The 71,784-nt window shown below is 45.1% G+C and overlaps 3 protein-coding genes and 1 pseudogene across 6 annotated transcripts in view; 3 read left to right on the forward strand and 1 right to left on the reverse strand.

Annotated features, from left to right (window-relative positions):
* Positions 1 to 566: 566 nt before the first annotated feature.
* On the forward strand, positions 567 to 4,542 carry LOC135521116 (lanC-like protein 3; annotated as a pseudogene).
* Positions 4,543 to 7,286: 2,744 nt separating this feature from the next.
* Positions 7,287 to 41,559, forward strand: xk (X-linked Kx blood group (McLeod syndrome)). Of its 4 annotated transcripts, none has more exons than XR_010452263.1 (4): positions 7,287 to 7,640; positions 23,643 to 23,905; positions 38,584 to 41,030; positions 41,170 to 41,259. XR_010452263.1 is itself a non-coding variant. In XM_064944134.1 (4 exons), the coding sequence occupies exons 1-4, from the start codon at positions 7,396 to 7,398 to the stop codon at positions 41,477 to 41,479; spliced, it is 1,284 nt and encodes a 427-aa protein (XP_064800206.1). In that variant the 5' UTR covers positions 7,287 to 7,395; the 3' UTR covers positions 41,480 to 41,559. The 4 variants fall into 4 exon arrangements, 2 of the variants coding, with proteins under 2 accessions (XP_064800206.1, XP_064800205.1); XR_010452261.1 differs by having other exon boundaries at positions 41,167 to 41,258; XM_064944134.1 differs by having other exon boundaries at positions 38,584 to 39,046; positions 41,167 to 41,559.
* Positions 41,560 to 48,331: 6,772 nt separating this feature from the next.
* dynlt3 (dynein light chain Tctex-type 3) lies at positions 48,332 to 56,241 on the reverse strand. The gene is made up of 5 exons (XM_064944135.1): positions 56,118 to 56,241; positions 55,192 to 55,233; positions 54,929 to 55,052; positions 52,063 to 52,140; positions 48,332 to 49,098 (listed from the first exon to the last, which is right to left on the reverse strand). Exons 1-5 carry the CDS (start codon positions 56,142 to 56,144, stop codon positions 49,022 to 49,024), a joined length of 348 nt encoding a protein of 115 aa, XP_064800207.1. The 5' UTR covers positions 56,145 to 56,241; the 3' UTR covers positions 48,332 to 49,021.
* Positions 56,242 to 57,052: 811 nt separating this feature from the next.
* Positions 57,053 to 71,784, forward strand: part of sytl5 (synaptotagmin-like 5) — a 73,148-nt gene continuing 58,416 nt past the window's right edge. Inside the window, exon 1 of the mRNA XM_064944136.1 lies at positions 57,053 to 57,323. The gene's annotated coding sequence lies outside the window, so the exon portion shown is untranslated. The remainder of the gene's footprint in view (positions 57,324 to 71,784) is intronic.

Raw genomic sequence — 71,784 nt, forward strand, 5'->3', positions numbered from 1 at the left:
TCTACTCGCATTGCATTCAGTGATCAAAGGGGAATAACACGTTCCCATAGGCATTTTTGGTCTATAGGCCTACTAACTATGTCCAACTTTGTTTGGTTTTAAACCAAATGAAAAAAGGTATAGTTTACATTTGACGTTCATTGCATGAATAACAAGCCGTGTGTAAACTTGTGCATATACCACCATCTACTGGTAATACGCCTGTACTTGGAAGGCATGTATGAGATAAGACTTGTTGCTGGTCTGTGATTCTTCTGAACAAAAGTGGTTGGGATAATTTGCTTTTAATTGATTGATTAACAAAAAAATATTTGTCTTCAAACACTAGGCACATGATGTTGGAATAACAATAACAAATCGGCATTGATTGAGGGGGATAGAGAATGCGGTGTTGAGAATACAAGTCCCATACATTTTAGGTAGATTATGGTTGGTAGAATAAGACATTTCCGGGTTCCTTGAAGACTCCTGACCATCACCAATATTAGGCTACCAGACATTTTATCCAAGGCGTTTAACAGTCAGTGGTAGGCTATTGGCCAGTGCATTGCTTCTTTCCATTGGTGATGGAAAACACCCGTTGGCCGTTTCGCCGACTACAAAGGTGCGTTTCTCGTAGGTCAAAGCGTCGAATCGGTGGTACCCACGGTCAATGCCTTTATAGAGAAGATTCTAAACAAGGTGCCACTCGACTGCGACGGTGGGCTATACGACGGTCCCGCTGGGGTGGCAGACATGCTGTACCATGTCTCCGAATGGGCTTTGTTTTCCGACCACAGGGATACTTATCTCAAAACCTCAAAGCAGATAATTGACGTGTCTGTGGGGTACGTGGATGGGGAGAAGGACACAAACATGCAGGCCTCATTTCTCCTCGGCGGGGGCTTCTATACCGTCGCCGCGATGGTGTACAAAGCCCTGGGCATGGCGGACTTCGTGAAGCCGCTTACCAAATCTCGGAACCTGTGGAAGATATGCTTACTCATCAATTTCTTGGAGTGCGGCTCTGGCGAGCTGTTCGTGGGGCGGGCGGGGTACCTGTGCGCTGACCTGGTGGTGAAACAGAAACTGGGGATAGAGGTGAGAGCCTGAGGGGACAGGGAAAATACCAATTACTAAAATAAAAAAATGATTAGGCCTACTGACTAGGAGATATATGACCTGAAAAAGAATGTATCTCTACTGGCTCTCCTGGCTCCATATTCCCTGATCTCAAACATTACTTTAATGAAATAAACTTCTCACATCGAATGTCACAGATTCTTAGCAAGGATCAGATCCAGGCCATTTGCCAGGCTATCATAGAGTCTGGTAAACAGTATGCCATGAGGAAGAGAAAGCCCTATCCTCTCATGTACTCCTACTATGGGACTGAGTATTTGGGTAAGTAGGCCTACATGTCTAGCCTACATGGTTGAGTGGCAGGAGGCGGGATTACTAATGAGTTTATATTGTCATGAGGGCCTTAAATGACCTCTTTGTCATTTGTGTGACGCCTTCACTCTTATCTGAAAGGACTAGATAGGTGAAAGCCCAGTTGCAGCCACAATACCCAGACCCACCACCTCAACAGAACACAATACCCAGACCCACCGCCTCAACAGAACACAGTACCCAGACCCACCGCCTCAACAGAACACAGTACCCAGACCCACCACCTCAACAGAACACAATACCCAGACCCACCACCTCAACAGAACACAATACCCAGACCCACCACCTCAACAGAACACAATACCCAGACCCACCACCTCAACAGAACACAATACCCAGACCCACCACCTCAACAGAACACAATACCCAGACCCACCACCTCAACAGAACACAATACCCAGACCCACCGCCTCAACAGAACACAGTACCCAGACCCACCACCTCAACAGAACACAGTACCCAGACCCACCACCTCAACAGAACACAATACCCAGACCCACCACCTCAACAGAACACAATACCCAGACCCACCACCTCAACAGAACACAGTACCCAGACCCACCACCTCAACAGAACACAATACCCAGACCCACCACCTCAACAGAACACAATACCCAGACCCACCGCCTCAACAGAACACAGTACCCAGACCCACCGCCTCAACAGAACACAGTACCCAGACCCACCACCTCAACAGAACACAGTACCCAGACCCACCGCCTCAACAGAACACAATACCCAGACCCACCGCCTCAACAGAACACAGTACCCAGACCCACCGCCTCAACAGAACACAGTACCCAGACCCAGACCCACCGCCCCAACAGAACACAGTACCCAGAACCACCGCCTCAACAGACCACAGTACCCAGACCCACCGCCTCAACAGAACACAGTACCCAGAACCACCGCCTCAACAGAACACAATACCCAGACCCAGACCCACCGCCTCAACAGAACACAGTACCCAGAACCACCGCCTCAACAGAACACAGTACCCAGAACCACCACCTCAACAGAACACAGTATCCAGAACCACCACCTCAACAGAACACAATACCCAGACCCACTGCCTCAACAGAACACAGTACCCAGAACCACCGCCTCAACAGAACACAGTACCCAGACCCACCGCCCCAACAGAACACAGTACCCAGACCCACCGCCTCAACAGAGCACAGCACCCAGACCCACCACCTCACCAGAACACAGTACCCAGACCCACCGCCTCAACAGAGCACAGCACCCAGACCCAGACCCACCTCCCCAACAGAACACAGTACCCAGACCCACAGCCTCAACAGAGCACAGCACCCAGACCTGGACCCACCACCTCAATAGAACACAAGTGTTCCATGTGTCCAGCATTTGACTGCAAGAGTCACAGGGTATTCTCTAATGGAATCAGGGAGGCTGTCTTTTTGAATGGATGCAGGCTATTGAATCATGTGCTTTATGTTTGTATGTACTGCTTGTGTGTGTGCACCTGTGTTTCTCTCTCCAGGTGCAGCCCATGGCCTGTCGTCGGTGCTGCAGATGCTGCTGTGTTACCAGGAGGTGCTGAATGGAGGGGACAGGGATCTGGTCGGGCAGATTGTGGACTTCCTCATGAACTAGGAGCAGAACGGTAACTGGCCGGCCGAGCTGGGAGCCATGACAGAGAGGGAGAATGAGCTGGTGCACTGGTGCCATGGTGCGCCAGGTACACTTTCAATATGGCTCTTAATTGATCGATGTACTGATTTAGATAATATAGATACAATAAGAGGTAAGTGGTTTCCCAGGTTTCCAATGTAATTGATGCTCATGCCTCTTCCCAGGTGTAGCCTACCTCTTTGACAAAGCCTACCTGATCAATAGGAAGCCCCAGTACCTGGACACATGTATCCGTAGTGGGGAGCAGGTGTGGCTGAAGGGCCTGCTGAAGAAAGGTCCAGGGATCTGCCATGGAATGGCAGGCAGTGCCTATGTCTTCATTCTATTGTATCGCCTCACAGGGAACTCCAAATACATCTACCGTGCTCAGAGGCATGGAGGCTTAGTTGGACAAATCGCTGCTGTTCTCTGTTTCCCTCTCTCTCTTTCTCTGTCTCCTGTACTCTTCTAATATCTCCTTTCTTCGTTTATCTCCCCTTATCTCACCCTTGTTGAAAGTCCATAGCTTCTAGTGGCTTCCTCTCCTTGTTCTGCACCGATCTGAAAACACAGGCTGGGTTAAAGCAACGTAGTGGATTCCTCTCCTTGGTCTGCACCGATCTGAAAACACAGGCTGGGTTAAAGCAACGTAGTGGCTTCCTCTCCTTGGTCTGCACCGATCTGAAAACACAGGCTGGGTTAAAGCAACGTAGTGGCTTCCTCTCCTTGGTCTGCACCGATCTGAAAACACAGGCTGGGTTAAAGCAACGTGGTGGCTTCCTCTCCTTGGTCTGCACTGATCTGAAAACACAGGCTGGGTTAAAGCAACGTAGTGGATTCCTCTCCTTGGTCTGCACTGATCTGAAAACACAGGCTGGGTTAAAGCAACGTAGTGGATTCCTTGCAGCGCAGTGCTTTCACCTGACGTGCTCTTTCACATCAGCACATATGTGGTGATAGGACATGAGAAGAGGAAGCAGCTTTTGACTATTGAGATGCAACCCCCTGTTCTGCCTCACCCTCACCAAAGATACTGTATATAATGACGAGATGGTTTTGTCTCCACCCTAACAATGGGAGTCGTTGTCCCAAAGGTGGGAAGACAGGCGATATGCTTATCAGTCTGCTTATTAAACGCAATGAGCCCATAGAAACACATTGAATAACACTACGTGGACAGATGTTGACGGTAGTGGACCCACAAGCTTCGCCTCTTCCTCTCTGCCCTGACCCAAGTCTCCTTTTTTCTCCCCACAGGTTTGCAGAGTTCCTGTTTACGGAAGAGTTCAAGGTGGGCTCCTGCTCAGACACCAGTGTTTATAGTCTGTTTGAGGGCCTGTCTGGAACCGTTTTCTTCTTGGTTGACCTCCTTCAGCCCGACCAATCAGAGTTCCCACTCTTCAGTGTGTTTGTGTGATTAAGGCTACGGTTGAACAATGCATCCTTCCTTCCTCCTTACATTACAAGGATGGCTCACCACAGAATTAAAACTTGAACTGGTTATGTGATCACTGATTGTTCTTTTATTAATGTGAAGTGTTTTTGTGATTCTTAGATGAAATGTGTTGTTAATATCTGAGGGCGAGGGTGTCGCTATCAATGTGAGACATTTCTCCCAGAACAACTATGCTCTGCTGACGTTGACGTTCTGTTTTATTTCCTGTCTGATAAAAATATGAAAGCCTCCCTTTAAAACCAAATCAAATTATATTGGTCATATACACATGGTTAGCAGATGTTAATGCGAGTGTAGCAAAATGCTTGTGCTTCTAGTTCCAACAGTGCAGTAATATCTAACAAATTCACAACAACTACCTTATACACACAAATGTAAAGGGATGAATAAGAATATGTACATATAAATATATAGATGAGCGATGGCCGAGCAGCATAGGCAAGGTGTAATAGATTATATAAAATACAGCAGCAGCCTCTCTGAGTTAGTGATTGCTGTTTAGCAGTCTGATGGCTTTGAGATAGAAGCTGTTTTTCAATCTCTCGTCCCAGCTTTGATGCGCGATGGTCGTGTGGCATAGGCAAGATCCAGTAAATAGTATAGAATACAGTATATACAGTTGAAGTGGGAAGTTTACTTACACTTTAGCCAAATACATTTAAACTCAGTTTTTCACAATTCCTGACATTTAATCTTAGTAAAAATTCCCTGTCTTAGGTCAGTTAGAATCTCCACTTTATTTTAAGAATGTGAAATGTCAGAATAATAGTAGAGAGAATGATTTATTGCAGCTGTCCTCTCTTTCATCACATTCCCAGTGGGTCAGAAGTTTACATACACTCAATTTGTATTTGGTAGCATTGCCTTTAAATTGTTTAACTTGGGTCAAACATTTTGGGTAGCCTTCTACAAGCTTCCCACAATAAATTGGGTGAATTTTGGCCCATTCCTCCTGACAGAGCTGGTGTAACTGAGTCAGGTTTGTAGGCCTCCTTACTCGCAAACGCTTTTTCAGTTCTGCTCACAAATTTTCTATAGGATTGAGGTCAGGGCTTTGTGATGGCCCCTCCAATACCTTGACTTTGTTGTCCTTAACCCATTTTGCCACAACTTTGGAAGTATGCTTGGGGTCATTGTCCATTTGGAAGACCCATTTACAACCAAGCTGTAACTTCCTGACTGATGTCTTGAGATGTTGCTTCAAAATGTACAGATAGTTTTCTTTCCTCATGATGCCATCAATTTTGTGAAGTGCACCAGTACCTCCAGCAGCAAAGCACCCCCACATGATGCTGCCACCCCCACATGATGCTGCCACCCCCATGCTTCACGGTTGTTAACAAGAAATGTGTGGAGTGGTTGAAAAATGAGTTTTAATGAATCCAACCTAAGTGTATGTAAACTTCCAAATTCAAATGTACATATGAGATGAGTAATATAGGATATGAAAACAATATTAAAGTGGCATTATTTAAAGTGACCAGTGATTCCTGTATTACATCCATTTCTTGAAGTGGTCAGAGATTTGAGTCTGTATGTTGGCAGCAGCCTCTCTATGGCTGTTTAACAGTCTGATGGCCTTGAGTTAGAAGCTGTTTTACAGTCTCAGTATTTTTGGCCTTCCTGCGACATCGACATCGGGTGTTGATGGTGTCCTGGAGGGCAGGTAGTTTGCCCCCGGTGATGCATTGTGCAGACCGCATTACCCCCTGGAGAGCCTTGCGGTTGAGGGTGGTGCAGTTGCCGTACCAGGCGGTGATACAGCCCGACAGGATGCTCTCGATCAGTGGTCTAAAACACTGCATCTCAGTACAAGAGGTGTCACTGCAGTACTTGGTTCAAATCCAGGCTGCATCACTTCTGGCAGTGATAGGGCCCGTCGTTGTGGACTATGAATCCCATTGTTAGGGCGGAGACACAAGCATCTCGACACTATATCCATGTTCTCTGTTTACTGTGCAAATACAAATAAGAGTAATGGAGAGCACTGTATAATATGGCATACTTAGCATACTGATAGGTATTAGGCCTACACAGGTCAACACATGGTTCACTGGAGGGTGCTGTTAAAATAGGTCCAAATATCATCATTAGTAATCTGGATCAACTCAAACCATTGTTTACCACCTGGGAATTCTTGCAACTTTATTGCAACTTTCTTAAGACACATTAAACGGAGTTTTTAACATGAGCCATTTGCTTCACTGTATGGCAACAGCCGTACATTCATTTGTACCCTGATATTTGGTGAGCTACTCTCCAGTTGAAAAATGCCAAATTTCTTATGGACGCTATCTGTGATGTTACTCTCTGAACTGGTCTTACTTGAGAACACTAGATTAGACTGTATCTGTGACCAATTTCTTTGGTAGGAAATCTGTTGAGGTCAATGTTTCCATGTGTTGCATTGTCAATATGTAGGTAGGCTACCTGTTCTTTAAAGATAACCTCTTGATAATGTATACTGTATACGATAATGTGGGCCTATTGATATATTCATGTAAAGCCTCCTATAATATTGTGGCATTTTTTCCTTACATGTGTACTTTATTGATTTGCAGGATCATTAAAGCCTTCCAAATTGAGGATTAGTACTGTTATTTTTGTTGTTGTTGAACAGCGATGAGGGCGCCTCTCAATGTTTTTATCATTAGTTCTTCGCACACATGAGCGCAATGCGAACTCAACGCGCCACCTATCGGTCCTTTCCGGAACTACACCACTAGACGAGAAATAGCCTGTCAAATAGATGAGCCCTAGACACAGCAAGCGCTCGACAGGAGAGCATCTCCCTCACGGAGTCGGCTCTCGGTTAATGCACGATGGTAGGGAAGAGCGGCCCGCCTTCCCCGATGGCTGAGTGAGTGAGGATGCGACTCCCCAGCTCCATATTTGTTTCGGTGTCTCTGTTCACGGCTGAGACCACGGCAGCCCTCTACCTCAGCTCTACATACCGCTCCGACGGCGACCAGATCTGGCAAGGGCTCACCCTCCTCTTCACCCTAGTAACGTCGGTGCTCGTGCAGCTGACGCTCACCTTCATTCACCGGGACCTTAGCAGGGACCGACCGCTTGTTCTGCTGCTTCACATCCTGCAGCTCGGACCCATCGTGAGGTAAGTAGCCGGTTAAAGAGGGGAGAGAGCCGTGCTCTCCTACAGTTTCCCGTTATTTATGTGCGCTCTACCATCACCACACCGAGCCACCTCCAGATCCGTAGCATCATGCAGTTGTAAGTAGGCTAGTCCACCACTGCTGATCTCTAAAGCTGCCTGGCAAAGATTGTGCAATATCTCGCCTTGAATGAAAATGTTTGGTAGACAATGATCAAACCGTGGCTGAAATGAGTGACAACGTCTTGGGTGATTCAATGTTGTTTCAATACAATGGAGATTTAAATTCCCCCAACTGTCGGGGGAATGCTCAATGTGTAACCTCATAAGAATATTATAGCCTGACGATGGAGAATCGGAGCTCAACGTGTCAGTCTTGCTGTCTTTGTTGTTGTGGCCCTTTTGTCTCTTGCTACAGGCCACAACACACTGCGCCGTGCGCAGTAGGGCCTGCAGAGCCAGGGGCGGATTTAGTCATTTGGATGCCCCAGGCAGAGCCCAGGTTGTACAACCTGGAGTCAGGGGCAGAGATAACATTGTAACCGTTTATTTGGGACACCCGAAATAGTATAATATGTTAAGTTTAGTATGGCATGTATTAAGTTGTGAATGTCCATCATCCATTTTGTATGATATATTATGATCACAATATGACAAATTGCAATTCCTACAATATGTTATAAATTGCAATTCCTACAGTATGTTGCAAATTGCAATTCCTACAATATGTTACGAATTTGCTAAATATATGATATCTTACGAATTCCGATGTTAGCATTCTAATGTTAGCATAGATAGGTAGCTAATGTTAACTAGGCTAGGGGTTAAGGTTAGGGTTAATGTCAGCAGAGGCTCCTTAGAGGAGGAAAGGGAGGACAATCCTACTCAGTGAATTTCCTAAAATTAAAAATAGTGAAACATTAAAAAGTTAGCCTTTTTAGATAAAACTACATTAAATATATTAATGTCACCAAACTGATTAAAACACACTGTTTTGGAATGAAGGTCTACTGTAGCCCCAACAGCACTCTTTGGGGTTGCACCATGGTGTAGCCAGAGGACAAGATGTTTTCCATCCGCCTCAGGGTACATTGACTTTAATACAAAACCTATTGAACCTCATCCATAGACTTACACAGTAATTATTAAGACTTACGGAGGATGTCCTCCAACCTACAGGAGCTCTTGCAGCATGAACTGACATGTTGTCAACCTGTAACGGCTCTCGTCGGTGGAAGGAAGAGTGGACCAAAGCGCAGCGTGGAAAGTGTTCATGATATTTAATTTCAAGAAACACTCAAACAAAAATAACAAATCCTGAAAAAACAAAAGCGAAAAGTTCCGTTATGCACAGATGCTAAACAGAAACCTCAAGAATATTATACCCAAAGGTGCGGACTCCGGCCGCAAACCTGAACCTATAGGGGAGGGTCCGGGTGGGCATCTACTCTCGGTGGGGGCTCCAGTGCGGGACGCAGACCCCGCTCCACTTTAGGCTCCCCACACTTCGGTGGCGCCTCCAGTGCAGGGATCATCGCCGGGACCTCCGGACCATAGATCGTCGCTGCAAGCTCTTGACTGGGGACCGTCGCTGCAAGCTCTTGACTGGGGACCGTCGCTGGAGGCTCCGGACTAGGGACCGTCGCTGCAGGCTCCGGACTGGGGACCGTCGCTGCAGGCTCCGGACTGGGGACCGTCGCTGCAGGCTCCGGACTGGGGACCGTCGCTGCAGGCTCCGGACTGGGGACCGTCGCTGCAGGCTCCGGACTGGGGACCGTCGCTGCAGGCTCCGGACTGGGGACCGTCGCTGCAGGCTCCGGACTGGGGACCGTCACTAGAGGCTCCGGACTGGGGACCGTCGCTGCAGGCTCCGGACTGGGGACCGTCGCTGCAGGCTCCGGACTGGGGACCGTCGCTGCAGGCTCCGGACTGGGGACCGTCGCTGCAGGCTCCGGACTGGGGACCGTCGCTGCAGGCTCCGGACTGGGGAACGTCACTAGAGGCTCCGGACTGGGGACCGTCGCTGCAGGCTCCGGACTGGGGACCGTCGCTGCAGGCTCCGGACTGGGGACCGTCGCTGCAGGCTCCGGACTGGGGACCGTCGCTGCAGGCTCCGGACTGGGGACCGTCGCTGCAGGCTCCGGACTGGGGACCGTCGCTGCAGGCTCCGGACTGGGGACCGTCGCTGCAGGCTCTGGACTGGGGACCGTCGCTGCAGGCTTCGTACGTGGAGTCGGAACAGGTTTCACCGGACTGAGGAACGTACAGGAAGCCTGGTACGTTGAGCTGCCACAACGCGTCCTTGCTGGATACCCACTTTAGCTCGGTGAGTGTGGAGAGCTGGCACAGGACGCACTGGGCTAAGAAGGCGCACTGGAGGCATAGTGCATATTGCCGGCGCAGGATATACTGGGCCGTGGAGGCTCACTGGAGGGTCTGGAGCGTAGAGCTGGCACAACACGTCCTGGCTGAATACCCCCTGTAGCACGGCACGTGCAGGGAGCAGGCACAGGCCGCACTGGGTTGTGCTGGCGAACTAGGGATACTGTGCGTAGAGCTGGCGCAGGATATCCTGGGCCGAAGAAACGCACCGGAGACCAGGAGCGCTGAGCCGGCACAATCCATCCTGGCTGAATGCCCACTCTAGCACGGCAACTGCGGGGAGCTTGCACAGAGCGCACCGGTGCGCATCCACTTGAACCGTGACCAACTCCTCACTGTATTTACAGGGAGTTGGTTCTCGTTCACCCCTTAGTTCCGCTCGTTCCGCTCGCCAACCCGTGTGCCCCTCCCAACATTTTTTTGGGGCTGCCTCTCAAGCTTCCGTCATTGAGCTAACTCTTTGTATAGTTGCCGTTCCACTCTCGCTGCCTCCATCTGCTCCCTTGGACGGCGATACTCCCCGGCCCGTGTCCAGGGTCCTTCCCCCTCCAGGATTTCCTCCCATGTCCAGTTCTCCTGGCCACGGTGCTTGGTCCTTTTTTGGTGGGGTGTTCTGTAACGGCTGTCATCGGTGGAAGGAAGAGTGGACCAAAGCGCAGTGTTGAAAGTGTTCATGATATTTATTTTCAAGAAACACTCAAACAAAAATAGCAAATCCCCAAAAAACGAAAGCCAACAGTTCCGTCAGGCACAGACACTGAACAGAAAATAACACCCCACAAAACCCAAACGGAAAATCACAACTTATATATGATCCCCAATCAGAGACAACGATAGACAGCTGCCTCTGATTGGGAACCACACTCGAAAAAAACAACAAAGAAATAGAAAACATAGATTTTCCCACTCGAGTCACACCCTGACCTAACCAAACATAGAGAATAAATAAGGATCTCTAAGGTCAGGGCATGACACCACCCAATCAAAGGATCAGAGAATGAATCTATTAAAAAAAAGCTAATGCAGTGCATAAAATGTGGTGAGTAGAGAAAGACAATAGTTGAACTGTTTTGAACAAATTAATTTATAAAAAAATTAAGGAGAAGCAGCAGAGAGAGAGAGCTATATTTAGTTATTTTTTTACTTTCACTTCCACTTCCATAACTAACTAATGTAGCTCACTAATTTAGCCTACTCAAACACCCAGCTCAAAAAAAGAGAAATGCTATTTATATTAGCTGGCTATCCAACACCGGAACTCTTCCAAGTCAAGGTAAACTTTCGTTTTTATTAATTTATTGCCACTGGGGCCCGCCGGTGAAACTGCTAAACTGCTTGCTTTACACTGTACTGCGTGATTGTAGCGGGTTTACTAATGCATTAGGTCTAGTAGCTATGTTGACTATGACGTTAGCTAATATGGTGACATTGACAACGATGTAGGCTGTGTGTAGTGGTTAGCGGTTATGGTATGAAGGTTTGGCTTGAATCGTTTTTTTTTGCCTGGTCACAGAGAGCTGTTGTGTTGTGCACTGAATTCCACAAGCGAAGGGAAAATGTGAGAGTACGAGAGCAGGTAGATGCGAGAAGGAATAATACAACGAGCAAAGTGATGTTGATGTTTGTATGTGGCTGCTATGAAAGTGAACTGTGTGTGCGGGTGATCAGGGGTGTACTCATTCTGCTGATTCTGTTGAAAACCTTTCTTAAACAGAACGAAACGAGGATAAACCTACCTGAATTTGTCCAATAGAAACGCTTGTTTGCAACTGTTTGGACTAATGATTATACCCTCGATCAGCTAGATGTGAATGTGTCACTGTCTGTCACCTTGGTGACTCCAATTGTCTCTCGACCTGTTGAACTACGTTATAAAGTTTCATTCTTCGGCTAGGATGTAGCAACCTCGTGATGGGTATAGGGAAAATGATCATGTAGTAGCCTAAACCTATCGATGTTACATTGAGCTGGGCGAATGGAATATGAATGAGGGAGGTGGCCTTGAGTGGAGCATGGGGGGCCTCAAGCGGAGAAATTATAACAAATAAATGATTCCTAGTATTATTTGTTTTAAATTATTCCCAGCTCACAAGACCCCTTGATGATGTGAGGTCTGAGGCAATTGCCTATTCTGCCTTATGGTAAGTCCGCCACTGTGCAGACCTGATCAATAAGCCTCGTCCCATGATCAATATAGCACACCGCAAACCACTGCAGCACCGCATGAACAACACACCAACCGCTTTAGTTGCATAAGGAGCCTTGATTTAAAGACCCTGGAATGCGACCGACCATTGACCACTCATTACTCTAATCAAATGCCCTAAATAACACATAGGCCTATCAATATACAGTCAATTCATTATGGAGGCCCTAGCTGAAAATATATCAAATTTGTCTTTGCTATAGCTGCCTGAGCAATAATCCACAGTGCAGGTCTATTGTGAGATATGAACTTGTGTTTGGTTTATATGTCGATTGTCCATGACAGCAGCTCAGTATTCCCATGACTGGTGTTGAATCAGAGGTAATATAACACCCATAGCCATAATCTTCTCCTGCTGAGTCTCTTTTGCTTAATGATTTTCTTGACCTCCCATGGCACTGCTGTCTTTGTGTGGGAGGGCAAACCTCCAAGAATACCTTGACAGTTCTGTCCTACTGGATAAAAAGGTATACCCAAACTCGCTTCAGGCCAGCTTAAATGAAAAAGGTGGATCAGGTGCTCGACCGAGGGACTTGAAAATCCAAAGAACATTCCTTCAACTGGTGACTATCCGGGAGAATAAAGAGGATCACTGTTTCTGTGTAAATCTGATAGATTTATTGACAAGACAAACAGTTCTGCCCTACTGTCATGGTCCCTGACCAATAAATAACTAAGCTGGATTAGCAGTGACTATGCAGTATGTATCCCTGAATAACCCCCATACGTATATAGCCCATATACACCCCATAATAGACCAGGCCCTACCCTGTCCCAGACACTTAGTTATCAGTAAGCCCAGTACTGGCCTGGCCATCTGCCCTTCATGGCCAGACTCAGTAGGAATGTATACTAATCCCATCTCTAGAGAGACACACTGACCACAGTTCTTCCCACTGGATGGATGCACCAAATAATCACAGACACGCACAGTTTTGGAATCTGCAAACCAGAGGACTACAGAAAACACCCACCCAATAGCTACAGAATACACCCATGGTGTTGCAGCCTTCTGCAATGGAATATGCAAATAGTAGAATCATTGGGTATTACCCTTGGACTCAAGGGGCTCAGTTGATTTGAGTTTCACTGACCAGGGCCGTAACAACATATGAGGACACCGAGGTCCGGACCTCAGTAATTTTGTCTAATTTGAAGGGGAAAAAAATAATACAAATATAAATGTTATACACAATAAAGAAAATAATTTACGAATCAACATCTAAATATTGCTGCCAGCGCTGATGAAAGCTCAGAAAGCTTATTTTCTTGATCTGACTGAGTTCTAATCACACAGGTCTGCCTCTTTGCGAATGAGTGGAATCATGAACAGTGGTTTGTTTTTTATGTTCGCCTGCTTCTGCCCGATTTGCCTTTTTAGCAGCACATTCACCACTCTCAAACGGCTTACTCCGCCCTCTGATGGCACAGGCCAAGGGCCTGAGACGTGAAACAAACCACCCCATCTCGGAGCCGACTCAAGTAGGCAACTAGAGACGCTGCTGACATTGTGTTTGCGAGATGCCGGACAAAAGGCCAGTTTAAAACCGTCCTGCGACTCATGCCGTGTCAACAGACATTCGCCCAAACAAACAAAAACCGACTCTCTGAGAATGCTGATGAATAGCCACTTTTAGATATGTCAGTCAGTCAGGGGCTAGTAGCCAGTAGATACTTCTATTGCAATAACGTTGAAGGGCTCTGGCTAGTATTACTTAGCCAGCTAAGCCAATACATCACTGATATAGTGATTTGAGGCAATGTCTTAAGTAGTTGAACATGTTATTACTCCAATCTCGTTTTAATTTTTGTACAAAAAAACACTTTATCAAATCAAATCATATTTGATTTGTCACATGCCCTGAATACAACCTTACAGTGAAATGCTTGCTTACAAGCCCTTAACCAACAATGCAGTTAAGAAAATACATTTTAAAAAGTAAGATATAAGATTAACAAATAATTAAAGGGCAGCAGTAAATAACAATAGCGGGGCTATATACAGGGGGTACCGGTACATAGTCAATGTGCTGGGGCACCGGTGTCGAGATAATTGAGGTAATATGTACATGTAGGTAGAGTTATTAAAATGGCTATGCATAGATAATAACAGAGAGTAGCAGCAGCGTTCCAGAGGGGGGAGGCAAGGCAAATAGTCTGGGTAGCCATTTGATTAGATCTTCAGGAGTCTTATGGCTTGGAGGTAGAAGCTGTTTAGAAGCCTCTTGGACCTAGACTTGGTGCTCCGGTACCGTTTTCCGTGTGGTAGCAGGGAGAACAGTCTGTGATTAGGGTGGCTGGAGTCTTTGACCATTTTTAGGGCCTTCCTCTGACACCGCCTGGTATAGAGGTCCTGGATGGCAGGAAGCTTGGCCCTGTGATGTACTGGGCCGTACTCACTACCCTCTGCAGTGACTTGCGGTCGGAAGCCGAGCAGGTGCCATACCAGGCTGCCGCAGTCATCCCCCTCTTCAAAGGGGGAGACACCCTGGACCCAAACTGTTACAGACCTATATCCATCCTGCCCTGCCTATCTAAGGTCTTCGAAAGCCAAGTCAACAAACAGGTCACTGACCATCTCAAATCACACCGTACTCCGCTACTTCTCCGCTGTGCAATCTGGTTTCCGAGCCGGTCACGGGTGCACCTCAGCCATGCTCAAGGTACTAAATGATATCATAACGGCCATCGATAAAAGACAGTACTGTGCAGCCGTCTTCATTGACCTTGCCAAGGCTTTCGACTCTGTCAATCACCATATTCTTATCGGCAGACTCAGTAGCCTTGGTTTTTCTGATGACTGCCTTGCCTGGTTCGCCAACTACTTTGCAGACAGAGTGCAGTGTGTCAAATCGGAGGGCATGCTGTCCTGGCCTCTGGCAGTCTCTATGGGGGTACCACAGGGTTCAATTCTCGGGCCGACTCTTTTCTCTGTATACATCAATGATGTTTCTCTTGCTGCAGGTGATTCCCTGATCCACCTCTACGCAGACGACACCATTTCATATACTTCCGGCCCGTCCTTGGACACTGTGCTATCTAACCTCCAAACAAGCTTCAATGCCATACAACACTCCTTCCGTGGCCTCCAAATGCTCTTAAACGCTAGTAAAACCAAATGCATGCTTTTCAACCGTTCGCTGCCTGCACCCGCACGCCTGACTAGTATCACCACCCTGGATGGTTCCGACCTTAAATATGTGGACATCTATAAGTACCTAGGTGTCTGGCTAGACTGCAAACTCTCCTTCCAGACTCATATCAAACATCTCCAATCGAAAATCAAATCTAGAGTCGGCTTTTTATTCCGCAACAAAGCCTCCTTCACTCACGCCGCCAAACTTACCCTAGTAAAACTGACTATCCTACCGATCCTCGACTTCGGCGAGGTCATCTACAAAATAGCTTCCAACACTCTACTCAGCAAACTGGATGCAGTTTATCACAGTGCCATCCGTTTTGTCACTAAAGCACCTTATACCACCCACCACTGCGACTTGTATGCTCTAGTCGGCTGGCCCTCGCTACATATTCGTCGCCAGACCCACTGGCTCCAGGTCATCTACAAGTCCATGCTAGGTAAAGCTCCGCCTTATCTCAGTTCACTGGTCACGATGGCAACACCCACCCGTAGCACGCGCTCCAGCAGGTGTATCTCACTGATCATCCCTAAAGCCAACACCTCATTTGGCCGCCTTTCATTCCAGTTCTCTGCTGCCTGTGACTGGAACGAATTGCAAAAATCGCTGAAGTTGGAGACTTTTATCTCCCTCACCAACTTCAAACATCTGCTATCTGAGCAGCTAACCGATCGCTGCAGCTGTACATAGTCTTATCGGTAAATAGCCCACCCAATTTTACCTACCTCATCCCCATACTGTTTTTATTTATTTACTTTTCTGCTCTTTTGCACACCAATATCTCTACCTGTACATGACCATCTGATCAGTTATCACTCCAGTGTTAATCTGCAAAATTGTAATTATTTGCCTACCTCCTCATACCTTTTGCACACAATGTATATAGACTCTTTTTTTTCTACTGTGTTATTGACTTGTTTATTGTTTACTCCATGTGTAACTCTGTGTTGTCTGGTCACACTGCTATGCTTTATCTTGGCCAGGTCGCAGTTGCAAATGAGAACTTGTTCTCAACTAGCCTACCTGGTTAAATAAAGGTGAAATAAAAATAAAAATAAAAAGGCAGTGATGCAACCAATGGTGCAGCTGTATATTCTTTTGAGTATCTGAGGACCCATTGCCAAATCTTTTCAGTCTCCTGAGGGGGAGTAAGAACAAATTCTTATTTACAATGACAGCCTACCCCGGCCAAACCATAACCTGGACGACTCTGGGCCAATTGTGCGCCGCCTTACGGGATTCCCAATCACGTCAGGTTGTGATACAGCCTGGAATCAAACCAGGGTCTGTAGTGACACCTCCAGCACTGAGATGCAGTGCGTTAGACCGCTGCGCCACTTGGGAGCCCCTATCTATAACAGTGGACACTCACTGACACTATGGCTAGCCTGTGGGTATGTGTGATGTTGTGTTTCCTAGTTGAACAGATGGATGGATATGTGATGTCATACATCACTCAAAGCTGATGGGGTGTTGTTGAATAATGCTTGGCAGTAACGGCCTCTGGATATATGGCCTGCATCTCTTGAGTCTAAAATGTAATGATGGGTCTAAAAGCATGTATCTCTGACTCACGCCCTTGCTCCTCCATTGCACAGGCAGCTCTAAGAATAGCACATGTTGCTGCTTCCTGGTTCTTATCTGTGATAACACAAGTGGAGAAGGCAGGGTATCAGTCTGCACAGAAGCAGGAGGCCACATCCTGAAAACATACAGCATACACTAGACTGTGAAGTGAGGCCAAATGACCAAGATGTACATTTCTGCTTCTGGAATGTTTGGAGATGTTTAATTGAATAGTTCTAATTACATTTATTTGAAAGGGGCAGTACACAGGAAACAAGTGCCACCATGTGCCAGATTTAGACATGAGGGCAATTCCCATCGACTCCCTGGGCAGGTGGTTAAAGCATCTAAATAGCTTTGTTCTAGTCTTTCTCCATTAACATGATTGAGTTACCCATTGTGACTTATTCATTTATATTTTATTCACTCTCACCCTAGCTGCTCCAGTTCTCCATTACAAGTCTGTGATCACTTTCCTACTGTTGTAATTATGTTCTGAAGCCAGCCCCTTGCCTGCAGTCTCTAGTTGCCACACACACACACACACACACACACACACAAACACACACACACACACACACACACACACACACACACACACACACACACACACACACACACACACACACACACACACACACACACTAATTCATCATACAGGTCTAATTGGAAATGCTATGCGACGCTGGGACACTAAATCCCTTAATTGCAATTTCAATATGCTTCACCATCAAGGTAGCTATATGACGGACTGTATGTTGTATGTAGGGCCCAAAGATGTTTTTTTCCCATGTGACCTGAACTATTCGGAGATCTATAGCCTCAGGCCCAGTGTCCTTGTCAGGGCATATGGTCAAGTAAAATGCCTGGGCCTAGACTACTACTGTATAGCATACTGATACGTGTTGGCTCTGATATTTAGCAAGTGTGTTGCTAAAGCTGTTAGGATTAGGATAGGGTTAGCAGTAGAGTTAGCAGTTAGCAGCGCAGCCTTTTAGCTGATGCATACTATTACCACTTTGCGTGTCACTGGGAAGCTGTTTAGCCTGATAAACAGCCTGTCCCTCACTGGCCCTGTGACCGTAAAGCTCCCTGCCTCGTCTTTTATTGGCACCGTGGACCAGAGCTGCTTTACCCAGACAGAGTGAATGAGTTATACTGCCCTGGCCCTGGCCCACAGCCCAGTCACACACCCTCCCACCCGGGCCTTTAGTCTTTAGCCGCATTGGAAGATGACTGCCTCGAGTCTACTGCTCTACTGAGAAGCCTGGGTAGGTCATGTTGACTAATGTGTGGAGCTGCAACTGGTCAACTCACGGATAGAGTTTGGGGTGTTACTATGGGACGTAGTAGATCCAGCTGGCTGTTGATAGTAGTGTTTATGTTGATAGTGTTGCAGGTGGTGTTTATGTTGATAGTGTTGCAGGTAATGTTTATGTTGATAGTGTTGCAGGTGGTGTTTATGTTGATAGTGTTGCAGGTGGTGTTTATGTTGATATTCAAAATGTATTATTTTATTATTTATTATTATTTAATTTATTCAAATTAAATTGTCACATACACATGGTTAGCAGATATTAATGCGAGTGTAGTGGAATGCTTATGCTTTTAGTTTCTGGCAGTGCAGTAATATCTAACAGGTAATCTAACAAACCCCAACAACTACCTAATGCACACAAATCTAAAGGGGTGAATGAGAATATGTACATATAAATATATGGACGAGTGATGGCTGAGCGGCATAGGCAAGGTGCAATAGATGGTATAAAATACAGAATATACATGTGATATGTGTAATATAAGATATGTAAACATTAATTGGCATTATTTAGAGTGGCATTGTACAAAGTGACTAGTGACTAGTCCATTTATTAAAGTGGCCAGTGATTGGGTATCAATGTGGGCAGCAGCCTCTCTGAGTTAGTGATGGCTGTTTAGCAGTCTGGTGGCCTTGAGATAGAAGATATTTTTCAGTCTCTCGGTCCCAACTTTGATGCACATGTACTGACCTCGCCTTCTGGATGGTAGCGGTGTGAACAGGCAGTGGCTCGGGTGGTTGTTGTCCTTGATGATCTTTTTGGCCTTCCTGTGACATCGGGTGCTGTATGTGTCATGGAGAGCAGGTAGTTTGCCCCCGGTAATGCGTTGTGCAGACTGCACTACCCTCTGGATAGTGTTGAGAGTCAGTGAAGTGGAGAAGTTGTTTCCTACCTTCACCACCTGGGGGAGGCCCGTTGAAAGTCCAGGACACAATTGCACAGGGTGGGGTTGAGACCCAGGGCCTCCAGCTTAATGATGAGCTTGGAAGGGTACTATGGTGTTGAATGCTGAGCTGTAGTCAATGAACAGCATTCTCACATAGGTATTCCTCTTGTCCAGATGGGATAGAGCAGTGTGCAGTGTGATGGCGATTACGTCGTCTGTGGACCTTTTGGGGCGGTATGCAAACTGAAGTGGGTCTAGGGTGGCTGGTAAGGTGGAGGTGATATGATCCTTGACTGGTCTCTCAAAGCACTTCATGATGACAAGTGAGTGCAATGGGGCGGTAGTCATTTAGTTCAGTTTACTTTGCCTTCTTGGGTACAGGAACAATGGTAGCCATCTTGAAGCATGTGGGAACAACAGACTGGGATAGGGAGCGATTGAATATGTCCGTAAACACACCAGCCAGCTGGTCTGCGCATGCTCTGAGGACACGGCTATGGATGCCGTCTGGGCCAGCAGCCTTGCGAGGGTGAACACGTTTAAATGTTTTACTTACGTCAGCCACAGAGAAGGCGAGGGCAGGGCACAGTCTTTGTTAGCGGGCCATGACAGTGGCACTGTATTATCCTCAAAGCGGGCAAAGAAGGTGTTTAGTTTGTCTGGAAGCATGACGCCGGTGTCCGTGACGTGGCTGGTTTTCTTTTTGTAGTCCGTGATTTCTTGGAGACCCTGCCACATACGTCTTGTGTCTGAGCTGTTAAATTGTGACTCCACCTTGTTCCTGTACTGGCATTTCACTTGTTTGATTGCCTTGCGGAGGGAGTAAATACATTGTTTATATTCAGTCATGTTCCCAGACCTCTTTCCAAAGCAAGATGGCTTTGGGGGCTTTGTATGCATCGCGAAAGTTAGAGTAGCAGTGGTCGAGGGTATAACTCATGCACGTAGCACAATCAATATGCTGGTAGAATTTAGGTAGGTTTGTTCTCAAATTTGCTTTGTTAAAATCCCAGGCTATAATAAATGCAGCCTCAGGATATATGGTTCCCAGTTTGCATATATTCCAGTGAAGTACCTTGAGGGCCGCCGTGGTGTCTGCTTGAGGGGGAATGTACACAGCTGTCCATAACTGCCGAGAATTATCTTGGTAGGTAAAATGGCCGGCATTTGATTGTAAGGAATTCTAGGTCGGGTGAGCAGAAGGACTTGAGTTCCTGTATGTTGTTATGATTACCCCATGAGTCGTTAATCATGAAGCATACACCTCCACCCTTCCTCTTCCCAGAGAGGTGATAATCTCTGTCTGCACAATGCATGGAGAAGCCTGGTGGCTGAACTGATTCTGACAACATATCCAGAGAGAGCCATGTTTCCATGATGAGCCATGTTTCCGTCTCTCTGGAAGGCAACCCTTGCTCGAATTTTGTCTACCTTGTTGTCAAGAGACTGAACATTGGCTAGTAGTATACTCGGGAGTGGTGGGCAATGTGCATGTTTACGGAGCCTGACCAGGTGGCCGCTTCGTCTGCCCCTTCTGCGGCGCTGTTGTTTTGAGTCGACTACTGGAATTAGATCCATTGTCCTGGGTGGTGGTCTGAACATAGGATCCACTTCGGGAAAGTCGTATTCCTGGTCGTAATGTTGGTAAGTTGATGTTGCTCTTATATCCAATATTTCTTCCCGGTTGTATGTAATAAGACTTAAGATTTCCTGGCGTAACAATGTAAGAAATAATACATTAAAAAAGTTTCCTAAGAACTCAATGCGAACATCTCTGTCGGACGCCATCTTGTGAATAGTGTTGCAGGTGGTGTTTATGTTGATATTGTTGCAGGTGGTGTTTATGTTGATAGTGTTGCAGGTAATGTTTATGTTGATATTGTTGCAGGTGGTGTTTATGTTGATAGGGATGCAGATGGTGTTTATGTTGATAGTGTTGCAGGTGGTGTTTATGTTGATAGTGATCTAGGTGGTGTTTATGTTGATAGTGTTGCAGGTGGTGTTTATGTTGATGGTGTTGCAGGTGGTGTTTATGTTGATAGTGTTGCAGGTGGTATTTATGTTGATAGTGTTGCAGGTGGTGTTTATGTTGATAGTGATGCAGGTGGGGTTTACGTTGATAGTGATACAGGTGGTGTTTATGTTGATGGTGTTGCAGGTGGTGTTTATGTTGATAGTGTTGCAGGTGGTATTTATGTTGATAGTGTTGCAGGTGGTGTTTATGTTGATAGTGATGCAGGTGGGGTTTACGTTGATAGTGTTGAAGGTGGTGTTTATGTTGATAGTGTTGCAGGTGGTGTTTATGTTGATAGTGTAGCAGGTGGTGTTTATGTTGATAGTATTGAAGGTGGTGTTTATGTTGATAGTGTTGAAGGTGGTGTTTATGTTGATAGTGATCTCGGTGGTGTTTATGTTGATAGTGTTGCAGGTGGTATTTATGTTGATAGTGTTGCAGGTGGTGTTTATGTTGATAGTGATGATAGAGATGTGCGTTATTCTAGTCGTGCCATATGTGTGATGATGCTGTTGGTAAGGGAGCTCCGTATCTATGGCAGTTCATTGATGTTTGTTTTTGTTTCTATTGTTGTATGTTATCATCAATGGATTCTAGAGGCTGTATTTTCCAGCGATTGCAGGATTTGTATTTATTTGTATTTATTTCACCTTTATTTAACCTGTTAGGCTAGTTGAGAACAAGTTCTCATTTGCAACTGCAACCTGGCCAAGATAAAGCAAAGCAGTTTGACACATACAACAACACAGAGTTACACATGGAATAAACAAACATACAATCAATAATACAGTAGAAATATATATATACAGCATGTGCAAATGAGGTAGGATAAGAGAGGTAAGGCAATAAATAGGCCATGGTGGCAAAGTAATTACAATATAGCAATTAAACACTGGAATGGTAGAATGTGCAGAAGATGAATGTACAAGTAGAGATACTGGGGTGCAAAGGAGCAAGATAAATAAATAAATACAGTATGAAATACAGGGGATGAGGTAGATTGGATTGGCTATTTACAGATGAGCTATGTATGAATTGGTGCAGAGATCTGTGAGCTGCTCTAACAGCTGGTGCTTAAAGCTAGTGAGGGAGGCAAGAGTCTCCATCTTTAGTGATTTTTGCAGTTCGTTCCAGTCATTGGCAGCAGAGAACTGGAAGGAGAGGCGACCAAAAGGAAGAATTGGCTTTGGGGGTGACTAGAGAGATATACCTGCTGGAGCGTGTGCTACGGGTGGGTGCTGTTATGGTGACCAGTGAGCTGAGATAAGACGGGGCTTTACCTAGCAGAGACTTGTAGATGACCTGGAACCAGTGGGGTTGGCGATGAGTATGAAGCGAGGGCCAGCCAACGAGAGCGTACAGGTTGCAGTGGTGGGTAGTATATGGGGCTTTGGTGACAAAACGGATGGCACTGTGATAGACTGCATCCAATTTGCTGAGTAGAGTGTTGGAGGCTATTTTGTAAAGGACATTGCCGAAGTCGAGGATCGGTAGAATGGTCAGTTTTACGGGGGTATGTTTGGCAGCATGAGTGAAGGAGGCTTTGTTGCGAAATAGGAAGCCAATTCTAAATTGAATATTGGATTGGAGATGTTTAATGTGAATCTGGAAGGATAGTTTACAGTCTAACCAGACACCTAGGTATTTGTAGTTGTCCACATATTCTAAGTCAGAACCGTCCAGAGTAGTGATGCTGGATGGGCGGGCAGGTGCTGGCAGCGATCGGTTGAAGAGCATGCATTTAGTTTTACTTGCATTTAAGAGCAGTTGGAGGCCACGGAAGGAGAGTTGTATGGCATTGAAGATCATCTGGAGGTTAGTTAACACAGTGTCCAAAGACGGGCCAGAAGTATACAGAATGGTGTCATCTGGATCAAAGAATCACCTGCAGCGAGAGCGACATCATTGATGTATACAGAGAAGAGAGTCGGCCCGAGAATTGAACCCTGTGGCACCCCCATAGAGACTGCCAGAGGTCAGGACAACTGAACTCCGTCTGAGAAGTAGTTGGTGAACCAGGCGAGGCATTCATTTGAGAAACCAAGGCTGTTGAGTCTGCCAATAAGAATGTTGTGATTGACAGAGTTGAAAGCCTTGGCCAGGTCGACGAATACGGCTGCACAGTAATGTCTCTTATCGATGGTGGTTATGATATCATTTAGGACCTTGAGCGTGTCTGAGGTGCACCCATGACCAGCTCTGAAACCAGATTGCATAGCGGAGAAGGTACAGTGTGATTCGAAATGGTCGGTATTCTGTTTGTTAACTATAAGGATAAGATATTGTGTGAAAATACAGAAAAGTTCTTGCACACTGTTAAGAGTTTGAGACACTCCCATGGGTTTGGTATCCACAGCACTGTTCATAATGTCTTCCACATCTTCCCTCGTTATTTTAGTATTTTTGTGCTGCTGTAGGTGTGTGGAGTTCTTGGGTACACCACTGCATTAATCATGTTTTCTGTGTGTGTGTGTGTTCCTCTGCTGCTGTAGGTGTCTGGAGGCGTTCTGTATCTACGGCAGTGTGGGCCGGGTAGAGGAGCCGTATGTCAGCATCACGCGGAAACGCCAGATGCCCAGGGGGGGCCAGTCTGAGGAGGTGGAGAGACAGGTGGGGCAGGCAGAGGGCAAGCTGTTCACCCACCGTGCCGCCTTCGCCCGCACCTCTGTCATCCAGGCCTTCCTGGGCTCCGCCCCCCAGCTCACCCTGCAGCTCTACATTTGTGTCCTGCAACAGGGGGTGTCCATTGGCAGAGGTGAGTGGTGTGTGCGTGTGTTTGACTGTGTGTGTTTGTGTGTGTGTGAGGTGGAGAAGTTTGACTTATAGTTGTTTCAATTTTCAGTGTCTGTAAATGTTTGTGTTTCTAGGCATGTGCGCGCGTGTGTGTGTGAGTGCGTGTATGTTTTCTCTCTGTTTGATCACACTTGAGTCATCTTGAGTTCCATGCGTTGAAGGACAGAGGCCCCCAGCTTTCTCAGTATATAGGAACTTCTTTGAGCCTGCACATGAACATAGTTGAGTTATATCTGCTTGTTACCCCCTATAGAGGCTCACTACAGAGACACAGTCCTTCCCCCAAATCCCTCCAGGCCGGTCCACCCCCCTCAGAGCAGTTTCACTATGGCGTGGGCTGATTAGCTAAGTGCCACGTTGGAAATAAGCGGATGGTGTTTTCATGACTCAAAGTGGTATTACGCAACACTCTCCAGCACTCTGCTATCAAGGTATTTTATTTAGATCACCGTCTTCAAACTCACTGTTTGAAATAACTGTTTTTATCCACCATCTGAATCATGATTATGCATAATATAGCAACTAGTATCACAGACACATTTGAGTTAGGTCACACAGTCTGCTAATACTTCCCTGTTTTATTTTCTGTTATTGAGAATGCCATTCCAGACTGAAGAACTGCTTTGCTGTGTGAGACTGAGTGTGACTAGAGGAAAAGCTTCAAGCTGTTTTGGTGGTCAGGCAGAATCTGACAGTTCTATGCTATCAAAACAAAAGTGTCATGTGTTGACGACGTGAACTATGGCACTTGATATTGCAAATGCTAATCTGTAAATTGATCCAGTGGATCTTGTTTCTATTGTAATGTGTGTACACATTCAAATTTCTCTCAGCCTATCACACAATGTTATGCAAATGAGTTGCTGTATGTGATGATGCTGGGGGGGGGGGTGCTGAGTCGCAGTGGGTTTGGAGAGGCGCTTGTGTGCGTCAGGTTAGTGTTGGGGTGCACTGTGTTCATCCAAATAAATTACAACTTGATTATTTCATGGAAAATCATCGTCCTAGACTGTTTATGCTAGTTAATAACCTACCTGTACGTTTCGGTGGCCTTACAGAGTCGTTACAAATTGGTGGCAGCGGATTTTGGGATTAACAAATCAATTAGCTAACAGCAACTCACTCGTTTGGCTAACATTAGCTTGCTATCTGTGTGGGAAAATGGAGGGAGAAGTCAAACAACCCGGGAACAGCAATCGACAGATGGTGGTAGATCAGCCAGGTGCAATGGACAGGCAGATTGACTGGCTGGCATTCATGTCAGAATCATTTGAGTGGAAAGAATGGACTGCTTGGATTGAACCGTTTGAGTTGGATCGTTTGAACTTTCCCAATGCTTTCACTGAGGGAAATGTGCATTTTGAGCATACTGACTGGAATCTTACCTTTTTTTCAGGACAGGAAACTTAACGTGGGTGAGTGCATTCGTAAATTTGGCCATGATTTAAGCAGGCTAGCTTCAAGGGTTTACCCAGATTAGACTGTGTGCGCACGTGATTCGCTTGCACGAGACCATTTTATTACACAGTGGTTGCAGTGATCTTCGTATTCACCTGCGCAAGACAGGACCAGAAATATTGGAAAGGGAATTAGCATTGCTACAGAGCTTGATCAGATAAGACAGCTAGAATTGCTGGAAAGCCAAGACACTGCACAATACAAAGTGAACATGTGTGGTACAAGCAAGGTCACTCTGCCTCCAGTTGGAGACAACATCAGAGTTCCAAAAGAGATGTTTGAGTCATTGTGTGAGAGCTTTGCACAGTGGTCCGAGGTACAACATCTAGCAGAGAATGGAGCCACATCAGAGGGAGGCGTGTTAGAGCAGACATCGTTTCCAGGGTCTTCTACAGCAGCAATGGGAGATCTAGGTTCCCCGGGAGCGACAGAGGACGACCTATGGCAGGGGCCTGCTGGATGAAAAAAGATTGTCCTGATGTGGAAAAGGACAGCACAGCTTCGGCTTAACTTCATGCGACGAGCAATCCCGTATCCGGGATCCTATTTATAGCCTCAAGCTCTTTAGCATAACGCAACGTTAACTATTCATGAAAATCGCAAATAAAATAAAATAAATATATTTGCTCTCAAGCTTAGACTTTTGTTAACAGCACTGTCATCTCAGATTTTCAAAATATGCTATTGAACTATAGCTAAACAAGCATTTGTGTAAGAGAATTGATAGCTAGCATAGCTATAAGCCTAGAATTCAGCCAGCAACATTTTCACAAAAACAAGAAAAGCATTCAAATAAAATCATTTACCTTTGAAAAACTTCGGATGTTTTCAACGAGGAGACTCTCAGTTAGATAGCAAATGTTCAGTTTTTCAAAAAATATTATTTGTGTAGGACAAATCGCTCCGTTTTGTTCACGTTTGGCTACGAAAAAAAACCTGTATCCAGTTATAGCCTCAAGCTCATTAGCATAACGCAACATTAACTATTCATAAAAATCGCAAATGAAATAAATATGCTAGCTCTCAAGCTTAGCCTTTTCTTAACAACACTGTCATCTCAGATTTTCAAAATATGCTTTTCAACCATAGCAAAACAAGCATTTGTGTAAGAGTATTGATAGCTAGCGTAGCATTTAGCGTAGCATTTAGCAGGCAACATTTTCACAAAAACCAGAAAAGCATTCAAATAAAATCATTTACCTTTGAAGAACTTTGGATGTTTTCAATGAGGAGACTCTCAGTTAGATAGCAAATGTTCCGTTTTTCCTGAAAGATTCTTTGTGTAGGAGAAATCGCTCCGTTTTGTACATCAGGTTTTGCTACCAAAAAACCCTGAAAATTCAGTCACCAAAACGCCAAACTTTTTTCCAAATTAACTCCATAATATCGACTGAAACATGGCAAACGTTGTTTAGAATCAATCCTCAAGGTGTTTTTCACATATCTCTTCATTGATATATAATTTGTGGAAGTCTGCTTTCTCCTCTCAATTACATGGAAAAATACTTGCAGCTGAAGTTTACGCACCAATTTCGACGCAGGACACCGGGCGGACACCTGGTAAATGTGGTCTCTTATGGTCAATCTTCCAATGATATGCCTACAAATACGTCACAATGCTGCAGACACCTTGGGGAAACGGCAGAAATTGTAGGCTCGTTCAGGGCGCATTCACAGCCATATAAGGAGACATTTGCTCATTTCCTGTTTGAAGTTTCATCTTGGTTTCGCCTGTAGCATCAGTTCTGTGGCACTCACAGATAATATCTTTGCAGTTTTGGAAAAGTCAGAGTGTTTTCTTTCCAAAGCTGTCAATTATATGCATAGTCGAGCATCTTTTCGTGACAAAATATCTTGTTTAAAACGGGAACGTTTTTTTATCCAAAAATGAAATACTGCCCCTAGAGTTCCAAGAGGTTAAACTACACTCACAGCTGACCAGTCCACAGCAAGTGTTGTGGGGAGTGGGGTTTACCTTGAGTGCAAAATGGCTGACTTCGAGTGTGAGGTCATGGTGGACTCAGGTTTCCATGGTACATGAACAGGTATGGAGAAATCCTACTGGAGGTAAGAGTGGTACATTGCAACCATACCACTGCACAGTTAAAGTAGCAAATTGACAGTTTCTCTCAGTACTGGGGAGCTGGTCCCCAGTCATGAACATTGACGGTCTGAAACTGACCAGGGACTTTGTTGTTGTGAGTGACACAGACCAGTGTGCACTGATAGCGTCAGACTTCCAGGTAAAATACGGGGCTGTACTTGATTTACAAAAGAAAACATGCGGTGTTTTGGGGAAGCAGAGTACACTGATTTTTAGGAGAGAGGCATGGAGAGTCTATAAAGTGATGACTGACACGATTATACCCTCCAGAAGTTACATATAAGTTGAGAGTACAGTAAACAATGACAAAATTGAGGATCTTCTTGAGCCGTGTGCTGAAGTCACTGATAAAAGTTGGCAGCTCAGTGAAGGGGAAAATGCCAGTGCGTGTGATGAATGTCACCCCTGAATCACAGTTACTGCGGGAGGGCACTGAACTGGGGTTTCTCTATCTGGGAGAAGGGTAGTGAAGACACTATCGTTGCTAGCCTACAGGATTCTAAACTGCCGCCGTACTCTCCCACCACAGCAAAGTGGGACATAGAACAGTTAATGCAAGAACTGGACATAGATTGCAGACAGCCAACTGAGGTGCAGCTGAAAGCTGTAAAGGAAAAGGTGACAACGTCATAGGATGCCTCCTTTCCAGCAAGTCAGTTCAACAAATTTCTGCGCTGCTGAAGCTTCCCCAGTAAACTGTAATTGGTATTATTATGAAGTGGAAGTGTCTAGGAGCAACAACGGCTCAGCAGCAAAGTGGTAGGCCACACAATCTCACAGAACGGGACCGCCAAGTGCTGAAGCGCGTAAAAATCACCTGTCCTCAGTTGCAAAACCCACTACCGAGTTCCAAACTGCCTCTGGAAGCAACGTCAGCACAAGAACTGTTTGTCGGGAGCTTCATGAAATGGGTTTCCATGGCCGAGCGCTCGCACACAAGCCTAAGATCACCATGCGCAATACCAAGCGTCGGCTGGAGTGGTGTAAAGCACGCCAGCATTGGACTCTGGAGCAATGGAAACGTGTTCTCTGGAGTGATGAATCACGCTTCACTATCTGGCATTCCAACGGACGAATCTGAGTTTGGTGAATGCCAGGAGAATGCTACCTGCCTGAATGCATAGTGCCAACTGTACAGTTTGGTGGAGGAGGAATAATGGTCTGGGGCTGTTTTTCATGGTTCGGACAAGGCTCCTTAGATCCAGTGAAGGAAAATCTTAAAGCTACAGCATACAACTGCTGCCAACTTTGTGGAAACAGTTTGGGAAGGCCCTTTCCTGTTTCAGCTTGACAATGCCTTCGTGCACAAAGCGAGGTCCATAAAGAAATTGTCGTGATTGGTGTGGAAGAACTTAACTGGCCTGCAGAAGAGCCCTGACCTCAACCCCATCGAACACCTATGGGATGAATTGGAACACCGACTGCAAGCCAGGCCTAATCGCCCTGTTGTGGCTGAATGGATGCAAGTCCCCACAGCAATGTTCCAAAATCTAGAGGAAAGCTTTCCAAGAAGAGAGGAGGGGGAGGGGGGGAGGGGGGGTGGGGCAACTCAATATTAATGTCCATGATTTTGGAATGAGATGTTCGACGAGCAGGTGTCCACATACCTTTGCTCATGTAGTGTATGTGCGAGAGTATAGCACTGGTGATTTTAAATTGGGCGGCACAAAACTAGTCCAGCATAATATTAACACATGGGACACCAGGCCTATCAAAATCAGGTTCCGTGTGAATTACAGAAGGTTAAACGAGAACACTGTAAAATATGCATATCCACTTCCTATGATAGATGAGGCCTTGAACGCTCTTGCCGGTGCTCAGTAGTTTTCCACTTTAGACTTAGCCAGTGGGTACTGGGAAGTCGAGATGCACCCTTCGAGATGCACCCTGAGGGTCGTAGCAAAACTGCTTTTGTGACAAAGAGAGGGCTTTTCGAATTCCAGGTCATGGGGTTTTGGTTGACAAATTCTCCAAGCAGCTTCCAGCGTCTCATGGACCTGGTGTTGGCTGACTCATAGTGGACAATATCTCTGGTGTACTTAGACGACATCATAGTGTTTGGTTGTACATTCCAAGAGCATGTGAAGCGCTTATACAAGATTTTCAGTAGATTGGAACAGTCAGGATATAAGGTGAAACCATCTAAGTCCCATTTGTTCAGGTGACAGGTGAGCTACACATCATCTCGGCTGAGAGAGACAGTCAGGTCATGGCCTAGCCCCGAGTCACAGACAGAGACAGTCAGGTCATGGCCTAGCCCCAAGTCACAGACAGAGACAGTCAGGTCATCATGGCCTAGCCCCGAGTCACTGACAGAGACAGTCAGGTCATGGCCTAGCCCTGAGTCACAGACAGAGACAGTCAAGTTATGGCCTAGCCCCGAGTCACTGACAGAGACAGTCAGGTCATGGCCTAGCCCTGAGTCACAGACAGAGACAGTCAGGTCATGGCCTAGCCCCGAGTCACTGACAGAGACCGTCAGGTCATGGCCTAGCCCCGAGTCACAGACAGAGACAGTCAGGTCATGGCCTAGCCCCGAGTCACAGACAGAGACAGTCAGGTCATGGCCTAGCCCCGAGTCACTGACAGAGACAGTCAGGCCATGGCCTAGCCCCGAGTCACAGACAGAGACAGCCAGGTCATGGCCTAGCCCTGAGTCACAGACAGAGACAGTCAGGTCATGGTCTAGCCCCGAGTCACTGACAGAGACAGTCAGGTCATCATGGCCTAGCCCCGAGTCACTGACAGAGACAGTCAGGTCATCATGGCCTAGCCCCGAGTCACAGACAGAGACAGTCAGGTCATGGCCTAGCCCCGAGTCACTGACAGAGACAGTCAGGTCATCATGGCCTAGCCCCGAGTCACTGACAGAGACAGTCAGGTCATCATGGCCTAGCCCCGAGTCACTGACAGAGACAGTCAGGTCATCATGGCCTAGCCCCGAGTCACAGACAGAGACAGTCAGGTCATCATGGCCTAGCCCCGAGTCACAGACAGAGACAGTCAGGTCATGGCCTAGCCCTGAGTCACAGACAGAGACAGTCAAGTTATGGCCTAGCCCCGAGTCACTGACAGAGACAGTCAGGTCATCATGGCCTAGCCCCGAGTCACTGACAGAGACAGTCAGGTCATCATGGCCTAGCCCCGAGTCACTGACAGAGACAGTCAGGTCATCATGGCCTAGCCCCGAGTCACAGACAGAGACAGTCAGGTCATCATGGCCTAGCCCCGAGTCACAGACAGAGACAGTCAGGTCATGGCCTAGCCCTGAGTCACAGACAGAGACAGTCAAGTTATGGCCTAGCCCCGAGTCACTGACAGAGACAGTCAGGTCATGGCCTAGCCCTGAGTCACAGACAGAGACAGTCAAGTTATGGCCTAGCCCCGAGTCACTGACAGAGACAGTCAGGTCATGGCCTAGCCCCGAGTCACTGACAGAGACAGTCAGGTCATGGCCTAGCCCCGAGTCACTGACAGAGACAGTCAGGTCATGGCCTAGCCCTGAGTCACAGACAGAGACAGTCAAGTTATGGCCTAGCCCCGAGTCACTGACAGACAGTCAGGTCATGGCCTAGCCCTGAGTCACAGACAGAGACAGTCAAGTTATGGCCTAGCCCCGAGTCACTGACAGAGACAGTCAGGTCATGGCCTAGCCCCGAGTCACAGACAGAGACAGTCAAGTTATGGCCTAGCCCCGAGTCACTGACAGAGACAGTCAAGTTATGGCCTAGCCCCGAGTCACTGACAGAGACAGTCAGGTCATGGCCTAGCCCCGAGTCACAGACAGAGACAGTCAAGTTATGGCCTAGCCCCGAGTCACTGACAGAGACAGTCAAGTTATGGCCTAGCCCCGAGTCACTGACAGAGACAGTCAGGTCATGGCCTAGCCCTGAGTCACAGACAGAGACAGTCAGGTCATGGCCTAGCCCCGAGTCACTGACAGAGACAGTCAGGTCATCATGGCCTAGCCCCGAGTCACAGACAGAGACAGTCAGGTCATCATGGCCTAGCCCCGAGTCACAGACAGAGACAGTCAGGTCATCATGGCCTAGCCCCGAGTCACAGACAGAGACAGTCAGGTCATCATGGCCTAGCCCCGAGTCACAGACAGAGACAGTCAGGTCATCATGGCCTAGCCCCGAGTCACAGACAGAGACAGTCAGGTCATGGCCTAGCCCTGAGTCACAGACAGAGACAGTCAAGTTATGGCCTAGCCCCGAGTCACTGACAGAGACAGTCAGGTCATGGCCTAGCCCTGAGTCACAGACAGAGACAGTCAAGTTATGGCCTAGCCCCGAGTCACTGACAGAGACAGTCAGGTCATGGCCTAGCCCCGAGTCACAGACAGACAGTCAGGTCATGGCCTAGCCCCGAGTCACTGACAGAGACAGTCAGGTCATGGCCTAGCCCTGAGTCACAGACAGAGACAGTCAAGTTATGGCCTAGCCCCGAGTCACTGACAGACAGTCAGGTCATGGCCTAGCCCTGAGTCACAGACAGAGACAGTCAAGTTATGGCCTAGCCCCGAGTCACTGACAGAGACAGTCAGGTCATGGCCTAGCCCCGAGTCACAGACAGAGACAGTCAAGTTATGGCCTAGCCCCGAGTCACTGACAGAGACAGTCAAGTTATGGCCTAGCCCCGAGTCACTGACAGAGACAGTCAGGTCATGGCCTAGCCCCGAGTCACAGACAGAGACAGTCAGGTCATGGCCTAGCCCCGAGTCACTGACAGAGACAGTCAGGTCATGGCCTAGCCCCGAGTCACTGACAGAGACAGTCAGGTCATGGCCTAGCCCTGAGTCACAGACAGAGACAGTCAAGTTATGGCCTAGCCCCGAGTCACTGACAGACAGTCAGGTCATGGCCTAGCCCTGAGTCACAGACAGAGACAGTCAAGTTATGGCCTAGCCCCGAGTCACTGACAGAGACAGTCAGGTCATGGCCTAGCCCCGAGTCACAGACAGAGACAGTCAAGTTATGGCCTAGCCCCGAGTCACTGACAGAGACAGTCAAGTTATGGCCTAGCCCCGAGTCACTGACAGAGACAGTCAGGTCATGGCCTAGCCCCGAGTCACAGACAGAGACAGTCAAGTTATGGCCTAGCCCCGAGTCACTGACAGAGACAGTCAAGTTATGGCCTAGCCCCGAGTCACTGACAGAGACAGTCAGGTCATGGCCTAGCCCTGAGTCACAGACAGAGACAGTCAGGTCATGGCCTAGCCCCGAGTCACTGACAGAGACAGTCAGGTCATCATGGCCTAGCCCCGAGTCACTGACAGAGACAGTCAGGTCATCATGGCCTAGCCCCGAGTCACTGACAGAGACAGTCAGGTCATCATGGCCTAGCCCCGAGTCACAGACAGAGACAGTCAGGTCATGGCCTAGCCCCGAGTCACAGACAGAGACAGTCAAGTTATGGCCTAGCCCCGAGTCACTGACAGAGACAGTCAGGTCATGGCCTAGCCCTGAGTCACAGACAGAGACAGTCAGGTCATCATGGCCTAGCCCCGAGTCACAGACAGAGACAGTCAGGTCATCATGGCCTAGCCCCGAGTCACTGACAGAGACAGTCAGGTCATCATGGCCTAGCCCCGAGTCACAGACAGAGACAGTCAGGTCATCATGGCCTAGCCCCGAGTCACTGACAGAGACAGTCAGGTCATGGCCTAGCCCTGAGTCACAGACAGAGACAGTCAAGTTATGGCCTAGCCCCGAGTCACTGACAGAGACAGTCAGGTCATGGCCTAGCCCCGAGTCACTGACAGAGACAGTCAAGTTATGGCCTAGCCCCGAGTCACTGACAGAGACAGTCAGGTCATGGCCTAGCCCCGAGTCACTGACAGAGACAGTCAGGTCATGGCCTAGCCCCGAGTCACTGACAGAGACCGTCAGGTCATGGCCTAGCCCCGAGTCAGACAGAGACAGTCAGATCATGGCCTAGCCCCGAGTCACTGACAGAGACAGTCAGGTCATGGCCTAGCCCCAAGTCACAGACAGAGACTAGAAGCTTTTTAGGCCTGGCGTCACACTACAGGAGGTTCAGACCAGATTTTGCAGCTACGGCGGAGCTCTTGTACAGATTTACAGATAAGGGAAAAACATTTCAGTGGCACGCAGCGTGTGAAGTGGCCTTTATTGAACTAAAGTCCAAGCTTACCACATCCCCCATATGTGCTTTCTCTGACCTAAATCTAGATTTCATAATGGATACTGACACATGTGACACAGGCATAGGGGCAGTCCTCTCCCAGAAACATGAGGGAAGGGAGAGAGTAGTAGAATATGCCAGTCGGCCACTGTCAAAACAGGAGAGGATGTACTCAACTACCAAGAAGGAGCTTCTTGATGTGGTAGTGTTTCTTAAACATTTCAAACACTTTCTGCTGGGAAGGAAATGTCTACTGAGAACTGATCACAGCTCACTGAGGTGGCTGAGTACCTGAGGTACAGTTAGCTAGGTGCCTAGAGAAACTGGAGCCGTAGGACTATGCTATTGTCCACAGCTCACTGAGGTGGCTGAGTACCTGAGGTACAGTTAGCTAGGTGCCTAGAGAAACTGGAGCCGTAGGACTATGATATTGTCCACAGCTCACTGAGGTGGCTGAGTACCTGAGGTACAGTTAGCTAGGTGCCTAGAGAAACTGGAGCCGTAGGACTATGCTATTGTCCACAGCTCACTGAGGTGGCTGAGTACCTGAGGTACAGTTAGCTAGGTGCCTAGAGAAACTGGAGCCGTAGGACTATGCTATTGTCCACAGCTCACTGAGGTGGCTGAGTACCTGAGGTACAGTTAGCTAGGTGCCTAGAGAAACTGGAGCCGTAGGACTATGCTATTGTCCACAGCTCACTGAGGTGGCTGAGTACCTGAGGTACAGTTAGCTAGGTGACTAGAGAAACTGGAGCCGTAGGACTATGCTATTGTCCACAGCTCACTGAGGTGGCTGAGTACCTGAGGTACAGTTAGCTAGGTGCCTAGAGAAACTGGAGCCGTAGGACTATGATATTGTCCACAGGCCACTGCACAGTAATGCAGATGGTGTGTCATGCCGACACACAGACAGAGAGTGTAGACTCTCTGAGAGCCAATCTGAGAGTCATCGTAAACAAGCCTCAGGATGTCACTATTGAGCCTGCAGTCAGAGCTCAAACAAGCCAGACAGCTCCCACTTCCTGTTGGAAGCACAGGATAGAGACCCGGTGGTCTCCCAGTTAAAGACATGGAAAAAAGGTGGTAGAGCAGAGCTGGAATCTGAGCCAACGTTCAAGCGTTTCAAACATGTGTGGGGGGCATTACATGTGAAGAATGGAGTGTTATGCCTTTAGAGTTAAAACTATGAGACAGATGACACCATCTGGAGAGGGGTTGTACCAGATGAGCTCGTACTGTACATGAGATACTTACCTTTATCCGCAATGATAGAACAGCAGGCCATTTAGGAGTTAATACGCTCACCAGTAAAATCAGAGCAAGATGCTATTGTCCAGGCTGGCAGAGAGCCATAAAGCCGTGGTGTAAGGGCAGTGGGGAGCTGCATACAAATGACATGGTCCAGCCCCCAGAGCACCCAGGACAAGTTCTGTCACAGGTTGCTCTTTCTAGAGGATATCTATAGACTTCATGGGTTCATTTACAGACTGGACGAGGTACTTTACTACAGTAGGTTTGTCAGAGGCATATGCCATACCCAATCAGGAAGCAGTAAGAGCGGACAAGAAACTGGTAGAGAAATTTGTGTTGAAGCTAGGTGTTCCTTGCTCAATCTATAGCGATCAGGGGCAAAAAAAACAACATTTTTTTTTCACCCCAATTGGCTGTTACAGTCTGTCTTGTCCCATCACTGAAACTCCCGTATGGACTCGGGAAAGGCGAAGGTCAAGAGCCGTGCGTTCTCTGAAACACAACCCCACACCATTGTGTCAGAGGAAACACTGTACAACTGGCAACCGTGTTAGTGTGAATGCGCCCATCCCACCACAGGATTCGCTAGAGCACAGTGGGACACAGACATCCCATCCGGCCAAACCCTCCCCTAACACAGATGATGCTGGGCCAATTGTGCGTCGCCTCATGGATCTCCCGGTCACAGCCGGCTGCGACACAGCCCGGTATCAAACCAGGATCTGTAGTAATGCAGCTAGCACTGCGATGCAGTGCCTTAGACCGCTGCACCACTCAGAAGGCCCAGGATTTTAGAGAGATATACAATATTTTACAAATTAACAAACAATACTACTAAGTACAACCCACAATCAGATGGTTTATGGGAAAGAAAACAGAACTCTGATCAACATGCTACAACTTTTAGTTGATGACAATCAGAGAAATTGGTATGAGATTCTCCCATATGTGATTATGTCATACAGGAGTAGTGTTCAGTAGAGTAGAGTTCACACCATATAAGGTGCTGCTCGGTACTGAAATGACTACCTGTTGATGTGGTTATGGGAACACAACAAAATGAAGGGAAACAATATATTTCTCAAAATGACTATGTGTGGCTTAGAGCCTACCAGAGGAAAATGACTATGTGTGGCTTAGAGCCTACCAGAGGAAAATGAGTATGTGTGGCTTAGAGCCTACCAGAGGAAAATGAGTATGTGTGGCTTAGAGCCTACCAGAGGAAAATGAGTATGTGTGGCTTAGAGCCTACCAGAGGAAAATGAGTATGTGTGGCTTAGAGCCTACCAGAGGAAAATGGAGTTGTCACCTAAACTAAGAAAGAAAATCAAGTCAAACTGTCAGATGTACCATATGAAGTAGTACAGTGTAATGGACCTTATCATGCCGTGGTACACTACAACATGCTAAAACAGCTGAAATGTGTCTTCTGCATTTCACCCAACCCCTCTGAATCAGAGAGGTGCAGGGGGCTGCCTTCATCAACATCCGGGAGCAGTTGTTGTTGGGTGTTAACTGCCTGCTCACAGGAAGAACAGCACATTTTCCCACCTTGTCGGCTCAGAGATTCAAACCAGCGACCTTTTGTTTACTAGCCCATTACTCTTCACTGCTCGGCTACCTGCCACCCTGCCATTGGGGTGGCAGGTAGCCCAGTGGTTAGAGCATTGGGCCAGTAACTGAAAGGTTGCTAGATCGAATCCCTGAGCTGACAAGGTAAAAATCTGATGTTCTGCCCCTGGACAAGGCCGTTAACCCACTGGCCATCATTATAAATAAGAATTTGTTCTTAACTGACTTGCCTAGTTAAAAAGAAGGTTAAATCAAAAAATCTAGAGGCTGTTAATGTGTCAGCTGAAAAGTAACTTCACACTGTCAGGACTGAAAGCTCAGTCAAAGACACATTGACTCCTGTAAACACTGAAATGCCCTGTGAACCTGCAGGAGAAGGTGTTTTGTGAGACGGGTCAAGCACCTGAGTCAGCAGAAGGTCACATGGGTCAGGGAGGTATCACTATTAGGAAGCCTATTTGGCAGGAGGGCTTTGTGTTGAACACGGTTATTCAACACAGGGTGTGTTTTAGTCTGAGAAGGTTGTAATGTAATGTGTGTACACATTTGAATGTCTCTCAGCCTATTTCACAATGTTATGCAAATGTTGTATGTGATGATGCTGGGGGCATGCTGAGTCACAGTGAGTTTGGAGAGGCGCTTGTGTTCGTTGGGTTAGTGCTGGGGTGTACTGTGTTCATCCATATAAACAACAACTTCATTATTTCATGGGAAATAATGGTCCTAGACTGTTTATGCTAGTTAACAAACTATGTGTGAGTTTTGGTGGCTTTACAGGCTGTTTACACTATGTACAGTTAGTGAATGAATGAACAGTCATATTAATTAAGAGCTCAGCCTCAAATGACAAAACAATATTGAATGGAATGGAATATTCTGAATGCGCTCTCTCTCTCTCTGTGTCTCTCTCTGTCTCTCTCTCTCTCTCTCTCTCTCTCTCTCTCTCTCTCTCAATTCTCAATTCAAGGGCTTTATTGGCATGGGAAACATGTGTTAACATTGCCAAAGCAAGTGAGGTAGATAATATATAAAATGAATATATAAAGTGAAATAAACAATAAAAATTAACAGTAAACATTACACACACAGAAGTTTCAAAACAATAAAGACATTACAAATGTATATATATATACAGTGTTTTAACAATGTACAAATGGTTAAAGGACACAAGATAAAATAAATAAGCATAAATATGGGTTGTATTTACAATGGTGTTTGTTCTTCACTGGTTGCCCTTTTCTTGTGGCAACAGGTCACAAATATTGCTGCTGTGATGGCACACTGTGGAATTTCACCCAGTAGATATGGGAGTTTTTCAAAATTGGATTTGTTTTCGAATTCTTTGTGGATCTGTGTAATCTGAGGGAAATATGTCTCTCTAATATGGTCATACATTGGGCAGGAGGTTAGGAAGTGCAGCTCAGTTTCCACCTCATTTTGTGGGCAGTGAGCACATAGCCTGTCTTCTCTTGAGAGCCATGTCTGCCTACGGCGGCCTTTCTCAATAGCAAGGCTATGCTCACTGAGTCTGTACATAGCCAAAGCTTTCCTTAATTTTGGGTCAGTCACAGTGGTCAGGTATTCTGCCACTGTGTACTGTCTGCGTAGGGTCAGTCACAGTGGTCAGGTATTCTGCCGCTGTGTACTCTCTGTGTAGGGTCAGTCACAGTGGTCAGGTATTCTGCCGCTGTGTACTCTCTGTGTAGGGTCAGTCACAGTGGTCAGGTATTCTGCCACTGTGTGCTCTCTGTTTAGGGCCAAATAGCATTCTAGCTTGCTCTGTTTTTTTGTTTATTCTTTCCAATATGTCAAATAATTATCTTTTTTTTTCTCATAATTTGGTCGGGTCTAATTGTGCTGCTGTCCTGGGGCTCTGTAGGGTGTGTTTGTGTTTGTGAACAGAGCCCCAGGACCAGCTTGCTTAGGGGACTCTTCTCCAGGTTCATCTCTCTGTAGGTGATGGCTTTGTTATGGAAGGTTTGGGAATCGCTTCCTTTTAGGTGGTTATAGAATTTAATTTCTCTCTCTCTGTCTCTCTCTCTCTCTGTCTCTCTCTCCCTCTCTCCGTCTCTCTCTCCGTCTCTCTCTGTCTCTCTCACTCCCAGGCACCCTCATGGTGATCTCCCTGCTGTCCATCGTATATGGTGCCCTGCGCTGCAACATTCTGGCCATCAAGATCAAGTATGACGACTATGAGGTGGACGTGCGTCCCGCCGCCTACCTCTGCATATTCCTGTGGCGCAGCTTCGAGATCGCCACGCGCGTCACCGTCCTGGTCCTCTTCAGCTCCGTACTGCAGCTCTGGATCCTCCCTGTGGTTCTGCTCAACTTCTTCCTCTTCTTCCTCTACCCGTGGGTGCTGTTTTGGCAGAGCCACTCGCCCTTCCCGGAGAACATCGAGAAGACGCTAACCCGGGTGGGCACCACCATCGTCCTCTGTCTCCTCACGTTCCTCTACGCAGGCATCAACATGTTCTGCTGGTCGGCGGTGCAGCTGAAGCTCAACGACCCAGACCTGATCAACAAGTCCCAGAACTGGTACCGCATGGCTGTGTACTACATGCTGAGGTTCGTGGAGAACGCCTCTCTGCTTCTGCTGTGGTACATCTACAAGACAGACTTCTATAGGTTCATCTGTGCTCCGTTGTTAGTGCTGCAGCTGCTGGTGGCCTACGCTATGGCCATCTTCTTCATGCTGGTGTTCTATCAGTTCTGCCACCCCTGTAGGAAGCTCTTCTCCTCCAATATGACCCAAGGCCTGTGGGACTGCTCCGCCCTGCTCTGTTTAGTCTGCTACGCTCCTGACAGGGACGCCGTCAGGCCAATAGAGAAGACTGGTCTGGACCCTCTGGCACCCGACCCCACCCCCCACACGGAGACAGCCAATGACACGTCATATGATGTGGCCAATGACACGGCATACACCATGCCCAATGACACAATGACCTATGACATGCCCAATGACACGACTCATGAAGTGTTGAGCGAGATGAACGGCGACGTAAGCCACAGTCTGTCCAGCAACACTTAAAGAGCTGTGATTGGTTGTGTGTAGGGTAGGACTGCACGATATGGGCAAAACCTCAAATTGTGATTTTTGGACCAAATATTGTGATTGTGATTTGACTTGCGATATAGATACAAAACCTTTGGCTGAACTGTTGGAATTGTTGAAATAGAATGACTTATATTAAGAAACAAAGTGGAAAGTAGCGTTGGCCTTGTTTGGAACTGTTGACTGCATTTGACCTAACAGAACAGCATGCAAATGTATAGTGGGAAGCAGTCGCAATAGTAGAGGGAGAGAGACGACAAACAGAGGCAACTATAAAAACGGACAACACACACAGCTTAGTGCCGTTTCAAAATATTGCATGCGATATGGATCTCTTGCGATATGGCTTTTGCAAATGTCAATAATGTGATTTGATGTGAACTCTATTAATTCTGCAGCCCTAGTATAGGGTCAGGAGTGTTCCTAAACTTGTGACTGAACCAGGAAGAGGCTTTCCTGTTCAGGTCATGTGGTCTGGAAATACTCCTGGTCCTAGTTATGTGCCATTCAAAGGAAGGTGGACACAGAGCAACATTTGCTGTACTGTCTCCTTCTGTAAGTGCCATATGAACCCCTCTGTCCTACCTGTCAGTTTACACTGAACGAGGGTTGCAAAATTCTGGGAACTTTTCCAAAATTCCCTGGTTTTCCAGGAATTCTGGTTGGAGGATTCCCCTATTTCCGGTTTATTCCCTCGTAATTCCAGGAATCTTCCAACCAGGATTTCTGGAAAACCAGGGAATTTTGGAAAAGTTACTTGAATTTTGCAACTCTACTCTGAGCCGTAATCTGAACTATACACTGAACCATACTCTGAACCATACTGTGAACCATACACTGAACCATAATCTTAAACATACACTTAACCATAATCTGAACCATAATCTGAACCATAATCTGAACAATACACTGAACCAGACACTGAACCATAATCTGAACCCTATGATCTTAACCATATACCCATAACCTTATTCTACTGTGTCTCTAACCAAATCATTTGAATGCTATCATTCTGTTTAACCCTTAACCCCCGTTCTGTTACCAAACCCCAAAACTGTAACCCCTTACTCCCCTAACCAATGCTGCAAAGGCAGTATCCCCTTGCCATGGAGAGAGACTACAGCTTCACTGTTAGTGTATAATAGAAGAACAGGCAATGTATGAAATCATCCGCCAGCCGGCTCTCTCTGAATTTAGCCAGCGGATGAGGCTAGGCAATGTACAGTGATGCTGACGAAGTAGTTTTTGTGAGAATGTCCTTACGCAGTCCGTGATGTTTATTCTGCCTAAGCCAGTATTACCGACCAACTACAGACAAATCATTGGATGTAGGGATTCTTCAGCAACGGACTCAACTACTGACATAGTATCAGTGTTTCAGTGTTGAACAGACTTTCCTACAACCAGAATGTAACTTGTCTGCAGCCTTTTCTATGGAAGTCAAGTCCTGGCGGTATGGACAGAACGCTACACTCAGACAGATTAAACTGGTCCGAAGTGAGTCTGCCACAATAGCTTTTCTAATGAGGTTTCCTAATTTGGTTATGCATTTCATAGAACTAAATACTTGTCTATACAGTCACTCACATTAATCAATCAATCAAATGTATTTATAATGCCCTTTTTACATCAGCAGATATGCAGAAACCCAGCCTAAAACCCCAAACAGCAAGCTATGCAGATGTAGAAGCACGGTGGCAAGGGAAAAACTCCCTAAAAAGGCAGGAACCGAGAAGAAACCTAGAGAGGAACCAGGCTCTGAGGGGTGGCCAGTCCTCTTCCAATGGACGTATACATTGCATTACTACATTACTCATCAGAACTTACCAAGTATTTGTGATTTAGTGTATTTACAGTGTTTCACATTGGCATGGGGGTGTGCATGTACTGAACTGGACCCATCACCCACCACATACACATTGAAAGCTTTGTGTGGTGTGATGTAAATACTGTGTTGGGTTTGCTGTTCTTTTCCTTCTCCTCTCCTCTCCTCTCCTCTCCTCTCCTCTCCTCTCCTCTCCTCTCCTCTCCTCTCCTCTCCTCTCCTCTTACAGCTGAGACCAACGCTGCTTTTATACTTCCTTGAAAAATGGCTTCATCATCCTGCTGCTTCTGTGGTGTTTCTAAGTGCTTGTGACAAGGGTGGCAGTGATTTCGAATACAGAACTAGAGTACGTGTAAAGAAACCCATCTCTCATCAAACAGACAGGAAACACATAACTGTATTTCAGACAGGAAACACCAAGTGTTTGTTTCACCATTTATTATAAAATATTTCAATACAAGCAATACGTTAGTCTTGGCATTAGAGGCTCTGCCTCTTCGGGGTAGCTCACTGCCAGAGCATGCATAATGTTAAGATAATAATAATTACAGGCAGAGAGAAAGGTATTCTGTACCATTTCCCCTGCAGGAAGGGAACAGAACCAAGCAGGTGGACACTGGTGGGAAAGCAGAAAACAGACATGCATGGCGAGTAACGCATGTCATAGCAATAGCATTTTAGCAAGAACACCAGTGCATAGTTTGCGTGCGGCAGCCATCAGAGAAAGTGTGTGTAGAGCCTGGTGGACTAAATAGACTGCCATATTAATGTAGAGTGATGATTCTAATGGGTGCAATATCAGCTACGGTTGGGCTTGGTGTACTGAACCCACCACATGACCACGGCCACCGACACTATCTGGGCGCCTTCGAGCGGATCACATTTGTAAAGTCGGTGACCATCATCTCCACCTTTCAAAGTGTGTTGCATTATAGAGACAAAAATTGTCTGACTTGCATGAACTTTACAACAACCATGTGATCAAAGGTCGACTGCTTGAACTTTACAACAACCATGTGATCAAAGGTCGACTGCTTGAACTTTACAACAACCATGTGATCAAAGGTTGACTGCTTGAACTTTACAACAACCATGTGATCAAAGGTTGACTGCTTGAACTTTACAACAACCATGTGATCAAAGGTCATGAAGTTTCAACTGCAGTCGACTTCGATTTTCTGCAGTTGCTCCTCACCAGCTGCAACTTGCCGACATCGCCTGCATTGTGGGAGTCACTATTTGTCAACCAATCATGACAATATTTTTGTTTGACCCATGCAAACAGGACCATAGATGTGACTAAACAGGAAGCAACTTTGCTACGATTCATATGTACAGTGCATTTGGAAAGTATTCAGACCCCTTGACTTTTCCCACATTTTGCTACGTTACAGCCTTATTCTAAAATAGATTTTTTTCACCTCATAAATCTACACACAATACCCCATTTTGACAAAGCAAAAACTGGGTTTTAGAAATGTTTGCAAATGTATAAAAAAATATATATATATATATAATTTACATAGGTATTCAGACTTTTTACTCAGTACTTTGATGAAGCACCTTTGGCAGCGATTACAGCCTTGAGTCTTCTTGGCTATGACACTACAAGCGTTGGACAGCTGTATTTGGGCAGTATCTCCCATTCTTCGCTGCAGATCCTCTTCGAGATCTGTCAGGTTTGATGTGGAGTGTCGCTGCACAGCTATTTTCAGGTCTCAGAGATGATCGATCGGGTTCAAGTCCGGGCTCTGTCTAGGTCACTCAGGGACATTCAGAGACTTGTCCCGAAGCCACTCCTGTGTTGTATTGGCTGTGTGCTTCGTGTCGTTGTTCTGTTGGAAGGTGAACCTTGTCCCCAGTCTGAGGTCCTGAGCGCTCTGGAGTAGGTTTTCATCAAGGATCTTTCTGTACTTGGCTCCGTTCATCTTTCCCTCGATCCTGACTGGTCTCCCAGTCCCTGCCTTTGAAAAAAATCCCCCAGAGCATGATGCTGCCACCACCATGCTTTACGGTAGGGATGGTACCAGGTTTCCTCAAGACGTGATACTTGGCATTCAGGCCAAAGAGTTCAATGTTGGTTTCATCAGACCAGAGAATCTTGTTTCTCATAGTCTGAGAGTCTTTGGGTGCCTTTTGGCAAATTCCAAGTGGTCTGTCATGTGCCTTTTACTGAGGAGTGGCTTCCATCTGGTCACTCTACCATAAAGGGCTGTTTGGTGGAGTGCTGCAGAGATGGTTAACCTTCTGGAAGGTTCTCCCATCTCCACAGAGGAACTCTGGAGCTCTGTCAGAGTGACCATCGGGTTCTTGGTCACCTCCCTGACCAAGGCCCTTCTCCCCCGATTGCTCAGTTTGACTGGGCGGCCAACTCTAGGAAGAGTCTTGGTGGTTCCAAACTTCTTCCATTTAATAATTATGGAAGCCACTGTGTTATTGGGGACCTTCAATGCTGCAGAATTCTTTTGGCACCCTTCCCCAGATCTGTGTCTCAACACAATCCTGTCTCGGACAATTCCTTCGACCACATGGCTTGGTTTTTGCTCTGATATGCATTGTCAACTGTGGAACCTTATATAGACAGGTGTGTGTCTCTCCAAATCATGTCCAATCAATTGAATTTACCACAGGTGGACACCAATCAAGTTGTAGAAACATCTCAAGGATGATCAATGGAAACAGGATGCCCCTGAGCTCAATTTCGAGTCTCATAGCAAAGGGTCTGAATTTTTTCCCACCTTTATTTAACCAGGTAGGCCAGTTGAGAACAAGTTCTCAGTTACAACTGCGACCTGGCCAAGATAAAGCAAAGTAGTGCGACAAAAACAACAACACAGAGTTACACATAAACAAACGTACAGTCAATAACACAATAGAAAAATCAATGTACAGTGTGTGCAAATGTGGAAGAATAGTGAGGTAAGGCAATAAATATGCTGTAGAGGCAAAAATAATTATAATTTAGCATTAACATTGGAGTGATAGATGTGCAGACGATGATGTGGAGGTGGGGATACAGGGGTGCAAAAGAACAAGAGGATAAATAACAATTTGGGAATGAGGTAGTTGGGTGTGCTATTTACAGATGGGCTGTGTACAGGTACAGTGATCGGTAAGCTGCTCTGACAGCTGATGCTTAAAGTTAGAGAGGGAGATATAAGACTCCAGCTTCAGTAATTTTTGCAATTCGTTCCAGTCATTGGCAGCAGAGAACTGGAAGGAACGGCGGCCAAAGGAAGTGTTGGCTTTGGGGGTGACCAGTGAAATATACCTGCTGGGGCACGTGCTATGGTTGGGTGTTGCTATGGTGACCAGTGAGCTGAGATAAGGCGGGGCTTTACCTAGCAGAGATGTATAGATGACTTATGGAAATAAGGTATTTCTGTTTTTGCTAAAATTTCTGAAAACCTGTTTTTGCTTTGTCATTGTGGGGTATTGGGTGTAGATTAATTAGAATTGTTTTTTAAAATCCGTTTTATAATAAGTCTGTAATGTAACAAAATGTGGAAAAAGTCAAGGGGTCTGAATACTTTCTGAATGCACTGTATACAGTAGATATGTACAAATGAATGTGCTATTTGAGGCTCTCTCACCAATTGATATTACATGCATATATTTACATTTTGTGAGTGTGTGATATGGGGGTTGGAGACGTGTTTTTTTTATATTACAAAGAACAACTTTTATAAATGATGGCAACACTGCCATGTTGTGCTGAGCCTTGCTGTTGGAAAGCCACATCAGTGTCTGACTCTCGGCTGTAGCAGATGCACCTCCCCCGACTTCACTTCTTGACTTTTGTCTGCAGTCGGTTGCTTCAGCCTTACCACTCACTCTCCGTCTCACACTTTTGCACGTTTCCAGCAAGCTTTGGTTCAGCTTTGTAAGGGCAATAGTCAGAAGCAGCTGTTGTTGATGTGGCGCCAGTGAGATGCTTTGATTGGATGTCTATGTGTTTTGCTCATTCATGCTGTGCTATTGTATGTCTCTGAGTCTGTCTGGTGTTTCATTATGTATGGAAATATACACAGACTTGCACAATATCTATTTGAAATGTGTTTAATATTTGTCATGGTAAAAAGTGTCTTTGTATAGCTTGAATCTTACATGTATTAATGTGTGTCTTGTATATTTATTTTATATGTGTCTTTATTTGCACTAGCTCTTCTTTTGCAATGCAGTTGCACAGGGCTTGATGACATTTAGTATCATATGAATGCTTCATATAGTTTTTATTAAAAAAGACAATCTTTGAAGCCAAACAGAATTTTTGATATCTATAAAAATCTAATGAACACACACACAGTATTGTGAATCAATTTCAGAGAGAATATGATTATTAAAAGATGAAATTCAAACAATATGTGAAGTACATTTATATTTATGTGACTTATTGAGTGATTGTTTTGTCATCATCGGACCCCATATATTGACCTATACTGACCCCTAGTGGAACAATACAGAAACACGACTGACTGTGTAAATCTCATCCATCAAGACCAGAAAGGATGACAGTGGTGGAAAAAGTACCCAATTATCATACCAGTAAAATATAATTGAATAAAAGTCTAAAAGTATTTGGTTTTCAATATGATCAAGTATCAAAAGTAAATGCAATTGCAAAAATATACTTAAGAATCAAAAGTAAAAGTATAAATCATTTCAAATTGTTCATATTAAGCAAACTAAAAAGCAAAATTTTCTTATTTATTTTATGGATAGCCAGGGGCACATTCCAACACTCAGACATAATTCACAAACAAAGCATGTGTTTAGAAAGTCCTCCAGATAAGAGGCAGTAGGGATGGCCAGGCATGTTCTCTTGACAAGTGTGTGAATTGGACCATTTTCCTGTCCTGCTAAACTCAAGTACTTTTGTGTGTCAGGGAAAATATATGAGTGAAAAGTAAATGACTTTCTTTAGGAATATAGTGAAGTAAAAGTTGCAAAAAAATATCAAATGTACTGATACACCCCCCCCCCCCAAAAAAACAAAAAAAAAACAAGGAGAGGTAGCAAGTTTTGACAATGGAATCCAGCCAAGAATATTCCTCTAGTTTGTTAGGCTGGGATCAAATTCTTTACAAGTTCCATTTCTACAACTCTCCATCGTTGAAGTAATCGATCTGCTTTGCTTGGTGAACAGAATAGTATAGAAACAGCTTTCACTTCTACAATGAGTGATTACCTCATTGTAATCAACAAAATGCTTAAAGCGGGGCTGCAATCATCCAACTGAGGCAATCATTTTCAGAAGATTTCTTAGGTAAATGTTTCACCAGCCATAACCTCACTCATCATTAGGCTCAGGGTAGCCTTGTTTCATCAGACCTGTAGAGGCAGACTCATCATTAGGCTCAGGATAGCCTTGCTTCATCAGACCTGTAGAGGCAGACTCATCATTAGGCTCAGGATAGCCTTGTTTCATCAGACCTGTAGAGGCAGACTCATCATTAGGCTCAGGATAGCCTTGCTTCATCAGACCTGCACACAGACTCGGGATAGCCTTGTTTCATCAGACCTGTAGAGGCAGACTCAGGATAGCCTTGTTTCATCAGACCTGTAGAGGCAGACTCAGGATAGCCTTGTTTCATCAGACCTGTAGAGGCAGACTCATCATCAGGCTCAGGATAGCCTTGTTTCATCAGACCTGTAGAGGCAGACTCAGGATAGCCTTGTTTCATCAGACCTGTAGAGGCAGACTCATCATCAGGCTCAGGATAGCCTTGTTTCATCAGACCTGTAGAGGCAGACTCAGGATAGCCTTGTTTCATCAGACCTGTAGAGGCAGACTCATCATCAGGCTCAGGATAGCCTTGCTTCATCAGACCTGTAGAGGCAGACTCAGGATAGCCTTGTTTCATCAGACCTGTAGAGGCAGACTCATCATCAGACTCAGGATAGCCTTGTTTCATCAGACCTGTAGAGGCAGACTCATCATCAGGCTCAGGATAGCCTTGTTTCATCAGACCTGTAGAGGCAGACTCATCATCAGACTCAGGATAGCCTTGTTTCATCAGACCTGTAGAGGCAGACTCATCATCAGGCTCAGGATAGCCTTGCTTCATCAGACCTGTAGAGGCAGACTCAGGATAGCCTTGTTTCATCAGACCTGTAGAGGCAGACTCATCATCAGACTCAGGATAGCCTTGTTTCATCAGACCTGTAGAGGCAGACTCAGGATAGCCTTGGATAGAGGCAGGCCTTTTCATCAGACCTGTAGAGGCAGACTCATCATCAGACTCAGGATAGCCTTGTTTCATCAGACCTGTAGAGGCAGACTCATCATCAGACTCAGGATAGCCTTGTTTCATCAGACCTGTAGAGGCAGACTCGATAGCCTTGTTTCATCAGACCTGTAGAGGCACTCAGGATAGCCTTGTTTCATCAGACCTGTAGAGGCAGACTCATCATCAGACTCAGGATAGCCTTGTTTCATCAGACCTGTAGAGGCAGACTCAGGATAGCCTTGTTTCATCAGACCTGTAGAGGCAGACTCAGGATAGCCTTGTTTCATCAGACCTGTACAGACATATTCTCATGTGTTGGCCTCTTTTCATGCTCATCATTTGCCTTAATGAAAAACAAATAAACTCTGAGACAAGCTAGGCATGTGAGTTTTAATAGATGAGGTGAGTCTATGTTTAGACATTAAAGGCTTAAAGAAGATTTGCAGTGCTCGTTTTAAACATATGTGATTAGTAAGCATCCTAATTCCTCTCAATCTTATTTTAAAATCCCATCTGATACATAGAATTTATTACAACAACAATGCAGCAAATTGACAATTTGTAACAACAAAAGATAATTAACATAAGTACTACCTCAACTACCACAACCCCTTATGTACAGGAATGTGTGTAAGGTAAGAAACCAGCAGTTGCACTTGTTTCACCCCATCCTAAACCTCATTAGCTATTCTGTCAACCTGCTTTACTGGTGGGACATCTCAATTAAACACCAGGAAATCATGTGACGATAGTTAAATAATACATTTAATGACAAAGGTCAATGTACAAACACGGTCAGTCACAAGTCATACTTGTAGTGTCATGAGCATTTTCAGTCGATTTAATATCACAAATTATATCAGGGCTAGTGAGGTAAATGTGATACAACATGCAGGAGAGCTACAACTTCAACAATCCAGAGGGAATGATCTTAGAAGAATTATAATACACATTCTAAAAGAAAAAGTACACCATCATAAACCTGCAATGCTCCAACGGAACCTCCAATGTCTCTCTCTGCACTCTGTTAGGAATATATTACACCTCTGCTTTGAGACTCCAATTATTATTATTTTTATAGTGGTTCAACTACGACACACTATTGGAACTGGAAATGGGATGTATTGATTTAGTAAATAATATTCCACATGTCCAGTGTGGTTAGTTCCATTTTCTAAGTCCATGCTGAACTACTGGTCTATTTACATTGACACACAGACAACACTATGCATCCACCACTTATAGCAACATCACTGAATTCCCATCCTATGGTTCCCATTGGGAGTGGTCAAAGTTTGAGAGTGTGGGGTTGAAAGATGTTGTACAACAGACATTTGCATGGTAATCAGCTTGGATCTTCAAGGCTTGGTGGTGCTGGTGCTGGTGCATGCCAGGTTGTGTTCAGCTCAGTGCGAGAAGGAGGGGGGGGCACATTAACAGGTCAAGGCCACGGCGAAAACACTCACCACACAGTACATGGTGCGGTTCTCCCACCTGACCGTGCAGCTTCCTGTGGGAGGACACCACAAAGACCCATCAGGTCAACCCACTAGATCTCAACCAATCAGATTCAACACAACATCAGAACCAATTTGGACACACAAAATACATTCCAACGTGTGGCTTCTTCAGTGAAGAGCAACATTTCAAAACATACGCAGATAGAAACAGAGAATGACCAGATTCTTTTTTCCAGAAAATCACAGGGAATCATGTATGTACAGTACAATACTTTTCTATTAGAGACCGACCAATGTTTTTTTTGGAGGGTCCAACACCAATTGGGGGACAAAATGTACCAATATATCTGCCAACATACTGTTTTACAGCGGGAAAATGAAAAAGGGTCATTTTTCCACACCGAGTTCTCATAAATTGCCATCCCAAAGAGGAATTGTCCAAGAAATGTGCTTCAAATGTTGATTTCTTACATTGTGACAATAATGAAACTAGGGCTGACTCCATTTAGTCGACTGGTCGATTGTTTGGTCATAGGCTGTTGGATGACCGAGATTTATTTAGTCGAGCAGTAGCAAAAAAATAACAAATAAAGTATAATCATATTGTACAAGACTGATTGGCTCCTGTCTGAGTGGACTGATCCATTCTGGAGGCCAGTGGGATGGCACACTCCATCAGTCTAAGACATGTGCTACTGAAATTTGATATGGTTATATTATGAAACAATGGCACACCACAAATAAAAATGTGAATATTTTATAATAAATGCGCTTTCTGCCATGTTGGATAGTGGTAGCTGTCCGCGGTTCTGAAACACATCAGTGCGCTGTTGAATTGGCACATTATTCCAGACCATGTTGCTCGGTGCATAATAGCAAACAGCCTAACTGTTAAATGTGACTGGCTTTATAAATCTATATACAGAACCAGTCAAAAGTTTGGACACACCTGCTCATTCAAGTTTTTTTTAGTTTTTTTATTTGTACTATTTTCTACATTGCAGAATAATAGTGAAGACATCAAAACTATGAAATAACATGTGGAATCATGTAGTAACCAAAAAAGTGTTACAAAATATATTTTACATTTGAGATCCTTCAATGTAGCCACCCTTTGCTTTGATGACAGCTTTGCACACTCTTGGCATTTTCTCAACCAGCTTCATGAGGAATGCTTTTCCAACAGGACTCTGTGGTCCAACTCATCCAAAACCATCTCAATTGGGGTGAGGTCAGAAAATAGTAAAAATACAGAACAACCCTGGAATGAGTAGATGTGTCCAAACTTTTGACTGGTACTGAATATCTACAGAAATAAGAAAGATCCTGCTTCCGTTGCCTGTTTGAGTGTTTGGTTGATTGATTCCACGAGAACCAAGCCTCACGAAACAATTTCACAAATTCTGCTATTTTTTGTCGTTGCTTTACACGTTTTTCCTCTCGTCAGACCAGCCTTTCTGGTATTATTTATCATACATTTGGTGTTGTTTACACTGTTACAAATTGTCAGAAATATTTATAATAAAAATAACTTTTTTTCCTTGATCTCCTTATTGTTATTATAATAAGTAATGTCATTATCATTAGTGGTCTTAGTATAGCAGCCTTGTACATAACAACCATCAAGCTGCCGCCATAAGAGCTCATCCTGTTTAGTCTTAATATCATAACTTACTTAGGCCTGTATTTCAATAGTTATACAGGCTACTGTATCAATCAATCATTTATTTGTTCATGTCGACACACAGCATACGAGTCACTCATGATGTGAAATGCAATCAAACATTTTAGTTCTAAAATAAAGCGACCAAAGACAAATTTGAGTAAATAATAAATAGGCCTAAACCGTTCCATTTCACGGATGAATGAGACTGTTGTAATAAAGCAGTTACAAAAAAACGTTCCACCCGGCTCTCTGGAATGCTTATAATTTGTTTACATTGTTCCAAATGGTCAGAAAAAGTATATTGTAATCTAACAGCACCTGTATGGCACGCACAGACTTAATTTGCACACAGAGCTTGCTCCTTACCTTCTTTTTCTTGATCTCCAGTCTTTTCCACAACTAGTCACATGTACTCCACACATCTGGCTTCCCCTTTACCTCCAGCGCAACCAGTAAACATTCCCGTTTCCAGTTTATTTGTCACGCCCTCTGCATGCATTTTGCTGTCACGTGTTACAATGTTCAGAGTTTGTTTATAACCAATTTATTGATGTGATTATGATATGCTATAGGTCAGGCCCTATTGGCCACGGGCATGTGATGCATACACGTGTCACCTAAAGAGAGCAAGGGCTGAGGGAATAGGGAATGTTTTGACTAAACAAACTAGGGATTTCGTCAACATCACTTTTCAGTCAAATGTCTAATCATGTTGCAGCTTCAGCAACACGGACAGCGCTGCACACAATGATGTTCTGCGGTGCTCTCTGCAGCAGGGAGGAGAGAGAGAACGGGTGCTAGTCACACAGTCACTCACTGTTTTTATTGTGTGGTTTGTTTTTTTACAAAACGCAGCAAGTCTGAGCCAGGCGGCACAATCAAATCAATTGCGGTCGGACTCCCTCTAGTCATTTGTGTCTTAATTATTTAGTCAAACAGTTCGCTTAAAGAATCAGACTAGCTCAGTGCATATAGTGGATTTGATTAAAACACATAGGATATTTCTATATATGGAAAAATATACGTTTTAAAATTTCAACCAATCGATTGGTCAAAAGAACAGACTCGGTCGACCAAGATTTTTTGTAGTCGGGGACAGCCTTAAATGAAACAATGTTCAGATAAGCATGAGATTCCCTTTTTTCCCTATCCTATTTATTAAATATCGGTTAGTGGTGGAATTATCGTCGATACCGATACAGCGCTAAAAAGGTCCATATCGGTCGGGCTATACTTTGTTGCACCCTTCTGAATAAGCCAAAACCGAATACACTGTTCATTAGCACAACAAAAGCAAATGGCTGTTCAAAGGTTAGAACAGTATGCGTGGGGGTTTCATCTCTCTCACCATCAGTAGCAGTGTCCCAGTAGCAGGAGTTGGCCGTGTGGAGACCAGCACCACTCTTCTGCATGATGGCACAGTTCACTGGAACACAAGACCATGTTGAAGATACATTTCCTGCTGTAGGCATTCTGTCATGCACAGGGCTTTGCTCCTGGTCACAAAGGCTATCATATAGAAAGATATACCTCTATCATAGTGCTATTATACAGCACTTTGTGACCAGGAGCACACACAGGGCCCATCATCCAGCTTGTTAAGGGTTGAGTAGAATAGCCTTCTTCTAAGGCAGTGGTCACCAACCGGTCGATCGCGATCTCCAAGGCATTTCTAGTCGATCGCCAAACATTTCTGTAAAAAAACAATGATAAAGCCTTGTGTTCCTATTTTTTATATTATGTATTGGTCTGTTGGTGGTAGGTGCAGCCAAGTCAGCTGTCCTGTGCAAACTGTTGCCATTTCATGTGTCTGAAGGTACAAACTCTGCCTTCCCGGTGGGCCTGGAGAGGAAATTAAGTGCACTACATCACCGCTGGCCAATCAGATTGCTCAGATGACCGAGTCCGCAGTAACGTAGAAGGCATAAAGAAAGCTATGGCAAAAATGATACTGTGAAATTTCAAAACGTTTAAAACCATGACTAATACAGCAAAGAGCTGCTGTTTTTATGACTGAGTTCATGTTTAAGTTCTTACTCAGTACTGCCAACACTTTGTAGTCAACACTTTTATAACCCATAAAATGTGATTTCTTCCTATTTACACTCAATGCTACAACAATCCCTGCAGCAGTAATGAACGAGTAGGGAAGTGTATCTATAGGCTTGCGTTGTTATTATTAGCGGCTTGGGTCTTTTTTAATATAAAGGAATATTTCACTTTCTCTGTTCATAGGAGTAACAACATGAATTTGTGCATGAGGCAGAAATAATGCGGTGCGACTCGAGTTTCGGCATCAGCTGGAAGACGGTGTCCCTTTTTGGTCAGTATCAGTGGAGGAAAGGGAGAGCGAGGGATGTTGAGAAACAGACCCTCAGTCTGCTGCTCTCTCCCTCCTTTGAGACTGACCATCGGATGCAGGCACCATTAGCCCAGTAAAATAAAAAGTGAATTATTTAAATTTATGCTCACTCAGCTGGTTGGTGACCACTGTTCTAAGGGATACCAACAACTTCAACTTTTACTGCATCTACAGTACCAGTCAAATGTTCACACACCCCTGCTCATTCAAGGGTTTTTCTTATTTTTACTATTTTCTACATTATAGAATAATAGTGAAGACATTCAAACTATGAAATAACACATATGGAATCATGTAGAATCCCAAAAAAAGTGTTCAACAAATCAAAATATATTTTATATTTGCAATTCTTCAAAGTAACCACCCTTTGCCTTGATGAAAGCTTTGCACACTTTTGGCATTCTCTCAACCAGCTTCATGAGGAATGCTTTTCCAACAGTCTTGGAGGAGTTACCACATATGCTGAGCACTTGTTGGCTGCTTTTCCTTCACTCTGCTGTCCAACTCATCCCAAACCATCTCAATTGTGTTGAGTTCAGGTCATTGTGGAGGCCAGGTCATCTGATGCTGCACTTCATCACACTTGTCAAATGGCCCTTACACAGCCTGGAGGTGTGTTTTGGGTCATTGTCCTGTTGAAAAACAAATGATAGTCCCACTAAGCACAAACCAGAAGGGATGGCGTATCGCTGCATAATGATGTGGTAGCCATGCTGGTTAATTGTGCCTTCAATTCTAAATAAATCACAGACAGTGTCACCAGCAAAGCACCCCCACAACTCCTCCTCCATGCTTCACGGTGGGATCACACATGCGGAGATCATCCGTTCACCTACTCTGCGTCTCACAAAAGCACAGCAGTTGGAACCAAAAACCTCAAATTTGGAATCATCAGATCAAAGGACATATTTCCACCGGTCTAATGTCCAATGCTCATGTTTCTTGGCCCAAGCAAGTCTCTTCTTATTATTGGTGTCCTTTAGTAGTGGTTTCTTTGCAGCAATTTGATCATGAAGGCCTGATTCACACAGTCTCCTCTGAAAAGTTGATGTTGAGATGTGTCTGTTCCTTGAACTCTGTGAAGCATTTATTTGAGCTGCAACCTGAGGTGCAGTTAACTCCAATGAACTTATCCTCTGCAGCAGAGGTAACTCTGGGTGTTCCTTTCCTGTGATTGTCCTCATGAGAGCCAGTTTCATCATAGCGCTTGTTGGTTTTTGCGACTGCACTTGAAGAAACTTTCAAAGTTTTCCAGATTGACTGACCTTCATGTTTTAAAGTAATGATGGACTGTTGTCTCTCATTGCTTATTCGAGCTGTTCTTGCCATAATATGGACTTGGTATTTTACCAAATAGAACTATCTTCTGAATACAACCCCTACCTTGTCACAACACACTGGTTCAAACGCATTAAGGAAAGAAATTCCAAATTGGACCGCAGAGTGAAGGAAAAGTGGCCAACAAGTGCTCAGCATATTTGGGAACTCCTTCAATACTGTTGGAAAAGCATTCCTCATAAAGCTGGTTGAGAGAATGCCAAGAGTGTGCAAAGCTGTCATCTAGGCAAAGGGTGGCGACTTTGAAGAATCCTAAATATAAAATACATTTTGATTTGTTAAACATTTTTTTGGTTACTACATGATTCCATGTGTTATTTCATAGTTTTGATGTCTTCACTATTATTCTACAACGTAGAAAACAGTAAAAATAAAGAAAAACCCTGGAATGAGTAGATGTGTCCAAACTTTTGACTGGTACTGTATGTTTTCTCACCACTTTGATGTGACTAATTGTTGAGTGACTCTTGTAATACCATAACTTCCTTGTGTTATAACATTCTTACAATCATACCTATGAACTTGAATGGTCTCCCTTGCTTGACCAGTTGGGTGAGAGAGTGCTCCACGACGCTGGCAGTCCACTGGTTCACTTTGTTCTGGTTGTAATCTAGTCCTCCAATGATGGCTTCGATACACTGAGACACAGAAACCAGACAGTCAGCAAGGAAGACAACACAGTCATTATTATCTATGAAGGGATAATCAGTGTTTTTGATCATCTTTACCATCCAAGAAATAACACTGCTGACAAACATGTTTCAAATATCCCTTTACCTCTTTAACTGAGACACTGGCCTCATCTGCGTTGAAGGACACCTGTGATTCCAAACGATATAAAAAGATATATAAAAATAATACTTATGAAAAACATTTAACATAAAGTGTGGATTACTTTGTTATGATACAACTCAAAACAAAAAGCTTGTGCTGTTGAGTATTCATTCACACAAAAGTAGCTGACCTACTTTCCCCTTGCAAAACAAATTAGGGTACACAGACAGACAGTCCACTCTGTGAGAACTTAGTCAACACGACAACTGTCAAGACTGGATATCAAATCCTTTCAGACAAGCCCCGGGAGGAAGGACTGCTGCAATAAACTCATAGCTAACTGTTGATAGGATCTTCAGAATAACTTGCACAGCGAAAATGTGTACTACAGCCTGCTACTGGAAGATTTATAGCTAAGTAGATTCAACGTTACATATTTAAACTCTTAGTACCTTTTTTTTTCTATCTAGAACTTAAAACGGTTCTTCGTCTGTCCACATAGGAGAACCATTTCGGGTTCCATGTAAAACCCTATGGGGACAGCCGAAGGTTTAATCTGTATAATACTGTAGGCATATGCCTATGCTGAATGTTGATAGATGCTAGCGCGCCACTAATCAAGTCCTGCCCAGCCCAGTCTGATTGATTTGACCACACCCAGCTAGCTGCTAAGCTTACAAATTCCCCACATGCAATAATATGACATAATTTGCATGACAAATGTTTGAAAGGTGTATATTATCGTGTCAGTTTCATTTGACAACTTAATTAAACACTCATATACTCGTCAGATACGTTTTCAAAGCCAGCACCCTCAATGCAATGCATGCTAACGTTATCTAGCTAGTTGACCATTCATCTAGCTAACTCGGCCGTTTGAAATCAGTGTCAAAGTCTGAAATTTGTATCTAGCTTAATGCACAATCTACCTCCTCTCCGGAATTGTACTCCTCCATTGCTTTAAAAGCAAAATTCTCCACCGAGTCTGTTGTTTTTTTCTGATTATCTGTCACCGAGATGGAGATAATCAAAGAAAACGACTCTGTGAGGCAAGACACACCCACAACGACTGCAAGTGAGAGTAGTAGATTATATTGACTGCCACCTGGCGGTGAGAGGTATTCGAGATTTTCTGGAAATTAACGATAGTGGATCATAACTAGGCTACGATAAAGGATCAATAACTATTTTATCCACAGAGATCATATAATTAATTGGTGGTTATATAGTGGTAAACAATCTTGTATGTACTTTTTTATTTGATTGTAATGTTTGTTTATTGTTATTATTTGATTTGTTTGTGTTTTATATTGTGTTTTTGACGGAGGTTGGGAATGGTGTTGGCCCGACAGGGGTGCGTTTGTAGTCTAGTAGAATAGTAGTTAGAGCGTTGGGCCAGTAACGAGATCGAATCGCTGAGCTGCCAAGGAAATAAATGTCGTTCTGCCCCTGAACAAGGCTGTTAACCCACGGTTCCTAGGCCGTCGTTGTAAATAAGAATTTGTTCTTAATTAACTGACTTGCCTATATATTTTTTTAAACAAGGCATTTTATACATATTTTTTTAAATTGGTCTAATGAAAACAGTTGTTCACAAAAAATAAACCCTATAATTCAGTGTTCTGTGTAATTATATAATTGTGATTATATAATTGTAACGCTATAATCTATAATTGTGATTATATAATTGTAACGCTATAATTGCATACCTTAACAGCTAAGGGCAGAAGTAGGGTACGATATCACAATCTGCACCTAGATCTGGAGCACTTCTCCCTCACGCCTTTAACACACACAGAGAGACATATGAACAAATACTGTGATACTGCGGTATGACTTATTGAGTCAATTGGATATTATTAGGACATTCAATATCAGGGTACATTGCCCCTGGATAAATTAATCCCTAAATAGGGTTCAGCAGATAGCAGAGAAGCTGCCCCAGCTGGCTCCCCGAAACGGTGACCACGCCCCCTACACACCGGAGCACCCGGCTGCTGCGCGGAGCGGGGCTGTTGATACCACAGCTGTGATCACACGCCACAGAGGCGCGCCAAGAGACGGACTGCATAGGCTCCACCACCAGCCACTCTCACGACACACCAAGCCACTACTTGCTGTAGTGCAATTCTCAGGTAAGAGAGGGTTTCTGTTGCAACCTTTACAGAAACGTTATAATTTTCTGATGGTGGTTGTGTGAAACATGCACTGCGGTGTCCCTTAATGATTATGAGAAGGGGATTCCAGACGAAGACGTAACAAACGACAAAGACCACAGCCATTCCCAACGCGATAGCATTTTGATAGTGGTTACCACTCATAGGATCGCCTAAACTACAAGCAGTTTTTGCTACTAATTGCGGTTAGACTATATTCATTGATTTCATACTGTAACTTGTTACAAACATTCAAAATAATTTTATGATGGAAAATTCATTAAATTATATAGTCATTATAAAATTAAACGTTTCAGTTCAGGTGAGGTCTCAACTAACCTACATTCGCCTACAAGTGTTTGTTTGGACAGGTGCAATGCAGCAAAATTGTTTTTTTTGTGCTCTCCACCCACGTGAAAAATACTATAGTATACTATGGTATAAATACTGTAGTATTACTATATTTATATTCTATAGTATTCACTGTAGCCTAGTGTTTTTTTACTGTGGTATTAACCTAACTTAACAGGTGTAAAATAAATGCCTGAAACTAGAACCCCTACATACTTGTCTTGACAAGAAGAAAAAATACTGCCGGGAGAGGTTATTTTCTGCACTGTTCAACCAATCCAGGGAAATGTGGACGAGTTAAGATGGAGTGTTGCCTTGTTAACGTCCAAATGCTGAAGTTGCTCTCGTTCCATTTCCCCTGAAAACCGGACATCCAGTGGTTAGGGACTCCGCAAAGGCTACTGTAGTTTTTATTTTTAGGTGCAGTAAAATGTGCTGTAAAAGGTTTAAGTGCCTTGGTCATCGGGTATTCTAACCAGCAATCTTTCAGTTACTGGCTAAACGCTAGGCTACCTGTCGCCTTGTGTTATTTACTGTAGTGTTTTGGCATTCATTGGTGGTATACTGTAGTATTTACTGTATTGTTTTTTGCTGACATTAGTAGTATACTGTAGTATTTACTGTAGTGTTTTGCAGAAACCTACTGTATGTAGGTAGTAGAGGGCAGCATTCCTGCAGGATTGCCCCCCACCACCACAACCCTACCACCCATACCCTAAATGGAGTAAACTAACATATAACAATATTTATACTGCTACTTACAGATATTTCGCTCACATCGATGGTAACTGTAGTTACATAATTATACATATATTCCTTTTTTCCAATTTGTTGAAGTGCTGGATTTTCCCCCTCCGCGGCCAATCCACCATTCATTCATTTCTTAACTCCAACCCTCCGATGTCCACAGATTAACCCATCTTTCCCAGTATAATGGAACCGGTCGTCTTTCTGCTTTGTATGCGTTTGCTTAGGCCTGCCTATTGTATTTAAAGCACGTCTCTGTCGCGTTATTCACACACTCAGAACGCACTGCTTCAAGTTAAGGAGCCTACCTCCCCTCTTCAAATTGGGTGTGCGAGACCAAGAGCGCGTATACTCTATGTTTGGTATCAATGAAATACCCGAGGCTGCCTATGCATGGGTGGAGAATCATGTGGCATTCATCTTTCTATGGACATTAACTTAAATATGATTGGACTATATAGTTTGCTACAGTGTCTGTAAATAAATATTCATACTGGAATGAAGTGGACGTGAGTCGACGTGTTGTTGATAATCGCCGAAAAGGAAAAAGCGCATCGCGCGCATAGGCTACCATGGTGAGCGAGCCGTTAATTTATCATTAAATATTGCGATGGTGGAAAAGCACCCAAGTGTCATACTTGAGTAAAACTAAAGACACCTTAATAGAAAATGACTCAAGTAAAAGTCACCCTGTAAAATACTACTTGACTAAATCTAAAACTATTTGTTTTAAAATAGAATTAAGTAAAACAAGTACATTTCATTTCTAAAATATACTGTGTCAAAAGTAAAAGTAGAAATTATTTCAAATTCTTCATATTAAGCAAACCAGGCGGCACAATGTTCTTATTTGTTTTACTTTACGGATAGCCAGGGGCACACTCCAACATTCAGACATCATTTACAAACGAAGCCATTTGTGTTTAGTTTAGGGATGACCTGGCATGTTCTCTTGACAAGTGTGGGAATTGGACCATTTTCCCGTCCTGCTAACCTCTTAAAATGTTAGTTTAGGGATGACCTGGCATGTTCTCTTGACAAGTGTGGGAATTGGACCATTTTCCTGTCCTGCTAACCTCTTAAAATGTTAGTTTAGGGATGACCTGGCATGTTCTCTTGACAAGTGTGTGAATTGGACCATTTTCCTGTCCTGCTAACATCTTAAAATGTTAGTTTAGGGATGACCTGGCATGTTCTCTTGACAAGTGTGGGAATTGGACCATTTTCCCGTCCTGCTAATCACTTAAAATGTTAGTTTAGGGATGACCTGGCATGTTCTCTTGACAAGTGTGGGAATTGGACCATTTTCCTGTCCTGCTAACATCTTAAAATGTTAGTTTAGGGATGACCTGGCATGTTCTCTTGACAAGTGTGGGAATTGGACCATTTTCCCGTCCTGCTAACCTCTTAAAATGTAATGAGTACTTTTGTGTGTCAGGGAATATGTATGGAGTAAACAGTATATTATGTTCTTTAGAAATGCAGCAAAGTAAAAGCTAATAAATATAAATAGTAAAGTACTGATACCCCAAAAACTACTTAAGTAGTACTTAAACATTTTTTTACTTAAGTACTTTACACTACTGAAATATTGATTACCCATTCATACCTCTCTGCCTGAAAATCGTCCTCCTAAAAGGTAGGCCATATCCAATATGCAAAACGTAGCTCAAGAAAAAATGCAAGTGTCCACTGTCATCATTCTTGCTGCTTCAAATTCAGTGGCCAGATGTGTGAGATCAGGTGCACCTGTGGTCTCAACTAAAATAGTAGGCTGTAGCCTATGCATGGGCGGAGAAAGATGGGGCTGTTATAGTTCCAAGAAAATGTACTTCCTAAATATGATTAGACTATAGTTGACTATTGCCTAGAAATAAATATTGTTCACCCATATTTGTCTCCATCTGAAAATCATCCCACTCCTAAAAGGTAGGGTATAGCTCAAGAGAGAGGGGGGGAGGCGGGGGAGGCAGGAGAGGGGGAGGAGGGGGAGGCGGGGGAGGGGGGGGAGGGGGAGGCGGGAGAGGAGGGGGAGGCGGGGAGAGGGGGAGGAGGGGGGAGGCGGGGAGAGGGGGAGGAGAGGGGGAGGAGGAGGAGGAGGCGGGAGGGGAGGCGGGAGGGGGAGGCGGGGGAGGCGGGAGGGGGAGACGAGGGGGGAGGGGGAGACGGGAGAGGGGGAGACGGGGGAGGCAGGAGAGGGGAGACGGGGGAGGCAGGAGAGGGGGGGGGGACAGGAGAGGGGGAGGCAGGGGAGGGGGGACAGGAGAGGGGGAGGCAGGGGAGGGGGACAGGGAGAGGGGGGAGGGGGCAGTGGGGGAGGTGGGGGAGGCAGAGAGCTCATCCATCAGAGAATCCAGTCACAGGGAATTAGACATCAACCTCTGCAGAGCTGTCTAGGAGACCAGGGAATGTAGGATTCGACACACAGGGAGGTGTGTGTGTGTTGTCAGTATTTGTTCTGAGACTGCCTCATAAACCTCTTATGTTACTATTCCCTTGGCTCCTCCAGCCAGTGGCTACTTGGCCAGTCAGCTTGGAATGGGGCCTGTGCTGGGACCATGTTTGTGCCATTCATATTATGTGGTTTTCTGTTTGCAACTGGCAGTAGGGGTGAACTTGTGCCTTGACAAAGACATGAGAGGAATACGGTAATTAAGTCTTATCAATGCCATGAGGGATTGATAAAGTCTCATCAAATTAAATTCCGTTGAATTGAATTGCTGCCATGTGCTTCGCTAAACTGTGCAGTGCATGGTGTTCAATGCTGTGCTATAGTGTTCCAGACTGTTCTAGAATGTTCTGGAGTAATGTTGTGTTGGACTCTGCTGTGTTGTACAGCAATTAATGCACCACGCTGGTGGGGGAAATGCTGCATAGTTGTGCCTGTGATGTGCTGTGTTTTTGTGTCGTGCTGGGTTTCCCTCCCTCCCACTCGCTGGCTTTGATCCCTGCTCCCCCTCTGAAGTGTGCACACCGCAACGCTGCAAACTACACTGCCTTTTAGTATGAAGTGTGGAGCCCTGACTCGTGGGCTCAGAAGACTGTGGCGGTCTCCGTTCAATTGCAACCAGCCAGCCAGCAAGGCAATCAGGGAGAACCCCGCTTCAGCAGGACCAACTACTGAACCAAACAGCCTTGAAGAAGCTGCAGCAGCAGGGGGAGAAAAGTCATTTTCTACACATTGCAGAGGACAAGTGACTGGACTGGATAATAAATTGCCAATCACGATGCACTGCCCTGCCATGCATCCCTCTCTCAGCTCCCTCCCTATGTGTACACCTCTACCTGTGACCTGCCCCCTCCCTACCACCACCCATCCCGCATAACGGCACAAAGGTCTTTCTGCCCACCCCAGGGGAAGGGATAAGAAGGGAGGGGTGTAGAGAGGGATGGAAGAGGGGAGTCTCCTGTCTAGTATTTACCTAGTGAATGCTGCTGAACTCTACAGTTCTTTAATGATATGTCACACACATCGCACACACATCACGCAGACGCAAACACACACACACACACACACACACACACACACACACACACACACACACACACATCACGCAAACACACACCCACACACACCTCAACGGGATTCCCTGCTCAGGCTCAGCCCTACTCAGTTATTCAGCAGCCAGCCTCGTCTTTGAGAAGCGGAAGTACATTTAAAAGCAGCAGTGAATCTGAAATGGGTTCTATTAAATATTCAGTCTGGTGCTTTCTGCCGGAGGAGGAGGAGGCTGTTTGTCTCCAGCCTCTTTCAGTTCTCAGTGAGACCGCAGCACTCCTGAATCTGGGTTAATAGGAAGGACTCATCTTTATCCAGCACAGCATCTCTCTGTTCTGTTCTAAGCGCTCCACACACAGAAAAACTATAAAGCCACCATTAACCACTGCAGTAAAGAACAAAGGGTTCTTGCATCCTAATCTTAGCAGGGGAGGTGTCATGTCTGATAGATTTTGAAGATCAGATATGTAACTTAATCCCTCTTGCTTCATCCCAGTTTTATCAGAGTGAAGAATCCATCTGTGCTTCTAGTTATTCTAGCCTCGGCCAGGGTTCCCAGTTGTATTCGCACTTTTTGTTTTGAACTGTTTAAAGTTTCTAAAGAAGTTTCCCATTGGGAACAAAATGTTGTTTCCACTGTGTTTAAAAAAAGTTCAATGTGATAATGTGTAAACATAGGAAAACTTAGAGGTGCTCAAAGTCATCACCAAACACCATTATCATCTTATTTGAACTCAATCTGAAATAAAAGGTAAACAACATGCCTTGGTGTTTCTTGAGTCTACACTGAATTCACATTAGTCGACCTTTCGATGACATCTATCAAAACTGGACGTTGACATCTGTGCCCAGGAGGTAGTTATTAAGTAATGAACTGATAAGCTGATAGACCGCTGACCTCTGCACTACAGATGACGTATGATCAAATCAAATGTATTTATATAGCCCTTCGTACATCAGCTGATATCTCAAAGTGCTGTACAGGTATAGAAGCACGGTGGCTAGGAAAAACTACCCAGAAAGGCCAAAACCTAGGAAGAAACCTAGAGAGGAACCAGGCTATGTGGGGTGGCCAATCCCCTTCTGGCTGTGCCGGGTGGAGATTATAACAGAACATGGCCAAGATGTTCAAATGTTCATAAATGACCAGCATGGTCAAATAATAATATGGCAGAACAGTTGAAACTGGAGCAGCAGCATGGTCAGGTGGACTGGGGACAGCAAGGAGACATCATGTCAGGTAGTCCTGGGGCATGGTCCTAGGGCTCAACTCCTTCGAGAGAGAGAAAGAGAGAGAGAAGGAGAGAATTAGAGAACGCACACTTAGATTCACACAGGACACCGAATTGGACAGGAGAAGTACTCCAGATATAACAAACTGACCCTAGCCCCCCGACACAAACTACTGCAGCATAAATACTGGAGGCTGAGACAGGAGGGGTCAGGAGACACTGTGGCCCCATCTGAGGACTCCCCCGGACAGGGCCAAACGGAATGGATATAACCCCACCCACTTTGCCAAAGCACAGCCCCCACACCACTAGAGGGATATCTTCAACCACCAACTTAACATCCTGAGACAAGGCTGAGTATAGCCCACAAAGATCTCCGCCATGGCACAACCCAAGGGGGGGCGCCAACCCAGACAGGATGACCACATCAGTGAATCAACCCACTCAGGTGACGCACCCCTTCCAGGGACGGCATGAGAGAGCCCCAGTAAGCCAGTGACTCAGCCCCTGTATTAGGGTTAGAGGCAGAGAATCCCAGTGGAAAGAAGGGAACCGGCCAGGCAGAGACAGCAAGGGTGGTTCGTTGCTCCAGAGCCTTTCCGTTCACCTTCCCACTCCTGGGCCAGACTACACTCAATCATATGACCCACTGAAGAGATGAGTCTTCAGTAAAGACTTAAAGGTTGAGACCGAGTTTGCCTCTCTGACATGGGTAGGCAGACCGTTCCATAAAAATGGAGCTCTATAGGAGAAAGCCCTGCCTCCAGCTGTTTGCTTAGAAATTCTAGGCACAATTAGGAGGCCTGCGTCTTGTGACCGTAGTGTAGGTATGTTCGGTAGGACCATATCAGAGAGATAGGTAGGAGCAAGCCCATGTAATGCTTTGTAGGTTAGCAGTAAAACCTTGAAATCAGCCCTTGCTTTGACAGGAAACCAGTGTAGAGAAGCTAGCACTGGAGTAATATGATCAATTTTTTTGGTTCTAGTCAGGATTCTAGCAGCCGCATTTAGCACTAACTGAAGTTTATTTAGTGCTTTATCCGGGGAGCCGGAAAGTAGAGCATTGCAGTAGTCTAACCTAGAAGTGACAAAAGCATGGATTCATTTTTCTGCATCATTTTTGGACAGAAAGTTTCTGATTTTTGCAATGTTATGTAGATGGAAAAAAGCTGTCCTTGAAATGGTCTTGATATGTTCTTCAAAAGAGAGATCAGGGTCCAGAGTAACGCCGAGGTCCTTCACAGTTTTATTTGAGACGACTGTACAACCATTAAGATTAATTGTCAGATTCAACAGAAGATCTTTGTTTCTTGGGACCTAGAACAAGCATCTCTCTTTTGTCCGAGTTTAAAAGTGGAAAGTTTGCAGCCATCCACTTCCTTATGTCTGAAACACATGCTTCTAGCTTCACCATGTTTCATTGAAATGTACAGCTGTGTGTCATCCGCATAGCAGTGAAAGTTAACATTATGTTTTCGAATAACATCCCCAAAAGGTAAAATATATAGTGAAAACAATAGTGGTCCTAAAACAGAACCTTGAGGAACACCGAAATTTACAATTGATTTGTCAGAGGACAAACCATTAACAGAGACAAACTGATATCTTTCTGACAGATAAGATCTAAACCAGGCCAGAACTTGTCCGTGTAGACCAATTTGGGTTTCCAATCTCTCCAAAAGAATGTGGTGATCGATGGTATCAAAAGCAGCACTATAAGGTCTAGGAGCACGAGGACAGATGCAGAGCCTCGTTTACCACCTTCACAAGTGCAGTCTCAGTGCTATGATGGGGTCTAAAACCAGACTGAAGCATTTCGTATACATTGTTTGTCTTCAGGAAGGCAGTGAGTTGCTGCGCAACAGCCTTTTCTAACATTTTTGAGAGGAATGGAAGATTCGATATAGGCCGATAGTTTTTTATATTTTCTGGGTCAAGGTTTGACTTTTTCAAGAGAGGCTTTATTACTGCCACTTTTAGTGAGTTTGGTACACATCCGATGGATAGAGAGCCGTTTATTATGTTAAACATAGGAGGGCCAAGCACAGGAAGCCGCTCTTTCAGTAGTTTAGTTGGAATAGGGTCCAGTATGCAGCCTTGAAGGTTTAGAGGCCATGATTATTTTCATCATTGTGTCAAGAGATATAGTACTAAAACACTTGAGCGTCTCTCATGATCCTAGGTCCTGGCAGAGTTGTGCAGACTCAGGACAACTGAGCTTTGAAGGAATACGCAGATTTAAAGAGGAGTCCGTAATTTTCTTTCTAATAATCATAATCTTTTCCTCATAGAAGTTCATGAATTTATCACTGCTAAAGTGAAAGTCATCCTCTCTTGGGGAATGCTGCTTTTTAGTTAGCTTTGCGACCAGTATCAAAAACGAATTTCGGATTGTTCTTATTTTCCTCAATTAAGTTAGGAAAATAGGATGATCGAGCAGCAGTAAGGGCTCTTCGATACTGCACGGTACTGTCTTTCCAAGCTAGTCGGAAGACTTCCAGTTTGGTGTGGCGCCATTTCCGTTCCAATTTTCTGGAAGCTTGCTTCAGAGCTCGGGTATTTTGGAATGTTGGAGCCCAGCTTCTCACCACTCCTTGTCATGACTCTGCGGCAAAGGATAGAAACAACACAGCCATAACTGAGTTCATTCTCCTTTCAACGGACTGTTTCACTGCCCACCCCCACTGCACACCCCCTCTGCTCACCCCCACCACCCAATAGATTTTAGCTTCTGTATTCATTACATTGATCTGCTGGTGAGGACTGGTCACTCTCTTTGTGCCTGTTAGTCATATTATTATATATCAAAAATGTTTTTGTACTTTTACCCCTTTTTCTCTACAATTTCTTGATAGACAATTGGTAGTTACAGTCTTGTCCCATCACTGCAACTCCCGTATGGATTCGGGAGATGCAAAGGTCGAGAGCCACGCAACCTCCGAAACACAACCCTGCCAAGCCTCACTGCTTCTAGACACACTGCTCACTTAACCCGGAAGCCAGCCGCACCAATGTGTCGAAGGAAACACTACAACTGGCGACCGAAGTCAGCTTGCAGGTGCCCAGCCCACCACACGGAGTCGCTAGAGCGCAATTGGACAATGACATCCCGGCCAGCCAAACCCTCCACTAACCCAGACAACGCTGGGCCAATTGTGCGCCACCTCATTGGTCTCCCGGGTCATGGCCGGCTGTGACACAGCCTGGGAACAAACCCGGGTATGTAGTGAGGCCTCAACCACTGTGATGCAGTGTCTTAGAACACTGAGCCACTCGGAAGGCCCAGCATAGCCATATTAGCCAGGTTAGAAATTCTATGGATTATTGTCACCCAGAGCTGATTGGTAATTAATTTGAGAACAGCAGAAGAGTTGGAAAGGAGGGGGAGAGGGCTTCTAAGTACAAGTGTTGATTTCAGTGTTACTTGTGTATAATTTTGAACAAAGACTTATAGAATAGAAAGTTTTCAAAGAAAGCTGGGTTTGGCTGTTTAAAAAACCATACTCTCTCTTTGACTGTGACTCAACCAGCATGATGACTCCTTGTAGCAACATGTCATGATAGATATGAGGGTGAAAACCCAATCATTGTTCGATAATGATATCATCCCATTGTGTTTTGTTCTCAGCATGCCTTGGTTTACTTCTGTCTCATCGTTGCCAAGGCTTCTCCTCAAGGACTCATAACCAATCCCTCCCTGGCATTCACAGTATCACAGAATATGACACGTACACTCTTAGAAAAAAAATGTTTGAAAACGGTTCTTCAGCTGTCCCCATAGGATAACCCTTTTTGGTTCCAGCTAGAATCCTTTTGGGTTCCATTTAGAACCCTCTGTGGAAAGGTTTCTACATGGAACCCAAAACGGTTTTAGTTAGAACCAACAAAAGTTCTTCAAAGGGTTCTCCTATGGGGACAGCCGAATAACGCTTTTAGGTTCTGCATAGCATCTTATTCTAAGAGTGTACAACAATACTATCAATGATAAAGGTCAAAGGTGATTTCTTTCTACCGTTCTCTCCTCCTGCCACCACTCTTGTTATTCCCTTATTTTCTTCTTTTACGTCTCTATCTCTCTCTCTGTCTCTCTCTGTCTCTCTCTGTGTCTCTCTATCTCTGTCTCTGTCTCTCTCTCTCTCTCTCTCTCTCTCTCTCTCTGTCTCTCTCTCTCTCTCTCTGTCTCTGTCTCTGTCTCTGTCTCTCTCTCTGTCTCTCTCTCTGTCTCTGTCTCTGTGTCTCTCTCTCTCACTTATTTTCTTCTTTTACGTCTCTATCTCTCTCTCTGTCTCTCTCTGTGTCTCTCTATCTCTCTCTCTGTCTCTCTCTGTGTCTCTCTATCTCTCTCTCTGTCTCTCTCTCTGTCTCTCTCTCTGTCTCTCTCTCTGTCTCTCTCTCTCTGTGTCTCTCTGTCTCTCTGTCTCTCTGTCTCTGTCTGTCTCTGTTTGTCTCTGTCTGTTTGTCTCTGCCTCTGTCTGTGTCTGTCTCTGTCTGTCTCTGTCTGTCTCTGTCTGTTTGTCTCTCTCTCTCTGTCTCTCTCTCTGTCTCTCTCTCTGTCTCTCTCTCTGTCTCTCTCTCTCTCTCTCTGTCTCTCTCTCTGTCTCTCTCTCTGTCTCTCTCTCTGTGTCTATCTCTGTATCTCTCTCTGTCTCTATCTCTCTGTATCTCTCTCTGTCTCTCTGTCTGTATCTCTCTCTCTCTGTCTCTCTCTGTCTGTCTGTCTCTCTCTGTCTCTCTCTCTCTGTCTCTCTCTGTCTCTGTCTCTCTATCCCTCTCTCCCTCTCTCCCTTTATCCCTCCTCCTGCCTTTTTCTCTCTGTGGGTGTGTGTTTGATTGAAGGGGACTGTCATCTCGGTGCATAGGCTTGGTGTTTCCATGCTAATTTTGGCCTGTGCATGCTGGCATCTCTCATTTAGAGGACAAAAGACACGCAGGTCATTAACAGCATCGACAAGGAGATGCATTCCTTCAGGGGCAGTAGGAGAGCAGATAACAAGAGAGGAAATGAGGAGGGTGATGGAGGAAGCCAACAAAACCAATCATAGGGAAAGGGGGAAAGAGAGGGGGAGATGAAGAATAGAGAGAGGAGGAGGAGGGATGAGGAATGGAGAGGACAGGTTTGAGAGGAAGGAGAAAAGATGAGGAGAGGAAAGGAGGAGTAGAGTGATGAGGAATGGAGAGGACAGGTTTGAGAGGAAGGAGAAAAGATGAGGAGAGGAAAGGAGGAGGAGAGTGATGAGGAATGGAGAGGACAGGTTTGAGAGGAAGGAGAAAAGATGAGGAGAGGAAAGGAGGAGGAGAGTGATGAGGAATAGAGAGGACAGGTGCCAGCACAAAGGAAGGGGTGAAGCAAGTCTTTATAGACAAAGGCTCAGATGGCTTAATCTATTTTTCCAATTTTCTGCTCCATTGGGCCCCACAGGAAGTTGCAGTGGCCTTGGACATGGTTTGGTGATTACTCAGATTCACTATGATGGGTTGTAGCAAAATTGCTGCAGGGCAATGATGTTCCATTGTTACTGCTGTATGTGTGTCCTTTATTACATACATATAACAAGTGACCCTATCCAGACCAGTGTGTGTGTGTTTGTTGTAGGACTCTTTATTTATTCGGCCCCCTGCCCCAGTGAATGTCAAATTAATTGAGGCAGCAGATCACAATAGGGGACCTGCCTATGAGTAGAACCTCGCCGAACACACAGATGTAGAATCGGCGTACTACACCCAATCCTAATTGTTAATATAGTGTAGGAATACTTGAGGTTGATTAACATCTAGGGGGAAACTTCATCCAACCGCCACTTGCAGTTATTTCATCACAAAATGGTGTCATATGTGGACTGTGTATTTTTGGAATGTCAGGGTCGCATGATGACTGAAACACAATTTGAATGTATACTATATTTTTACTATATTTTTCGACAAATATAATTAGAATGTTGTACCTTTTATCATTGGTTTCCAACAGATTCTCCGTCTTAGTGTAGCACCGTGGTTATTTCTCTCAGACATTTGCAGTGATTGTCAAGCTTACATGGGATTGTGATTGTCATGAAATAATTATCAGTATTTCTCAACAGGTATTGGCATGCGTGTCTAACAGCATGAGTGAGTGAGATTGATAGGTATGTAATAGTATTCTTAGACTTTCTAGACTGATTGACAGTAGCAAGGAGAATGTGACTGACAGCTCTGAGATGGTCATTAGTCCACTTATAGCTCTGCTACCGGCCAGGGGGCAGTGTGTGTGTGTGTGTGTGTGTGTGTGTTAAGTCAGAGTGTGTGTGAGTGTCTAGTTGTTAAGTCAGAGTGTGTGTGAGTGTCTAGTTGTTAAGTCAGTGTGTGTGCGTGTGTTAAGTCAGTGTGTGTGAGTGTCTAGTTGTTAAGTCAGTGTGTGTGAGTGTCTAGTTGTTAAGTCAGAGTGTGTGTGAGTGTCTAGTTGTTAAGTCAGTGTGTGTGCGTGTGTTAAGTCAGTGTGTGTGAGTGTCTAGTTGTTAAGTCAGTGTGTGTGAGTGTCTAGTTGTTAAGTCAGAGTGTGTGTGTTAAGTCAGAGTGTGTGTGTGTGTGTGTGTTAAGTCAGAGTGAGTGTGAGTGTCTAGTTGTTAAGTCAGTGTGTGTGTGTCTAGTTGTTAAGTCAGAGTGTGTGTGTGTGTGTGTGTGTTAAGTCAGAGTGTGTGTGTGTGTGTGTGTGTGAGTTTCTAGTTGTTAAGTCAGAGTGTGTGTGAGTGTGTGTGTTAAGTCAGAGTGTGTGAGTGTCTAGTTGTTAAGTCAGAGTGTGTGTGTGTGAGTGTGTGTTAAGTCAGAGTGTGTGTGTGAGTGTGTGTGTTAAGTCAGAGTGTGTGTGTGTGTGTGTGTGTGAGTGTCTAGTTGTTAAGTCAGAGTGTGTGTGTGCGTGTGTTAAGTCAGTGTGAGTGTGTGTGTGTTAAGTCAGAGTGTGTGTGTGTGTTAAGTCAGAGTGTGTGTGTGTGTGTGTTAAGTCAGAGTGTGTGTGTGTGCGTGTGTGTTAAGTCAGAGTGTGTGTGTGTGTGTGCGTGTGTGTTAAGTCAGAGTGTGTGTGTGTGTGAGTGTGTGTGTTAAGTCAGAGTGTGTGAGTGTCTAGTTGTTAAGTCAGAGTGTGTGTGTGCGTGTGTTAAGTCAGTGTGAGTGTGTGTGTTAAGTCAGAGTGTGTGTGTGTGTGTGTTAAGTCAGAGTGTGTGTGTGTTAAGTCAGAGTGTGTGTTAAGTCAGAGTGCGTGTGTGTTAAGTCAGAGTGTGTGTGTGTGTGTGTGTTAAGTCAGAGTGTGTGTGAGTTTCTAGTTGTTAAGTCAGTGTGTGTGAATGTCTAGTTGTTAAGTCAGTGTGTGTGTGTGTGTGTTAAGTCAGAGTGAGTGAGTGTGTGTGTGTGTTAAGTCAGAGTGAGTGTGTGTTAAGTCAGAGTGTGTGTGTGTGTCTAGTTGTTAAGTCAGAGTGTGTGTGAGTGTCTAGTTGTTAAGTCAGAGTGTGTGTGTGTGTGTGTGTGTGTGTGTCTAGTTAAGTCAGAGTGTGTGCGTGTGTTAAGTCAGTGTGTGTGTGTGTCTAGTTGTTAAGTCAGAGTGTGTGTGTGTGTGTGTGTGTGTTAAGTCAGAGTGAGTGTGTGTGTGTGTGTTAAGTCAGAGTGTGTGCGTGTGTTAAGTCAGTGTGTGTGAGTGTCTAGTTGTTAAGTCAGTGTGTGTGAGTGTCTAGTTGTTAAGTCAGTGTGTGTGAGTGTCTAGTTGTTAAGTCAGTGTGTGTGAGTGTCTAGTTGTTAAGTCAGTGTGTGTGAGTGTCTAGTTGTTAAGTCAGAGTGTGTGTGTGTGCGTGTGTTAAGTCAGTGTGTGTGAGTGTCTAGTTAAGTCAGTGTGTGTGAGTGTCTAGTTGTTAAGTCAGAGTGTGTGTGAGTGTCTAGTTGTTAAGTCAGAGTGTGTGTGTGTGCGTGTGTTAAGTCAGAGTGTGTGTGAGTGTCTAGTTGTTAAGTCAGTGTGTGTGAGTGTGTGTGTTAAGTCAGTGTGTGTGAGTGTCTAGTTGTTAAGTCAGTGTGTGAGTGTCTAGTTGTTAAGTCAGAGTGTGTGTGAGTGTCTAGTTGTGAATTTGGAGTCTGTGGGTGTGTGTGTGTGAGTGCCTAGTTGTTAAATTGGAGTGTGTGTGAGTGACTACTTGTGAATTTGGAGTCTGTGTGTGTGTGTGAGTGCCTAGTTGTTAAATTGGAGTGTGTGTGAGTGACTACTTGTGAATTTGGAGTCTGTGGGTGTGTGTGTGAGTGCCTAGTTGTTAAATTGGAGTGTGTGTGAGTGACTACTTGTGAATTTGGAGTCTGTGGGTGTGTGTGTGTGAGTGCCTAGTTGTTAAATTGGAGTGTGTGTGAGTGACTACTTGTGAATTTGGAGTCTGTGGGGGTGTGTGTGAGTGCCTAGTTGTTAAATTGGAGTGTGTGTGAGTGACTACTTGTGAATTCGACACAGGAAAGAACCATTCCGCTCGGTCAGACACGTCACATATAATCAAGTCTCGCGGTGCTCCCTCCTCCATACCCAACAAGCATTTCATCCCAGAAACATCCCCGATCTCCCTGCAGCCAGGTCTTATCTCCGGCTGGCTGTAAATGGGCCGGCTGCCCATCG

The sequence above is a fragment of the Oncorhynchus masou genome, chromosome 29 (assembly GCF_036934945.1).
Source record: "Oncorhynchus masou masou isolate Uvic2021 chromosome 29, UVic_Omas_1.1, whole genome shotgun sequence".
Lineage (NCBI taxonomy): Eukaryota > Metazoa > Chordata > Actinopteri > Salmoniformes > Salmonidae > Oncorhynchus > Oncorhynchus masou.

Excerpts from the sequence above, each read along its gene's own strand:
- dynlt3 (XM_064944135.1), bottom strand. The coding sequence starts at position 56,144 with ATGGAGGAGTACAATTCCGGAGAGGAG. Across the intron at positions 55,053-55,191 it reads CCAGTGTCTCAGTTAAAGAG|TGTATCGAAGCCATCATTGG; the intron begins GTAAAGGGATAT and ends TCTGTGTCTCAG. Across the intron at positions 52,141-54,928 it reads GAGACCATTCAAGTTCATAG|TGAACTGTGCCATCATGCAG; the intron begins GTATGATTGTAA and ends CTTGTGTTCCAG.
- xk (XM_064944133.1), top strand. The coding sequence starts at position 7,396 with ATGCGACTCCCCAGCTCCATATTTGTTTCGGTGTCTCTGTTCACGGCT. Across the intron at positions 7,641-23,642 it reads CAGCTCGGACCCATCGTGAG|GTGTCTGGAGGCGTTCTGTA; the intron begins GTAAGTAGCCGG and ends CTGCTGCTGTAG. Across the intron at positions 23,906-38,583 it reads GGGGGTGTCCATTGGCAGAG|GCACCCTCATGGTGATCTCC; the intron begins GTGAGTGGTGTG and ends TCTCACTCCCAG.